The sequence below is a fragment of the Eubalaena glacialis genome, chromosome X, assembly GCF_028564815.1.
Source record: "Eubalaena glacialis isolate mEubGla1 chromosome X, mEubGla1.1.hap2.+ XY, whole genome shotgun sequence".
In the NCBI taxonomy this organism is placed as follows: domain Eukaryota; kingdom Metazoa; phylum Chordata; class Mammalia; order Artiodactyla; family Balaenidae; genus Eubalaena; species Eubalaena glacialis.
In genome coordinates, this window is record NC_083736.1 from 135,525,211 (window position 1) to 135,597,299 (window position 72,089).

General features: G+C 42.7%; 1 protein-coding gene across 1 annotated transcript; it reads right to left on the reverse strand.

The window, feature by feature from the left end:
• Positions 1–7,712: 7,712 nt before the first annotated feature.
• Positions 7,713–24,942, reverse strand: GABRE (gamma-aminobutyric acid type A receptor subunit epsilon). Its single transcript, XM_061178847.1, has 9 exons — positions 24,887–24,942; positions 20,519–20,739; positions 20,010–20,077; positions 15,436–15,656; positions 14,615–14,697; positions 13,122–13,259; positions 8,902–9,054; positions 8,587–8,786; positions 7,713–8,305 (listed from the first exon to the last, which is right to left on the reverse strand). Exons 1-9 carry the CDS (start codon positions 24,940–24,942, stop codon positions 7,937–7,939), a joined length of 1,509 nt encoding a protein of 502 aa, XP_061034830.1. The 3' UTR covers positions 7,713–7,936.
• Between the last annotated feature and the right edge of the window lie 47,147 nt (positions 24,943–72,089).

Below are 72,089 nucleotides of genomic sequence, written 5' to 3' on the forward strand. Positions count from 1 at the left end.
TGTTTCCTGCACCCCAGCTCTCAGCCTTCTGTGTCACCTGATATATGGACCGCAGCAATAATCCTGGGGCCTACCAGGTGCACTACTTTCTTCTTTGTGGTGGAGGATTCACAACGCAATGATTTGTCTTGTACTTTGGAGGGGGCATCCTGGCATGCCTCTGCTTACTGGACTCCTAAAAACTTCATTGAAATGTCAGGTCCCTGAATCTTCATAGCGTTTATCTCCCATGCTCTTGAGCACATGTGTCTTAGAGAGGCCTCTTACTCTTCCTGTCCAATCAGTATGATGGTGTCAGTGTAATTGATATGAGTGATGTTCCGCATGATATACTGACAGCTTTGATCTTTTCCGACTATATTATGACTGGGGTTGTGATAATTAACACAGCCTTGGGGAAAATTATATATAAATGTTCTTATCTTTACCATTGTTTTTTATCCTCTTTTGTAATTGGAATGGAAAAGTACACATCTGCCAAATCAATTGCTGCATACCATGTACCTGAGATTTTATTAACCTATTCTAGTAACAGTGTGGCAAAACAGCTGTAATCTGTACTATTACTTGGTGAAGCCTGTGACAACATACAGTCATTATCCAGAATCCATCTAGCTTCTTCAGGGACCAGACTGGCAAATTAAATGGAGATATGATGGTGACTTCCTTGAGATCTAGAAGGGTGGCACTAATTCCCCCACCTGGTTTGTGATATTGTTTTTGCTATACTGTATTTGCTGGGAAAGGGTATTTTCAGAGGTTTCCACTTGGCCTTTCCCACTATGATAGCTCTTATAACACAGATCAAGGACTCAATGTGGAAGTTACTCCAACTTCCAGGTATATCAAATCCAATTATGCACTATAGGATGGCAAGATGACCACTGAATGGGTCTGTGGACCTAGTCATCCAACTGTGAACTGTAATCTATCTAGGATTCAATTTATTACTTGGTCTCCATAAGCCCCCTACTCTAACTGGGAAGTCTAATGATGCTTTAGTCTTCTGGTAGCAATGTTAATTCAGACCTATGTCTAAGAGTTCTTGAAATGTCTTGGTATTCCCTTCTATCCCAAGTATGCAGTCATCATGAGTAAATGGCTATAAAACCCTTTGAGGAAGGAGTGGGGATATAATCATAGTATATGCTTTTCATGGAGTTGCATAGTACTTCCTCCTAGAGACCTGGAAATCTATTCAGTCAATGAGTTCCAGTTCTGAAGGTTGGCTCAGGGGCAAGAACTGAGCAAAGTATCATGACTTTTTTATTTGGGCAATCACACTCAGCTTTCTGTTCCTGCAGTCTTGCCTCTGATTGTAGATTTTAAGTAGCACCCTTGTTAGCTATTCATCTATTTTTGCCTGTTCTGTTATCTGTCTCTACAACTTCCTGTAAGTCAAGCTCCCTTGGCTGTCCTTCCAACCTGGCTGGTTAAGATAATTTCATACCCTGACTTCTACCACTTGGTCTCCATTGCTTCAGGACACCATCATTCTCGTTGCTATTAGCCATCCAAGCTAATGTCTCTGTTACGGTCAGCCCGGGCCTGCAGAGGAGAGCTACTACTGAACTTCTTAGCGATGTTGGTGCCTCTCTAACTGGTGCATTCTTCATGGCTTTGAGGAATATCATGTCTTCTGGGCCCTCTCATGGAATATAATCCTCTCTGGGTAGTCTCCTGGCCTCATCTAATGTACAGGCCTAACCTATACATTCTAGCAGGCGCACTTCCCTCAGACCTTTGAATTCTTTCCTTTACTGTCTGCCAGTGCAGTTCAGGCATCTCCGCTTTGCTCAGCATTGGTCATCATATTCTCTAAGCTTCTAAGGGCCACCATAGCAGAGATTTTGACCCATCCCCTGGGGTTCTTGCCAGGGTGTTAAATCTCATGTCTTGAGAAAGTGTCCCCATGTCAATGGATTCATGGTTATTCATTCTTATGTTCCAGCCCTTGTAATAAAGCATCCTCAAAATCCAGTCCCAGTGCTACTCCCCTGACTCCTCCTGGTATATGCTAGCTAATTCCTATAGCTCATTCAGAGTCATCCCTTTCCTCTTTTATTAGACCTAGTGCTTTCCCAGTGGATTTAGCTGGGATTTAGCTCTAACTGGGTTGGCAGCCAGGAAAGGAAGTTGGACAGCTCCTGAAGGGAGCACCTATTGCCTTGAGAGATAAAGGTCTCTAAAGAGTCCTCCAGTACTGCGGAAGTGCTAGCCCTTTTCAGGGAGCGATGAACCACCTATACAGGAAAGTCTACAAAGCCTCAATCCTTGAAGGTATTCACTCACATGTTCCCATTCTATGTTTCAGAGTCCCAAGTTTTCTCAAACAGTGCCCTCATTTTAGCCTAAGAGATATGCCTTGGCTGGACAATTAACCATATCCTGGATTTTTGCAAGCGTAACTCTTAAGTTCTGCATTTTCTCCTCATCTCTGTCTGCTCTCCCACTGAAGGCGATAATGTTCTCTTTATGAGCTTCCAAAGAGGCCCTCTGACTCTCATCCTTACCCTTTAAGGTATTAAAACTACTGTCAACTATTCTCAGTTTTTCCTTATCTCTCTGTGGGGCATCAATACATTTAGTAATAACTGGCCAATGCCACTCTCTTTATATACAATGTTTCCCCCATAACCTTCAAATATGCTTGAATCAGCAACATGTTTCCCTCCATTTGGATGTTTCCTGAGATAATCACCAGTGAAATCTTCAGGAATTGGGCTGTCACATTGTTTCAGATACTATATGTGCCCCAGACTCAGGATGGGTTGTTCCTTGCCAGCCAGGTGGTGGGTGATCCCAGAACCCCATCTTACTGTGTACTTTCTTGTATTTTTTATGGTATCAACTGGGTCAGTTTGGGTGGTCTGTGAAGCAGATGCCAAGATGGGATTAGAAGAGCAAGAGATTTGTTGGGGCAAATGTTTGTGAAAAATAAAGGAAGAAGGAGCAGGAGTAAGCTGAGAAACCTTCACGTGGGAATAAGGTCTGACACCCAAAAGGAGAGGGAGAAGCAAGGATAAATAGGAGGAAGACCCTCGAACTGCAGAGCAGGTTTGACTAAGTCTCACTGACTTAAGGGGAGCTCTGGTGCAAAGACTGCTTGTTGGAGGAGTCCATCTGCATTTGGCAGAGGTGTGCATACTCTAGTACCCCTGCAGCGCTCAGTCCTAGGCTAGGAGCCCACAGACAGTGTGACCTCAAATAAAGCATACTTATGCTAATATATATTTGTTATTTGTCTGAAATTCAAATTTAACTAGGTATCCTGGATTTTCATTTACTTAGTTTGGCAACCCTTCCATAATGGCAGGGTTAAGGTTTTATGTAGGCACAACAGCATGGTCACCAACTCACTAAGGCTAATTTAGCTATTGATCTTGCCCACAACAGAGACCAATGATGAGTCCCAATATATCACCATTCTTGAAGAAAATCAACAAGTGACTTGGGGACAAGTTGACTACATTGAGCCTCTTCAGACTTGCATAGGGCAATGATTCATCTCAATTGCAATCAACACATTATGGATATGGGTTTGCCTTTCTTTCCTGGAGGACCTCAGACAGCTCCACTATTCAAAAGCATAGAGTATTTGATCTACTGGGACAGGATTTTATATAACTTGAAATGGACCCAGAGATCCACTTTCTGGCCAAAGGAGTCCAACATTGGGCACATGCCTGGGATTCTATTACATACCACTCCACTGAGAAGGTGCTGGCCAGATAGAATGATGAAATGGTGTGTTGAAGGCACAACTGAAGTGTCAGCTTGGAGATGATACCCTGAGAGGATGGGGTGTTACCCACCAGGAAGCATTATACATCCTAAATCAATGACCATTATAAAGGAGGATATATAGGTTTGGGAACTTAGGAGTAGGAATAGGAGTTGTCTTGCTTATCATCACTCCCAGAGATCCACTGGGGGAATCCTCATAATTCTGGGTTCTGCAGGTTTAGAGTTCTTGGCTCCCTGATTGTGCCTTCACCAGAGGACAACAACGAGTCCCATTAAATTTTAATCCACGGCTGGTGCCTGATCACTTTTGGCACCAGCCAAAAGAACACAAATAACCATCCTGACAGGGGAAATCGACACTAATAATTGGGAGGAGATAAGGGCACTGCTATACAGTGGGGACAGGCAAGAATAGGTTTGATGTCTAGGTGACCCACTTAGGTATCCCTTAGAAATGACAAACAAGTCCTCCAGCCATGGCTTGAGAAGAGCAAGGTGTCCAGATCTCAGACCCTTCAAGGACGAAGCTTATAGTCACTTGACCAGGTAAGCTACCTAGATCAGGAGAGATACTAGCTGAGAGTGAGAGGAAATTCAGAATTGGTAGTGTAACAGAGACATGATGATTATCAGCTAAGTTTCTAAGACCACCTCCAGTGGCAGGTGCTATAGTGTGTTTCATTGATCGTGTAAGTTTTCCTCAGGAAAAGAAGCTCAACATAACCATGGGTGAATTTCTCCAGATTTTATTTATCTGAAGCAAATGAGCCTGAACAAAGTGAGGGATGAACTATAGTGGGTACTGTGGTGTGCTACCAAGACCTTCCACATCCGTGCCCCTTTGGGACTGAAGCTTTCATTTTTCCAACAGCTGAGATTGCTGGAGGCTCACAGCCTTCAACTGAGTCCTTCTCCAGACACATCCAAGTTCATGTCCCTTCCAAGTTCATGCTCACTTCCAATAACTGATAAATGCAAGAGTATAAAGGCCCAGTCCCCTTGCCCTGATTTGTGACAATTTGGAAAGCCCATCCCAACTCCAAAACTTCCCATGTGTTCAGCTGAGGACCTAATGGTGGCTGCATTGACCCCAAGAGCACTCCCCAGTCAACCTCCTGCACGCTAATCTCAGTCTCAGAGATTGCTTCCCAGAAAAACTAACCAGTGATAGTGTGTTTTGCTATACCTTTTTTTTGGTTTTTCCTTTAGTTATTATTTCTTAGTATGGACAAACTGGTGTTTTACGTCATGTTTATAAAGGCCTTTCCCATCCCAAGAATATAAACATATTCACCCACATTGTCTTATGATTTTCTTTAAAAGTTTTAAGATGTTGGTTTCATCTGTAATTTTGATGTAGAGAGAGAGATAGAGACCCAGTTTGTTTTTAAATGAGTAACTAGTTCTCCCGACACTAATTAATTTTTAAGTTCCTCTTTCCCCAAAACTTTTCTAAGGTATAATATGCTTTTATCCTTTTTCCAATTTCTAGGTTTCAATGCTTAACTCATTTATCTTCCATTATGTTTAGTAATTGAAATGCTTAAATCATGAAATTTTCTCCAAGTGCAGTGTTGGCTGCATCCCATGAGTTTTAAAACACATGTAATTTTTTCTTCATTAATTTAATTTTTTTGATATTATGCACCCAATTATGGTTTTAACTTCTTCATTTTTAAAGAACTGTTTACATGAGCTTTTTAAAATTTACAAATGGTAGGAAGTTTATTTGTTTTTAGCTTTACTGTAGGGTGATTAAGGAATCAGGTTTGCACTATTTGTTTCAAAATGCATTTAAATATGAGTGCTCACAAATTTGCATGTCTCCATTGCTCAGGAGCCAGGCTTCCTTGTTCCCCCCCTGCATCTAATATAAGTAAAAGTGAGGAAATATTTTCCCTGTTCTAAATTGTTACTTGCAATGTGCTCTGGGTTAGGACATCAGAAAATACACAGTAGAGGCATGTGGATTTCTTACAGGGAAAGTGTTTGAGCATCATTTCAAGAACTTTATGGCAAAACTGTTGGCTGTTCAGATGTCATTTTGTCTCCTCCTTGGTTCTTATTGCTGTTTCTCACTTTCCTTAGAGTTGGATGTGTCAAAGGATGCCAGGGCCAACATTTCCCAATATACCTTTAGAAAGTTTGTTTGAAGGGTAATCAACCAAGATCTCCAGGCACGCTCTAAGCCAAGACAGGGTATTAGGATTTCTGGGGTCTGGCCCCTCTCCACTACTGACTGGTTGTGTGATAATAGACACTCCGCTCTGTGCCTCAGCATCCCCATCTTTAAATGGTGGTGGTGGGGAGTGTTCTGGGTCTGATGGTCTTTAGGAAACTTCTAGGTGACTAGATGAAGCTAGAATCATGGGCAAAGCAAAAGGGACATGGAGGGAAGAAGTGGCATAGGAGTAAGTCAGGGAATCAGTAAAAGGGGGCCACCCGCTTGGTCACTCTCTTCCCTTAAGTTCTCCACTGAGAGAAGGGGACATGGTGCGTGCGTGGTAGGTCTGGGAGTCATGGATGGGAGAGGGTAACAGACAAATGTTTGGGTCACTGAGTTAAGATTTAAAACCTGAGCTGAGAGCAAACTTGAATGCCCAAGAAACCAGCCATACCTTCTATGCTTTGCTGATATATTTATTGATATATTTCCCCTTCTCACTTGATGGTGACAAAAAGCAGATGGATCCCCATCCTACCCACCCCCCAATAAAATACAGACACAGATTTCATTCAGCATATACAAGCATTGGGGCGTGTCCAAATTCACCTCACTGGGTTACCAGAGCCAGGAGAGGTTAGATCTTAGGGGCAGTCTGAGCACCTGAGGCCCAGGAATTGAGCAGGCCAATGCTGAAAATAGGCTGCCACTCTGGGCCCTGCCACTGGGGTGCCAGCAGAGGCTATAGAATCAAATCATGGTGAAAAGAGCTGCCTAGCCCTGTCATGTGGTATAGAAGGTGACAGTGGGCTCCTGGGTAGTTTCCAGTGAGATCCACAGTCCCATAGAAATCTGTGCCTCAGGGTTCTCATCTGTAAAATGGGGATAAGAATCCTGCCCTGAATATATCACAGGGCTATGAGACTCAAAATAGAAATAATTTGTCAAAAGTGCTTTTGCAAAAGGTAAAGTGCTATACAAATTTAAGGGAATTCAATTGATTTGATTGTGATTGTCAGAGTGCCCCAGGGATAGGAGTGGACTGGCTCAGGGGTCCAGGGGCCAAGGAAGTGGCAAAACTCCTATGCTGTGCCTTAGCTGGGCACCAAGCAATGCGGGTAATGCCCGCTGCAAAGCAGAGTTCCCTTAGTTTCTTGGCTCCAGGAAGTCACCATGGCCTAGCACCTGGGTCGGGGCTGGGAAAGTCACTGGGAAAATTACAGAAAGAGTCACAAGGGTCAAGGAGGAGGAAGAAGGTGGCATAAAAAGCAGGGGGTCATTAGTATTATCACACATGAAAATAGATACCCACTGGATGCAAGGCATTGAATTGGTACTGCAGATGAGGAATGAAGGCCAGCGGGGAAGGGAGATGGAGATGTCACAGCAGCAGAGGGAGGGATACTGTCCTCAATTGCTGACTCCCCTCCTCCTAAAGGGATAATGCCAGTGTCCGTCTATCTGCAGGGGAAGGGAGGGCAGGGAGACAGAATCAAGAATATAATAATCTGACTTAAGGATGGGGATTCCCTCCCGCTGTTAACACTGCTGCCCAGCACCTTAAGGAGGTGTCAGGAACAGGCAAGTAGCTGGTCTGTGCACTTTGAGGCTGAGGCCAGAGCTGGGCCTGGAGCACCACAAAGGCAGTACTGGGTTTCTGGGAAAAGGCAGTGGGTGTTAGCCCTTTTGGGAGATAGCTAATCCGCTCATACATGGACACCATCTTAGGGAGCTGGTCACTGAGAGCCTACCTTTTGAAGCCTGAGCATCATAAATGCCCCTTGAGGAATAGAGAGGGGTGTCATTTTACTTGAAATGGGCTGCTAAGGAGATTCAGTGAGTGGGCCAGGTAGGGGAGAGGGCCAGCAAGGACCAATTCCCTGCAGGCTTCTATTTGGGGGAAGGAGAGACGCTCTCTAGTTGCTCCTGCTGCTGCTGCTGCTACTTTCCCCCAACTCCCTAGGCAAAGGCTGTGGGACCTCCTGGGGAACTGGGGAGGCTGCCCCACAGGGTACCAGCTGGTGCCTACAGGTTAAGGCAAACAAGCCAGTAGAGCACATTGAAGAAAAAGAAGGTGACTGGGAAAATCACTCGCGAGTAGTTATCAAGGCGGTAGACATGGATGAAGAGGCGGCCCTGCTGCCAGGTGCTGCCCTCACAAGTGGGGACCGTGCAGCAGTACTTCTCGCACCACTTGCAACAGCCACCAGGGCGAGGGGTGCTGCCTGGCCTGACGGACTGCCGGGCTGGGCAAGATGGGCCCTCCTCTTCCTCACTCTCCTCTTCCTCACTTTCCTCCTCTTCCTCGGAGTCCTCAATGTCGCACACAAAAGCTTCCGGATGCTCGATGACACGGACACGGGAAGGGGTTGGGTCATGCGCATGGGCACGAGGCTGAAAGGAACAAGGGAAGAAGTCAGAATAAGGCAAGGGAAGGTGAACCAAGCCTAGGTGCTGCCTCAGGGTTTCCTGGAGATTCCGTCCTTGGCACACTGTTTCTTGCCCCCCCAGAATTCCCACCATCACATCAGAAAGTTTACTCAACTCCCCCCAAAGCCCCAGGTTACCCCCATCACTTGGTGAGCTGGCCACCCACGTGTCATGAGTCCTAGTGCCCTCACTTGCATGCCTCCGTACTCCAAAGCCTTGCCACCACTCCCATACCCAGCTCATACATGGCGAAGTTTCGGAGAACCACGGGGTGCTGTCCGGTTGTAGGTCAGGAAGTTGAGCACAGCAAACTCCATCAGAGCACAGAAGCAGAAGATGAAGCAGATCGCAATATAGAAATCCAAGGCTGTGATATAGGAGACACGTGGGAAATTCTTCCGGGAAAAGGTGCCCAAAGTGGTCATGGTGAGTACAGAAGTGATCCCTGTGAAAGCACAGGAATGGAGGTGGGCGGAGCTACTGCTCTATATATTACACTTTGGAAAGGACCCCTGAAAGTGCAATTCTGTGCCTCGTGTATGCCCACCTTACCCACTTACCTAAAGAAGTCCTGGCTGGAGCACAGTCTTTCTTGATCCAAAAGGAAATCCAGGAGATCATTGTGGTCACAGAAGAAGGAACATAGTTTTGAAAAGCCACAAAGCCAAACCTCCTGCTCACATTGAAGAAAAGCGTCATGACTACGTAATCGCCTGGAAGATATTTAAAAAATATCACTTCATTACAGCATTGCCATGAGGGTCTCCCACACGCAAGACATGCATATTAAGGGTCCTATTGTTCAGTTCATGGGATGCCCACCACGGTCCTAGGATAGAGGCACATTAATCCAATGCCACACACGGAGGATCAGAAGAAGCCCGAGAGAAGACTCACAACAAGACCCATGGTCAGTTAAGAGCTAAGCCAGGGCTAGAACCTTAATAACTTCTTTCTCAGTTCGCTGTCCCACATCCCACATCTGTCTTACCAGGGTGGGGGACAGAATAGTCAAATGAAAGCAGTAAAATCAGTTAGGCTTCTAGATATCAGAACCACACAGCTAATGTCCAGATGGCTGACTGAGGCCTTTACAACCACTGAGGTGCCATATCTAGTCTGCAGAATCATTGCTTTATATGTGCACTACTGACCCTTACAATGTATACTCTCAGGAAATGAACTAAAAGTGATCTGTGGTGGGGGAAGCACAGAAGCTATTCAGCCTCCTTCCTATACATTCATATGCTGGTGAAATGCCTTAGTTAGCACTGTTCCATCGATGGCCAAAAGAAATCACTTGCCTACCCCAAACCTCTGATGGTTCCCTGCTCCACAGGAGCTACAGAATCAAGTCTACACTCTGTAATCTGACACTAAAGGCTCACCACAACCTGGCTCCAACTGACATCTTACATGTACACCCTACTCTAAGCTAACCCCATCTACTCAGATTCCCTGAGATATCATGCATATATTTATAACAATATTCAAACCCTGGACTCCCTGTTCTTAGTCTATTACCCTAGCCCAAATTGAGTGTTTCAAGAAAATAGAAGAATTAGTTGAAAGTGAAAATTTCAGTCAGCCCTCTAGATGTCAGGTCTGCAGAGTATACATCCACAAGGCAGACTGAGGTCTTCGCATTCATTGGGTATCATGTCCTTGATGTTGGCTCTCAGCCTAGATAGTGATGGCTCCTACAGGACCTGATGACAACCTATATCTACAGTTGGCATCTTCTACTGTACATTTCATGTTGCCTTATACTCTGACACACCCATCCCAAACACTCTGCATGCTCACCATGACTCCAGGGATTTTGGAGTCTTTTCTGAGGCCAGAATATCTCTTTTTGCTCTCAACATCATGTTGGATTTATAATAGTTCAAATTCTGGCTCCTTAGTGAAGCTAAGCTCCAACTTTCCACCTCAGTGATGCTGTAGAATTCCCTGGCCTTGAGTTAGGTGGGTTTTTAAACCCCTTCACGACAGGGCTCATCTGAGCCCTGTTGCTACGCTCCTGCCCATCCATGCACAGCACAGCCTGGAACCTAGCAGATGCTCAACAACTCTTGCTACTTCCTGGCAACAGCTTTGTAAGGCATACTAGAACACTAACCTGTCCATGTGTCTTCCTATTTTAGAAAACAGATCACCTGCCCAGCAAGTCTGGGTATGTTGGGACTGAATGAGAAGAGCAGCCTTTCCTACTCACCTTGTCAGCACTGACACTCAAGGGGCAAGACTTCTCAGAATCTTCTGGAAAAAGGCAAGGAAGTAGCCTGGGGTCAGTTGAATACCTGTGTCCAGAATAGTAGCTTTGTGGATAGAACTCCTCCTCCAGGGCTGCTGCAGGGACCACTCGCACTTGCCTACTAGCCAGAATGTATTTATCAAGATCCTAGTTCCCTTGTCCTGGGGTCTTGACTGCAATTTAAGACAGCCCTACTCAGCTACAACCACTCCCCACAAAACTTTGCTGAGTTTATATATTCTTCTTACAACAAGATTTATTATTCTATCAGCTTTTTCATTTTATTTATTTCAGCAAAGAAGAACCTTCTCTACTTGTCAAGAGATGGGAATTTGTCTTTTAAGGCCAAGTGAAGGATATTAACATACACTTTCTTATTTCTGAGGAATGGAGGAGCATGGGTAAGGGAAAAAAAGATACCTGGGGCTAAGGAGCCAAAGGGGGAAAAAGCTAAAGATGCTTTCTGCTCTTATCTGCTTTAGCCAGACCACAGTTGGTCACTGCACTGTCAGAGGAACACAATCAAAAAGACTGTGTCCAGAGGACTGGGACTAGAAGGATGAGTGGAGCCAAAGCTTGAAGAACAAGGGGGAGGAAAAAGAACTACGGTTGTACAGTCTATACAAGAATATGACCCAGGGCTGGAACCATAATACTAGTTCTTTGATCTTGACCCTGTGGAAGACTGACTGGACTTACTGTAAGCTCAGTATTTCTAGGGAAAAAGAACTAAGTCTAATGGGTGGAAGTTCCAGAGACCCCAATTTCAGATGAACAGGGAGATTTTTCTGATGAACAGAATTGTCTAGAGAAGGAAGAAACTCCCTTGCGAGAAAGCAAAATCCTAATCATGGGTAAAAGTCTATCAAAAGCTCAACAGCCAACAGTGAAAGATGACTCACTCACTGGCGGCAAGGCTGGACTCTCTGAATGCCTCCTGAAGCAGAGATTCTCTGGTTGAAGGCCCAAGGTGGCCAGAGTAGCATGCTACCACTTCATTCTGAACCCTTAGGAGCTGAGTACATAAGTCTGTTCCAGATGGAGAGAACTGCCCAGGGACTGACTGAAAGAGTTTGGGTCCAGTCCCAAAGATAACTATGATACTGAAGAAACCATGATTCAAGATCAACTCATCTCTAGCAGAAGAGAAAGAAGCCCTTCTCCTTTCTCCCAAGAACCCTCTTCTCTCCCAAGGAGGACTGGTGCTTACCTATTGTCATTGCTTTGGTGATGATGCTGGCTCTGGGGCTTTGTAGTCACTAGGGCACCATTTTGAAACAATGCACAACCATCTACTAAACGGAACCACTAGTGACTTGAAAGCCCCTGGGCCTTGTCTCCTCTGCTGCTTTTTGATGATGGGTCCCCAACCTGTCTGGGGAAACTGAGGTGCAGAAAGGCAAGAGGCATGCCAATGGTTAGCTGGCAGAAGAGCAAGGGTCCTAAGTCAAAGGTAGTAATATTGTTTACCCAGAGCCCCCGAGAAAAAGGAAAGCATTTGTAAAGCAGCCCTCTGCCCCTGCCTAGTGTTGTGCAAGCAAAGCTCTAGCCAGATGAGCATGAGCTATCCCTCACCCAGTGACCAATTCAACAAGTAAAGAAAAAGCAGATTTTCCGCCTAGCCACATGGAAGCAAAGCAAGACGCTTCCCATGGCAAATGGCTGGTTGGGTGACTGGTTCCATCCGTATTCTGGCAACGATGAGGGCAGTGCCACCACTGCCCTGACTTGGTCAGTATGTGTGAAGAGGGTTTCCAGGGCTGCTCTGGGAGCAACGCTAGGGAGGTCCCTTGGCTCCTCATTCAGATCACCTAGGAACACAAGCAAAGACACTCACACCTAATTGGGAGCTAAAGTTTAAGAGACCCAGGACCCTCCCCTTTAGTCCTTGTTAGGGACAAGGTCAGAAAACCAGTGATCACCATGTCCACGTTGAATCCACCATGAAGTCTTTCACAGGAATCTGTGCGTATCAGACCTGCTCCTTTAAAATAAATGTGATACAGCAGCCACTGTAGCTGCTGAAACCTCCTCCATATTATCCCAGCCCTCACCTAGTTGATGACACAACTCAAGCCTCCACCTCCCATTAGGAAGGACTTTGCATCCCACTCAACTAGAACCACTTGGATTGCTTCTGAGTATGGAGAAGTCACATGACCTCCATTTCCCAAAGTCATCCAAGTAGGTCAGTTGTAACAAAGACTTCGAAACTGAAGGGTCTGCATGACAAACCTAGTTGCAAATTCTGACAGCAATAAAACTTAATCTACTTACCTACCCTCTCGGGGGCTTGGCAAAGCACTTACTTCTTTGCAGATGAGACTGAGATGTAGTTACAAAGTCTCAGTTTCCTCTGCAAACAGTTGTAAGTGCTTAGCATTTACAAAACAGGAGCCATGTTCTACAGTATTTTCATGGGATGATGACATAAGCATTTGGATGAATGGATGGCCACCTCCAGTCATCCCTACCACCCTCCTGGGCCTCTGCTGCCTAGCCCTGGCTCAAAGGCACACTTACCAGCTAGGGTTGTGATAGTTTCAGTCGTGTTGCTCACTCCTATAAAATCAAACTGGAAGAGCTTCCAGGAATTACTCTCATTGATTTCAAGCTTGAAATTTTCCCACTTGTAGATGATCTCATTCTCAGGATAGGAAACTGTAAGGCAACGTGGGAAGGAGAGTCATGTGAGACTGGGAAGCCCAGCTGAGGTCTCCACCAGCATGGTGTCTGACTCTGGCCTCACCAGCTGTGGGACCTTACCTCTCTTACCTCATTGCTGAAGTCCATCCAATAAGTGCATTTACTGAGCATTCCTCAGTACCACGCCCTGTGCTGGACATACAGAGACAAGCAAGGCAGGAGCCCTACTCTCAAGCATTCACATTTTATTGAGTAAGACAGTAAGTACACATCTGTAATTGTTGGAATACCTCTGAGAAGCCTCCGCCCGTGGGAGAGTGTGGAAACAAAGAAGGGAAAGATCAGTTGGGGACACACCCAGAAAAGATTCCAGAGAGTAGGTGACATTCCCAATAAGTCTTAAATATAAACATTCTCTGTATGGATGAGGCTGAAGGGGTGAGGATGGTGTTCTCTGCACAGGAAGGTGAAAATGCCTGATGTGTTATGGAAATGTCAAAAGTTCAGGATGGCTAGCCCACAGAGGGTGGATGAGGTATGTAGGAGTAGAGAGCAGGGGCCAGTTCATGAAGGGCCTTGAGGGCTATTCTAAGCAATTTGGAATTGATCGATGAGAGTTCAGGAACGATTTGAAACTAAGAAGTGACCTAGTCTAGATGATGCTTCAGCTAGGTCACTCTAGTTCTTATATGAGGATGGCCTGTTGACAGGGAGACCAGTTATGGGAGGCCAGTTCAGTAACCCGGGCACAATAAAATGAATGAAGGCAGGATTCGAAGCTGTGGCAGTGAGAATGCAGAGAAATAGGATCGACAGAGCTTCGGGAGGGAACACCAACAGGATGTGTTGATTGAATAGATGAGGAGGTGAAGGAGAAAGAAGCATCAAAGTTCTTGGCTTGGACAACTGAGTGGGTGATGGTGCCTTTCAATGAGACAAATGGGAACACAGAAGCAACACATCTGGCTTGGGGGTAGAGGTTCGGTGGAGACCATATAATTAGTTTTGGACACGTTCAGCTTCAAAGTGAAGATGTTGCAAAGTCCAAGTGGAATACGACAAAGACCTAAACCAAGGTAGTAGTGACAGTGGAGATGGAGAGCAGACATACTTGAGATACACTTCAGAGGCCGGTGACTGAGTTGAGGTGGGGTGGACAGGAGAGGGAGGAACCCAACGTGAAGCCCAGGTTAAGCAACACAGTATTGTTAGCAGGAAAGGAGATGAGGATGTATTGGGAGGCCCTGGACAACTTTGGCACCATCTTAGGGGAAAAAGCAGAGGCAGAAAAATGTAAAGGGAAAGGATGAGAAAAAGAAGGGGCCCAGCATGATGGCTCTGGGGCCCCAGAAACCTAAGAAGGTACTCACAGCTAGAGAAAGACAGAGGGCAAGAGTGAGAATCCATTGGAAATTTGAGCATGTGGAGTGAGCATCCAGCATCAATGGTCATCCTGGAAGGGAGAAAGGAGCCTCATTAGGCTGACCCTGAACACTTAGGTATCCACCCAGCTTGGGCCTGGGGACCACCACCAATGTGTGGCAATGGTGGGAGCTGAGACAAAGAGCTCAAAGGAGAGACAAAAAGAGAGGAAGAACAGCTTGGAAATATCTGGCTACTCTGGTCTCCACCATCAGAGAAACGTATGGACTAACTTAGATGGACTTTTGCTTCTTGCCCATCCCAGCTTCAAGGACCTGCCAACACTCTCCCACTCTTTATTGCCTCCCTGCCACCTTATCACCTGTACACAACCTTTCCCAGCCAGGCATTCAAGTACCCAGCCTGGTCTTAGGTATCTTTTCAACTGCTGTGTTGCTGCTCCGCCTGGACAATTCCACCACTGTGGACGTGTCTTTACATCCAGTGCCCACTTGGGGTGGAACTGTCCACACAACGCAGTCACTGTGCTACATTCTAGTTGGGGGAGCTCTGGACTTGGAGCCAAGTAACTAGATATCAGTCCAAGCTCTGCTACAAACTTGGTGTGTGGTCTTAAGCAATATCTTTCTATTTTGAGGCCTTAGTGTGTGTGTCAGTACATGAGGGGATTGAGCTCATGGTCTGGGAAAGCTGGAGGGGCCCTTAGAAGTATCATTCAGGATGAAACCTCTGTCCATGTTTCTTTGGCAAAAATTGTCAGGAGGGGAAGAAGAGTCTCAAGAGGCAAGACTCCAGAGGCTTGACATACCTGATTGTGTACAACACCTTGCCATCCTTGTGGATGCGGACCATCTGATTCGGCATGGTGATCGAATGCTCTTGGGTCCTCTTAGAATTCCTAAAAAAGGTGTCTGGGATCCATAACAGGCTCACCAAGTTGCCATTCAGAACAAAGCTTTCAAAGCTGCCATTGAAACGAAGGCGTTCATCATACCAAGTCTGGTAGAAGGTGATGTCAATGGTGTATTCCTGGTGGCAAGGATAGAAAAGCACACATTTGGGGCTGTGCAGGCAAAGAACATTCCCATGCCATCCTGTGATGGGCCTATCAAGTAGATAGGGACCCACTTAGGTTTGCACAGAGGAAAACAGCATGAGTTTGGCTGTAGGATGTTTTCTATTTCCAGGTATTCCCAAAAGAAAAAAACATTCCTGAATGAACAACAATCTGGGAAGATGCATTTAATCCAGAAACACACAGGTGATGGCGGCTTAATTGTACAGGCTGGGCTCATCACGTCACTACTCCCTTGTAGCAGGCCAACAGCCTCTCAGCCCCCATATTTCCATAGCAAATCAAAGATCTCAGGTCAAAATCATTCTAAACATTTACAAACAAACACACACACTTTTGACTGCATACAGTGAAGTTGCCCCTTTCAGCTTTTATTTGGGGAGCACAGATGTTAATTAACCCATGATTATTTGGTCTCTAGATATTGCATAGCCCATAAATTATTTTTTTTGAAGATAAGGATTCAATGTAATAAAACTTTACCACTCACAGACATGCAGAGGGAGGTAGTCTGAGGTTAGAGTAGCAACTAATTAAAGAAATTTTAAGGGATTGTAGTATTTAACCAAAACATTTACAGTCAGCCCTCTGTATCTGTGGGTTCCACATCTGCAGATTCAAACCCCCCCAAAAAATTCCAGAAAGTTCCAAAAAGCAAAACTTGAATTTGTCCCTCACTCGCAACTATTTACATAGCATTTACATTGTATTTGGTGTCATAAGTAATCTAGAGATGATTTAAAGTTTACAAGAGGACGTGCATAGGTTATATGTAAATACTACACCATTTTATATAAGGGACTTGAGCATCCTCAGATTTTGGTATCTGTGGAGGGTGGGAGGTGTCCTAGAACCAATCTGCAACATATTCTGAGGGAGGATTGTACTGAGAGTTTTCTATGTACCAGACACATGCTATGTGAACAAAATTCTCATGATTGGACTCTCAAGAAGCTTACAATTCTCATTAGCCCATAAATTATTAAACATCAAAAAGAATTTTTAATAGCAAGAAGCATGAGAAGCTAGAGATCTCACCACTGGTATTGAAGAGAGAAAAAACAGACTGTAATAGAACTGCAAGCAGCTGGAACAGCAAGTACCAGAACTATGCCAAGGTAGAACCTTGAGGGCTAGGCCAATCTCCTTTATTTTAGAGGTAGCAACACTGAGGGTCAGAGAGAAAGGAGCCTGTTCAAAGTCAAACAGTTAATGGGAACATACTGGCTCTGATGCTCAGAGCACCGTTACCATGGCCTTGCCCTGGGACGACCTTCACCCATCTTCCTCTCCAGTGCTTACTTCACTTGCTCCAAGAATCCCTTTAGGATCAAGGTCCAGTTTTCCTCTGCAGGACCCCTAGGTCTTTCCCCTGAGTTATCCTGCATCAAACAATGAACACCAACCAGAAACCCACAACCTGGGAGGTCTGTAGAACCCTCAGGGTGGGGATGCAGAGGGTCAATACAATCCCTGCTTGCCTTTGCTGATCAGGCCAAAAGGTGGTGAGAGCCACTGCAAAATTGCAGGGAGCCAGACCCCCAGGCCGAGAATGTTCCCTGGAGGAGTCCAGAGCATCACACAGGAAAAAGCTGGCAGCCTGGCTACCATTCACATGGGAGCCCCCAGCCCTGCCCTGCCCAGCCACACCAGCCTTCACAAGTGGCCTTCAGGGTGGCTCTGCAGTCCTAAGTGGCTGGCAGTTCCAAATTGGCCTACAGAACTTCTGGGTAGCCAGAGGAAGCCTTCCCCTCTACAATCCACGCCTGGCTCCTGCTCTATGTTAGAGTGTTTCAAATGAGCATTTAATTTCTATTTAACAAGATTCCAATTGTAACTTCACTACACATCAACTGATAACTAACGGTTCAGCTTTTCCCCAGTTTGACAAGGGGGCTTGTTTTCTCTCCCTGAGGACAAATTCTGTGCTCTACACAACCTCTGATTGACTGAAGGATGTTGGAACTCCTCCTCACCAAGCACTGGACTCTACAGAATCATCAGAGAAAAGTAGCCTGTACAAGGACTGGGACCTCCCACAGCTTTAAAGAACTATTTGGAACTATGTAGAAGGCCAGACTTCTCCGGGAAATTTAATACCACATGAGTGTTTGGAATGTTCTAAAGGCACTTGGCCCAGGCGATAGCACTATGTTACCGGCCAAAGAAAATCAAATTGTTGGCTCCTCTTTGGACAAGCTCTGTGTTGCATGCCAGGTTCGGTGACTGCTGGGTTATTAAACTGTATCTCTCAGGCTTGTCAGGTATCATCACTTCAGGTGAGACCAATGCTGCCAACATTAGTAGGCATAGAGCAAAGAGGGATAGGGTATTCAGCTACTGTGAGTGGGGCTGCTGCTCTGCTGCCACACAGGCTCTTGCAGATGATAGAAATAGGTTTCCCAAAATTATATCTTACGCAAATAGCAAGGAGCTGGTAGCCACAGATTTTCTACTACTCTTCAGGCCACTTTCTCCATCCCCCCACCAATGATCTGAAAGGTCCCTTTCCTATTAAGAGTAAACAGTGGTCATGATGGTGGACCAGAAGAACTCAACCTCTGGCTCAGAACCCAGCGTTTCTTAGTTTATCAACAATTTTAATCAAACTGATTGCTAAATTCATACTCACTTAGTGGTAAGCACATTGATAACAGCAAAGAGTAAATCTGACATCAAGGGAAGAGGAAAAAACGAGCTTTAAAATGTCAACAGAAACTCCAAAAGATCTGTCTCCTCTCATGTTTCTCTTCTTCCTTGTTATTTCCCAAAAGTTTGTGGCTTCCATCTTCAGCAGTTTTTCTCATGCTCTTGCTCACTCTAAGGGAAGCCACCTGCCACATTGTGAGCTGCCCTGTGGAGAGGCCCACATGGCAATGACTGTGGAAGGCCTACAGACAGCAGCCAGAGAAGAACTGAACCCTGCCAACAACCACGTGAGAACTTGGAAGTGGATCCTCCCTTAGTCGAGTCTTCAGATGAGACCCCAGCCCCAACTGACACCTTAACTGCAGCCTTGTGAGACCCTGAAACAGAGGACCCAGCTAAGTCATGCCTGGATTCCTAACCCACAGGAGCTGTGACCTAATGACTACTTGTCATTTTAAGACACTGTGTTTTAGGGTAATTTTTTTGCATAGCCATATATAAGTACATTGTGCCTCAAGAACTAGGCAGCCAAACAAAGCATCACAGTGGGAAACCCCACTCTTCCACTCAGCCTATGTAAACACCTTGATCCTCCATGAATATTTACTTACCTTTGAGTGTCTATTTGCAAGTGCCATCTCAGAGCCTAGACTCTGAGCTCACCCACTCACATGGTGCTTCTTGGGTACCAGTGTGTATGCTAAAACTGTGTCTGACTTGAGCCAGGTCAAGGATATGGCTGTGATGGAGTTGGTTGCCACAGCCTTCCTCATTATCAGGCTCCGCAGATGAAAGTAACATTTGCAGAACATCTTTTATAATTCGTTTGCTCAGCTAACATATACTGGGTCCCTGACATCAAGAAACCCATAGTTGAGAGAGCAAGGCAGACAGAGTACATAATTACAGTACAGTGAGGTAGAGGTCAGGTAAACAAGTGTGATATAAGTTGAAGGATAAGGTAGAAAATTGGAACAATGCCATCCCAAACTGGAAATAGCTTGAACAAAGGCTCAGAAGTACAAGATAGCCTGGGAACACTCATATGCTAGTGTGACTAGTGCATGTGGTCTCTAAAGGGGTGAAAAGAAATAAAAGTAGAGCCCTGGGTTGGCTCTAGCCATGGAGAGCCTTGACTGCTAGAGTGTGGGGTTGAACTTCATGCTTTAAGCAGGGTCAGGACTGCAGGAGGCACATCACTCAGGAGGCCAGGTTAGTAGGTAGATTGGGGGGGTAGGCAGGGACCTTGTGTTTTGTATATATCAAGTGGGAGATAATGGAGGCTAACTGGGGACAGTAGTGACACTGGAATGATAGCAGCAGAAAAGGAGACAAGGAACTAGGGCAAAATTAGAGAAACAGTCCTAGAGGAAGAGTTGGTAACTACAGGCTTAAGTCCAAAAAAAATCATTATCAGAAGAAAAGAGCCATGCCACTGTGTTGTTTAAAGTTGCTTTATTATTTTTATTTTGAATGAAAGACAGGAAGATACAGTCAGGATTCTGAAGGTCCTCTTCAGGCAGCAAGGGACTTGTCCCTTTCAGCCTCCTTCTCAAGTCCATGTTGGCTAAAATCTCTCCCCCGCAAAACTCTTGTTACAGACACACAGAAAAAACAAGTATGCGAAAGCCCCACTATAATCAAAGCTCAGTACTCACCATGTCCAGGATAGAGATAGGCCCAAGGGTGTTGACAGAGAGCTCGACAGTGACCACAGTGGGCCTCTCTGTAAAGTAAGCAGAAGTGGCAGAGGTTAAGTGTCAAACAGAAGCATGGGGCAGGGGAGGGTGTGGTCAGTGGGGAATAAAGGGGGTAAGGGTTGGACTACATGGTTTCAACATCCGATACCATTTCTTTCTTTATTCTTTCATGGCAAGACCCAATTCATAGACTGTTAAGAGCTGAACATACCTCGAAGGTCAATCACCTAGTCCAGTCATCTCATTTTAGAGTTGGACAAACTGAGGGTGAGAGAAGGGAAAAATCTAGACCAAGGTCAATGGCATTGCTGAGACTAGAGTTGACATCTCTTACTTGGCAGGTCAGCAACAGTTGTTCCCGCCCACATGCAGGGCACGATCACCTACACCCCAGGCCCATTCTCCACACTTAGGCCCTCAACCCTCCTCCCCTCCGGGGTGGGGGAGAACTCTGTTCTGCTACTCACCGCCAATGCCAGGGCGCAATTTGTAATCATAGTTATTCAAGATACCATCCAGGATTTCAGTGGCTGTTGGCATTTTGCCAAGTCTGTCATGGGTGTCAATAGCAGTGGGCTTTATTTCTTCAGGGGGGAGTTCCTTATCAGGAGCCTGGGGCTTGGGGCCATAGACATCATCATCACTGGCAGAGGGTCCCTCCTCTGATTCAACATGAGGTCCTTCAATCCTAGAACATAAAAACAAACAAGTGAAGCTCTGTCCTCCACTCCGTAGGGGACCCAGATGGTACCTCTTGGGACAGAAGCAAACCAAAATAAGCCTGCAACCCAGGGCATAGTTAAAGAGTGACTGGTAACAGTAAATTAAGAGCCAGTAACAGATTATTCTTGTGAATTTCTTCTAAAGCTGCTGCTCTCTGGGAACTTCCCATGCTATCCTTTTTTTTTAACGTTCATACTTTATTTTTAAAAAATCAATAACAAAAGCAAGTTCGAGATTTTAAAAGAATTTTTAACGTAAAATCAAGAGGGTATTGGTGTATGAGCTCTGGCCAATCAGCTGCCATTACTAGCCTTGGTCTTAGTCTGCCTGACTAGTGCCACCTGGGAGCAAATGGGCAGGCAGAGGGCCAGGATTGCTGAGGAATGCCCAGGAGAGCCACAGCACTCTCTCCCAGCGAGGGCTAGAACACTGGGAAAATTCTGCATTTCTTTGCTTTTGGGATACTCCATTGCATTGGAGTTGCGGGCTGGGGGTAGGGGAAGCTCTGAGCACTGAGAAAAGACAAAGACTGTCATTCAGGAAATAGATGGTCAACAGGAGTCCAACCTGACTGCCACAGCAATGCACCACAGCCAAAAAATAATATAAAGAATTAAACTAAAAATTTTTTAAAACTTAAAAAAGCCATCTGCTAATGTATGAAGCTCACCGATGGTGTTAGAAATCAGGGTCATGCTACCTTTGCTGGGAGGCAGTGAGGAAGGGGGCACCAGGGGGTGTCTTGATACCAGTGTGATCATTTTCTGACAACTCATCAGCCGTGCACTTATGATCTGAGCACTTTTCTGCATATATGTTCTAATTCAATAAAAAGTATTTTGAAATCTGCAAATATATGGACCTTATTTGAATCCTGATTTTAAAAGGCAAACCATAAAAAACAAAACAAACACAACAAAACAAAAATATATTTATGACACAATAAGGGAGATTTGAATACTGACTGGGTAGTTTCTTCAGCATGAAGAAGTTATTCTAAAAATTTTGGTGTGATAGTGGTATTTTATTATGTTTTTGAAGTCCTTATGATTAGAAATACATACTAAAATAATTGCATATGAAATGATACGATGTCTGAGATTTGCTTTAAAAGAATTTAAGCTGGAAATGGAGAGTGGGTGGGATACAGAGAAAATAAGACTGGCTATGAGTTGATAATTAATGAGGCTGGTGATGGGTACATGGAGATTCACTCTACTGTTCCCTGTACTTTTATATGTCTTTGAAAAAAAAATTATAATTAAAAGCTTTTTAAAAAGCCATCATCAAAATTAATCTGTGATGTTGGAAGGCAGGAGAGTGTTTTCCTTTAGGTGTACTTGGAGGGGGAATGTGGTGAAGCTTGTGAGGGGTGGGGGAGGGGACTGGCAATGTTCTATTTCCTGGTCTAGGTGCTGGTTACATGGGCATGTTTACTTTGTAAAAATCCACTCCTGATTTTTACACTTTTATATTCTGTTACACTTCCAAAATGATTTTATTTTTACAAAAGCAATCAGACAACTTGCTTCTTCAAATAAGGGGTTAACAGGGCAGGAGATGGGGGCACGGTCTCTGTACTGCAGACCAAGGAACTGCCAACTTGAGCAGCAAAATGCGTTTTCCTGCAGTATTTCAAGCTCTTAGAATTGCTTAACTGGCATACAGATGTGCCAAGTCTATGCCATTTCTTATGTCTGAAGTGGCTAATTCCCATTGTGGGCAAGGGAAGAACTGGGCTTGGGAAAAGCAGTTTCCGTTTCCAAATATCATATCCAGAGATGTCCTCTTTCCCTGAGGCTTTTCACCCAGTCCTCTGAGTAGATCATGCCAGCCACCGTGGGAGGGGAGGAGGGAGAACTAGGGAACTGGCACCCTGCAAAATGAGTGACTTGAATGGGAGCAAGGCATGATCAGGACTGGCACTGTTAGCCAAGACCACCCAAGAGCCTGCAATGACCCCTCCCAGAAGTCCAAAGCCAACAACAAAACCCCGAGGTTCGAGAGGCAAACAAACAAGCAAAGGCCCTAAGACCACCGAAGCCTTTCTGCTCCCAGACTACGTCTGCTATGAAAGTGAGATCAGAGGGTCTTGAGGTTGCTGTCATCCTACAAATAGCTTTTGTCAGTAAAAAATTTCAAATGAACAACAACAAAAAAAACACCCTCATCCTGGGATCCTTGGGGTTAAGGAGCTGCTGACAATGTATACCTTTCCTCAGCTAGCCATTAAGCCCACTTTCAAAGCTAGAAATAATAGAAAAGTGAAAACACTCGTGCACTGGACTAGTGGGATCTTTCCATGGGGGCTTTTCAGGCATCCACAATCCTCTAGATGTGATGATCTAAGATGGAGGTGAATTTCTGCAACCCCTCCCCCATGGAGGATGCTCAGTCAACTAGCTGGGGAGAGGGAAGGGACCATGAGAAGGGCCACTGGATTGTTTTTTTCCAAATCAGTCCTCTTTTTCGCCTTACAGATGGAGAAACTGAGGCCCAGGTGGGGGGAGGGGCTGTGCCCAAAGTCACACAAGTGATTTTAAGCTGAGCCTGGACCAGAGCGAGGTGGTTCAAGGTGGCCCTTGCCAGCACACCCCGCTGCCACCTCCCCAGCTCTTTAATGACATCACAGGTTGCCCTGCTGACACTGTCTGAATGTCAGTTACTGCAGCCCTTCCCCCTGGCTGGAAGGGTAGTTTCCATCACAACGGCCCCTCTTCTCTGCTGTTTTCCTCTCTGCTCCCTCTCCCTCCTTCTGCACCCCAGACCCCTCTTCTGCCCTAACCAGTCACCATGTCATCTCTCCCAACCAGTCCAATTCACATCTGGAGTGATGTGGATGACTGGAAATTCCTAGCACGCATTCAGAAATATTTACCAAGCCCCCTGATGAGGCCAGCCCCTCCACTCCCCAGTGCACCAATGAGTCAGCAGGGAGCCCCACAGCCCCTCCCTTAAGGAGCTAAAGCATTCTGGGGTGGGGAGAGAAGCCATCTCCCCTCTCCCCCTCCCCAAAATAGAAAAGCAACACAAGCGCAGTGACATGGAGGCTTCGAGAATGCTGGAAAGATCAGAAAGCTTAGGAACTTGTGACAGTTTGTGCCCAATGGGAAATCATCTCAAAAATATGAAGCAGTCATCTTCCACCCTCAAAAGCCAGAAATGCAGGGGACAACCTTCCTGGCAAAGTCCCAGGGCCAGAAGAAGGTGTGAGGGAAGCTGGCTGCTCAGAGGAAACCTGCTGCTAGTCTTTGGAAAAGCGGAGAGGTATTGAAGTGCAGGACCCAAACCACAGACCTAAGAGATTACTGTTTCTGGCCTCTGGCTCCCATCTGCCCAAGACCCAGCAGGGTGTCTGGGGGGATAAGGGCGGAAGAGGGAAGCTGGCGGCAGAGGGGGGATGCGGTGGACAGCTGGGGTGGGAACTCTTAGACGAAACCAGGGCTCCTGCCTGGGACTGGCACCAAGAGGAGCGGTGGGAAGGGAAGTAAGTAAAGTCAGAGTTGTCTGGCACAGTGCCTGGTACTCACTAGGCGCTCAGGGGGAAAAAAAAAAAATATATATATATATATATATATATATATATATATATTTTTTTTTTTTTTTCCGAACGAGAGGACAGACTAGCCAACACTCAAACATTTTAAGCGCAGTTTCCACCCACTGCCCGCACGACTTTCTGGGCGCCACCTTCCCAAAGTCCCCCCAGTCCCCAGAAGCGCGAGCCTGCCCTGGCCGCTCGCCTCTTCCCACAAAAGGCTCAGAAAGGGAGGGTCGTGCTCTCTCGTTCCCCGGCCGCCGCGGTGGTTTGGAGAGCGGGAGTCCCGAGGAGTAGGGGGAGGGGGGACAGGAGCGGCCAGGTGACAGGCGTCCCGTCTTCCTTCCTGGGAGCCCCTTCAGGGGCCCAGGGAGCCCGTCCTAGGGGGAGCGGTGTGGAGGCTGGCCGCGCGCGTCGAGGGGACGCGGGACCAGGCTAGACCGTGCGAGGGCCAGGGGCAGGGTGGGCGCGGGCCTCGAGGAACACGGGGTGCGGGGGTCTCAGGAGCCAGCCTCGCTCCCGGAGAGAGGGAGCTGGGCTCGGAGGGCTCCTGGGTCCTGGGTTGGAGACTTACCTCGACGGAAGGATTACGAACGTGCCCAGGAGGATCAGGAGAACTTTGGTCAACATCGTGGCGGGGACCGGCGCGACCACCTGTGCGGAGATCGCTGCGCAAGGTCTGGCTGCACTGAGCGCGGTGTGGAGGGTTTTGTTGGGCTCCAACTTTCACTCCTCCCACTTGCCCCGCCCCGCGCCCCCCATCCTGGCCCCGCCCCCTAAGCCCCGATGGAAATCTCCGACGACGTGTTTGCTGCTGCGGAGGGAGGGGTAGGCTCCAGCGGGCGTGGGGAGGAGGAGGGAGAGGAGGAAGGAGCCCTGTCGCCAAGGCCCCCCGCCCCCCGCCGCCACCACCGCAGCGCTGCCAGACAGCCAGGAGCGGGGGACGCGGGGGAGGGAGGAGGAGGCGAGCCTGCGGTGTTCGGGCCCCAGGCGGGGAAACCGGCGGCCCGCCGCTGCGGCTGGGAGAGAGGCTGCAGCCTGGGCCTGGCAGGGGCAAGGTGGGGGGCTGCGACCACCTCCAGCCCGCTGGTGCGCATTGGGGTCAGACTGTGGCTTCCAGCCCTTGGCTCCCCCCACCACCTGTTGCATCTCATCACTTTCCCAAGTCCCCTGACCTCTGAGATTTCCCCCACCCTCACTACACACCTTCCAGTCCTTCAGAGCACATCCTTTGGCATCCAAAGGAAGCTGAGTAACTTAGCACCTTCCTTGGCACAGGGGGAAAAAAGAGACTTGGGAGTCTCCCCAGGAAGCTCTGATCTGAGTTACCACACAGGCCATTTCCCCAGGTATTTAGGGGTGGGGGAGGACCCACCAACAGAGGACCAGCCCAAGGCATTCAGGGTAGGACTTCCTCTGATCCCAAAGGAAACACTGACACAATGTGGCTCCAGTTCAGGCCAGGGGCCTGGGTGTGACAGGGACCACCTGGGGTGGAGGGACCTTGGAAAGCCTCTTTCCAAGATTGGCTGCCTATATCTTTCTGGCTCCTGGTGATGCCAGAAGTGAGAAGGCACTAGGGGTGGAGGTGGGGTGCAGGGGTCAGTGGCCCCATTCAGGGGCTCAAGCATCTCAAGTCTCAAGCATCCTCGGACTTCATCTTTCTTGCCTAGACCCTCATGATTCACTTCAGAGGGGAAGGGATTGCAGAGATTTGCCTGTCAAGCTGATGCCAAACACCAGCAGCATCCTCACCTGTTGCTCTAGAGCAGGCTGTGTGCATCCCAGCCCCCAGGACGGCTCCTTGGAGAGGCTTTGCTGTACCACGCTAATCTAATACACCCTCTCCATCACCCCACCCCCATCTCATCACTCTGCTTTGTCATCTTCTCAACACTGCTCACTAACTGATGATTTTCTTGGGCATTTATTTGTGAGCTCGTTTATGGAGCAAGCTCAGTAACAAAAAAGAAAACCAAACCAAAGCAAACAACGTGTCTGTCTGGATTTTTCACCATATCCCTGAAACTTAAGACGAGTTTTGGGCACACAGTGGGCACTCAACAAATATTTGTTACCGGCCTGCGTGCAGCTGTGTGTGTCTAAGTGCCACTGAGTTCACTGGGATCTGGCTCTGTTCAGACTGTGCAAGAGAGAAGAAAAGACTGCAGGACACATTCAGGCCTCCTGTGTATATGCTCCCCGGCTGTGTGGCAGGGCCAGCCTCATGGGCATGTGGCCTGTTCAGCTCGACATGGCCCTGCACACAGAGGTGCCCCATGCTTTGTTTAATGCTTTGCTGTTACTTTCTTGAAATTCTTAATCATTTTTGAACAAGTGGCCCTGAATTTTTATTTTTCCCTGGGCCCTGCGAGTTAGGAGCCACTCTTGCCCTAGGTAAACATGCTACAGAGCAGGGAACAGGCAAATGCGGAGCATTCCTGAGCCTACTAGAAAGAGAAATCTGCCTTTTTGCCCAGCACCAGACTGCTGCAGAGAGAGGTGATTCTGCACTTACTGTAGCCAGCCTTGGACTCGAACTGTCTTAGATGCATGTCTTTTTCTCTACTGACACTGGAGCTCCAGGAGATGGAGGTTTGTCTGATTTACCTGTATTCCCCTGGGTTGAGTGCAGTGCCCAATGACTGGCAAATTATATTTGCTGAATGAGTGACTGAATCCAGGCACCAAAAGAGGCAGACGGTTACAGCTTCCTCATCAGATGACCCACCCAGGGCAGCTTTTTCTTAAGGGTTGAGATTAATCACACTTTGCCATCTTCCTTATAAACCTCATCCACTGGATGACTGCAAGGACCTTTGGAAACTCTGGAGTCTTCCAAAAGGCAAGGCCTTTTTACTGTGTTGTGGTTCTCTGAGCATTTCCCAAGTGCTTGTCTATGCCAGGCCCTGGACTTGGTGATGGCTGAATATACAGCAAGGCCTCGAACGCAGTCTTGGCTCTCACATGTGTTTCAAGACAGGAGAGGGGATTTCTCTCAGAAATTACTAGTGCAAGTTAGGAAGTCATGATTGTCCTGGAGTTTCCAGGAAGATGGGCCTCCATCTGACTGGGCAGTCCTGGAAGCTGCGTGTAGGTAGGAGGATCCTGCCCTTCACATGGACTTGAACCTTGCAGCCATACATGGGTCTTACAGGCAGGGGTTCAGAGATGGGCATTCCAAGCAGAGATCCAGCCAAGGTGTTGAAATCAGAAATGCGTGGTGCTTGCTAGAGAATAAGGAGGAGTTTGTGGGAGAGAAAGCTGGAGTGGGAGGCTGAATAGTCTAATGCTGGGCCTTGAATTCCAAGCCAAGAACTTGCACTTGACCTTGTAGGCAAAGGGGAAGGTACAGAAGAGTTTTGAACAGGGACACTGCATGTCAGAACTGTTCTTCAGGAAGATCCCAGCAATCCCACTACTGGGCATATACCCAGAGAAAACCATAATTCAAAAAGAGTCATGTACCACAGTGTTCATTGCAGCTCTATTTACAATAACCAGGACATGGAAGCAACCTAAGTGTCCATTGACAGAGGAATGGATAAAGAAGACGTGGCACATATATACAATGGAATATTACTGAGCCATAAAAAGAAACGAAATTGAGTTATTTGTAGTGAGGTGGATGGACCTAGAGTCTGTCATACAGAGTGAAGTAAGTCAGAAAGGGAAAAACAAATACCGTATGCTAACACATATATATGGAATCTAAAAAAAAAAAAAAAGGTCATGAAGAACCTAGGGGCAAGACGGGAATAAAGACGCAGACCTACTAGAGAATGGACTTGAGGATATGGGGAGGGGGAAGGGTAAGCTGGGACAAAGTGAGAGAGTGGCATGGACATATATACACTACCAAATGTAAAATAGATAGCTAGTGGGAAGCAGCCACATAGCACAGGGAGATCAGCTCGGTGCTTTGTGACCACCTAGAGGGGTGGGATAGGGAGGGTGGGAGGGAGACGCAAGAGGGAGGTGATATGGGGATATATGTATATGTATAGCTGATTCACTTTGTTATAAAGCAGAAACTAACACACCATTGTAAAGCAATTATACTCCAATAAAGATGTTAAAAAAAAAAAGAAGATACCTCTGGTGCAGGCAGGCAAGATTGTTTGCAGGAAGAATAGACTGAAACCTCTTTTCTCTTAGAAAAAGGAGTTATAAGGATCTGAATGAGATCAGAGCCACATGGATGGTTAGAAGGGAGGGAGCACTGTGGGGGAGGTTTAATTGACACAATTGATGGCTCATTAGATGGAGTAGGGGAGGAGGCAAAGGAAGGAGTGTTGCTGGAGAAGACATAGGGTCATCCCCAGGTGACCAGGGTGGTGAACCGAAATAGAGAAGGCAGGAGGGGGAAGAGCTTCTAGTCATGGTAGTGAGAACAGACTCTGGCATTTTGCATTTCACTTTCTAATATTCCAAGAACATTAACATTTACTGTCTAGATATGTGTGTGTGTGTGTGCGTGTGCATGTGCACACCCACGTGTGCATGCCCACTTAATCCTGGGCTGTTTGTACGCCAAATATGTCTCTCTTCAATTTGATATAAAAGCTGGATATAAACAAAAAAGCTAATATAGTAGCTGTATTTTCATCACTAAACCAAACTACCCATTGATCAGAATAGCTGTGAGCAACCCCTTTGTCAGTTGTGAGTAATCACATTTAATAACCAACATCCAATCACATATGCCCTGCTATAAACGTGGTTTAGCGGTAAAACCAGAGCTCCTGGTCATAAAGTCTTTGTATTTCTGCCCTAGGTTGGCCCAAACTGTACCACATGCACAATGTGCTTTTCCTGTTAGGCCAAGTGAAAAATACAAGCCCCGAGAAGCTGTGCAAGACTCTTAGCTTGTTAAGTATCTGGGCTTGCAGCAAGATCAAGATACCTGGGACATTGGGGGAGGCAAGCTGGAGAAAGAACTGTTATAGGAACAAATGGGGCATGAGGGGAGGGTCATATCCCAGGTACTGAGAGAGTCCTTGGGATGGGCCGCCAAGTGAGGGTCCTTGGCTTCGAGCAGGAAAGAATTCAAGAGTGAGCCACAGTAAAGTGAAAGCAGGTTTATTTAGAGAGATACACACCTCCATAGACAGAGTGTGGGCTGTCTCAGAAGGCAAGAGGCGGCCCCAGGGCATGGCGTCATCTCTTTGGAAAGTGAGAGAGCCCTGAGGTATGGGGGTGGTTAGCTTTTATGGGCTGGGTAATATCATAGGGTAACAAGTGGGAGGATTATTCTGTCTTGGAGAAGGGGTGAGGATTTCCAGGAGTTGGGGCACCATTCACTTTTTGGACTTTTTGGTCAGCCTCAGAACTGTCATGGTGCCTGTGGGTGTGTCATTTAGCATACTAATGTATTGCAATGAGCATATAATGAGTCTCAAGGTCCACCAGCAGTGGAATCTTCCGCCATCTTGGGCCCAGTAGGTTCTAACTGGTTTTTGTCATATCCTGTTCTTCTTAATGTTTGTCTCATTCTTTTAATGGTTGTGCCCTGCCCTCTTCCTTCCTGTCTCAGAACTACCTACAGGGCTGAGCTGGGAGCTGAAGTGGTTGAAGTGGGCAAGCAGGGGACAGCCAGACTTCAGAGCAGATAGTTGAACAGTGGAGACAGAGGCAGCACAGGGCAGTGATTAGGCCTCTGTACTCCACTACAGGCAGGGCTGGGTTTGAATTTCAGACCCTCCACTACATACTAGCTAAATGCCCATGAGCAAGTTACTTAAAGCCCCCCGAGTCCCATATTTCTCATGTGTAAAGTGGGAGTTACAATGCTTTCCAGTTTACATGGAATTAGTGATGATTCAATGGCATAGACCATGGAAAGCATTTAGCACAGGTTCCAGCACATGCAACAAAACTTATGTGCCATTCTTACCATTCCTATTATTAGTTAATAATGGATAAATAGCAGTGTAGGCACAACTGGTGTCCCTGAGGTCTTGAAAATCTAGGAAGTATACCTAGGAAGTATCTGACCAAGGAGCAAGAGCCCAGCCCCAGATATACACTGCAGAGCAATGCCCCTGTCCCAAGAAGGTAGAAATGGAGTGGACAAAACAGGACTCTAGACCTCAGGGAATTGGGCCACTCAATGAGCACCCCAGGCTGGTGGTACTCAGGTCCAGCCTACATGGGAGAGGAGAGGCATGGCTGAGGATGGAGACTGAGAGTCACCAGCACATGGATGCTATTCAAAGCCATGGGCCTGGATGCAGTCATCCAAGGAGAAAGCAGAGGGCTTAAGCCTGAGTCCTGAGAGGGCTGTCACAGCAGCCAACAGAAAAGAGGGACATTTCTACTAGGATGGCAGGTTCAACAACATTCCAGTAAGACAAGAATTGCATTGTGTCCATTGGGTTTATCAACAGGGAGCCTGGCACGAGCTATTACAGTGGAGCAGTGGACGATTCAAATAAGTCTGGCTGGAAAGCAGGGAGAGCTGTTGTTGCTGTCTCCCAGACCAAATGTGGGGAGGGAGACTTAGTGCAGGGATCATGTCTGCTTCTTCTCTGAGTTCCTAGGGCCTGGACCAAGTCCTTGGAGAGGAAGAAAAAGAGATTCAAGGAAGGAACTAACAATGATGGCAAATGGTATTGGGCAGCAGTTGAGAATGACGAAGTCTGGAAAGTCTTCTGTGAGGAGTGAATGTATGAGGTGAAGATGTGAGGTCAGAAAACATAGACAGCTTCTCAAGAACTGTACCATGAAGGAGGACAGTGCAACACTTAGAGGGAAGCAAATATTTGAATCATTTTGATTTTTGTGTTTTAAAGATGAATGAGATATAAGCATGTTTATAGGCTGAGAGAAAGAAGCCAATTGAGGGGAAGGGGGTGAAACTATAGAAGAGGGAGAGGACGAAGTTCTTAAGGAGGTAGTTGGGTATGGTCACATCCCAGTGTGCCAGATTGGTCTGCCAATGGAGGATGGATACCTCTTCCTTAGAGGAGGAAGGGAGGAAAGGAGAGGAGAGGAAAGAGACAGGCTCATTCATTCAACTAACATTTGTTACCTGCATGCTAAGAAAAGAGAAAAACAAATGAAAATTCCTGCCGTTGTGGGCCATACATTCCAGAGGGAGGAGAGCAACCATTATATATATAATAGGCAAATTTATAGCATGGCCCAATGGCTTGGAGAAAAATAACAAGCAGAGTGAGGTAAGTAGGATTGGGAGTGCTAGGGAGAGTGGGTTACAATTTTACATAGGATGGTAAGAGAGCATCACTGAGAAGGTAGCTATGCAAATGTCTGAAGGAAGAGTATTCTAGTACAAAGGAACAAACAATGAAAATTACCTAAGGTCAGAGCATACTTGGAGTGTTCCAGGAACAACAGGAAAGCCAGTGTGGCTGGAGTAGAGTGAACAAAGAGGAAATAGTAGGAGGTGAGGTCAGAGAGATAACGAAATGAGGCTGGCAAACCATGGGGTATCCTATAGTCACTGAAAGAATGTTAACTTACTCTGCATGAAAATGGGAGCCATTGGGAGGGTTATGAGAAGAAGAGTGACATGATATGGCTTACTTTTTTTTTTTTAAGGACCACTGTGTTTAGAATAAAGCAATGATGACAAAGATAAAAACAGGAGGCCATTGCAGTAATCCCAAAAAGAGATAATGGTGGCTTTGAACAGGGTGATGGCAGTGGATAGATAGTGAGAAGTGTTCAGACTCTGGATATATCTTAAAGGTAGATCCAACAGGATTTCTTGACAGATTATATATGTGGTGTGAAAGGAAGAGAAAAGTCAAGGATGACTAGAGAAGGATGGAATTGTCATCAGCTGAAATAGGGAAGGCTATGGATAGAACAGGGTCTGTCTGTTTGTTGTTGTTGTTTGTTTCTTTTGTTTTGTTGGAGTTTTGTTTTAGCTCATTTTGTTTTGTTTTTGGTAGATAGGTCAGAAGTTTAGGTTTGGACATGTTGAATAGAGATGTCTATTTGATTTCCTAGTATAAATGCATTTATGAGCCTGACGTTTGTGGTAGAAAAAAAGTGTGGCCTAGAGAAATAAAATCGGGAATCATCAGCATAGCGATGGCATTTAAAGCCATGGGACTGGATGAGATGACCATGGGAATAAGTGTAGCTAGAGAAAAGAAGTGAACCAAGGACTGAGCTCCAAGGTACTCTGACATTAAGAGACTGGGGAGAAGAGAAGGAGCCAGCAAAAAAGACTGAGAAATGTGACCAGTGAGGTGGGAGGACAATCAAGAGAGTGAAGGAGGGAGGAATTCAAATTTCAACTGCTGCTGGCAGGTCAAGTGGGATAAGACTAAGAATTGAGCATTGCAGTAAGCAGCATGTAAGTCATTAGTGACCTTGATAGAAGTTTCTATGGTGTGTGTGTGTTTTGGGAAGGAGTGGGAAAGAGAAACCAAGATTGATTGAAATGGGTTCAAAAAAGACAAGGAACTGGAGATAAGGAGCCTAGACAACACCTTGGGGAGTTTTGTTTGTAGAAAATGGGGCAGTTATTAGACAAGGAAGGAGGATCAAGAGTAGGTTATGTGGGAGAAGTGACAGCATGTGTATATGCTGAAGGGAATGCCCAAGTAAGAGTAAAACTTTATGCTTTAGGGGAGTAAGGGTGAGAATTGCTGTGATGTCACTGAGTAAGCAAGAGGGGATGAGATGTAATGGTTTGGAAGCAACATTGGAGAATGTGACAACCTTACATCAGACCCTGAGGGACACGGAGTACAGGAGAATAAATGGCTTCGATTGGTCTCCAGAGCTGGTGCCCAATCACTGTGTATTGACCAGGTTAATGACTGAGTGCATAAATGAGAGGCCTGTAGGGGAAGCCATGTCCTCCAGGTGGAGGAGCTAGAGTTGGATTTGGATAAACAGGTGGAGGTAGTGTTCACCAAGAGGTGGGAGGTATTGAAGATGTAGAGGGGGTACCAGAGTGGTCAGGGGTTCAAAGGAAGCTGCAGAAGCACAGAACAGTACAGGGATGGGTGCACTAGAGAGCACGGTGGAGGACTGGGGTGTGGAGTACGGTGGGTCTTGTTGGAGTTTCAGAGAGATGATTACCCACACCCCTATCCCCTCCCTCCAAATTCAGAGTAATTTAAAAATAAGATACAGGGGTCAGACAGATACAGGACAGGTACTTCCCCACATTCACTAATAAAGGGGACAGAGGCTCCAAATCGGCTTCCAGAAATGCCACCCCATCCCTCACCCTTGCCTCAAATTAAACTTAGCCACTTTTCCCGAGGACAGGCAGCTGCAAAAGGCAGATGACCCTCCCGTGTACCTCAGAATTGCGGTACAGAAGAACCAGGGAACTGAGATTGCTGTGTTTCCTTTGTTCTGTCTTCCCAATCAGGTAAGCCACTGCTTCTCTGGGAGAAGTAAGAGAAGGAACAGAAATGTTTCTCTCATAGGGCAAGCAACAGATGTTTCCTATTACATGGGCGAAATGGAGACACTAAATAGAGGAGGAATCATTCCACTTACAATCTCCAGGTTTTATTCCTTTTAACCCCTTAAGCTTAGTGATTAAGTCTGAGATTAACCAGAGGTAGAGCTGTGACACACGTTTATAGCAGGGGTTGGGGGGGAATGGCCAGTATATCAAAAAGCCCCTGGTTACGGAGAGTCCTGTTCTCCCCTTCATGAGACCCTTCCTCCATTACCACCCCTTGCCCCCTTTGTGTATCCTTCTTTGTATAGAGAGGAGGTAACACTTCCAGCGTCTCCTCTCCTTTCTCAAAATGCTGTTCTGGGTGCTAGGGATACAGTGACAAGCCAGACAAGTCCCTGCCTTCATGAAGCTTACATTTTTATGCAAGGAAACATGCAATACACAGACAAGGAAACAAATCTGATAATTTCCAGTATGAAATGGCATGAAGCAGTTAAAATTGGTAATATAGCCAAGAATGACTATAGGATCAAAACAGTGGAGTGTCAATCTGGCAAGGGTGCAGGGAATGTCCTGGGCTTTCTGGGCAGCTTGGAAAATCAGGGCAATCAGCTCTGAAACCATTTTTGCCATTTCTAATTCCAATGCGGAATAAAGGGAGCAGGAGGAAGGTAAAATGACAAGGCTATTAATATATGAGAGGCTGCCAAGCCATTATCATTTATTTCAAGCGGTGGTAAAAGCAGATGACTCATCCTTCAGAGCTGCAGGACTTTGCAACAAACAGTCTCAACGGTTTACTGGCTTGCCTATTTTCCCAAGCCTGATGTTCAGGGGACAGGGCTTCTGAGCATGAATGACCCTGAGGAGCTGTATTTCTTCACCCCAGCTCTAAGTAAGACTTTCCCAACTGTCAAAGGTCCCAAGGAAACAAACAAATGCTTCAGCAACGATTGGGAGTAGGGTGGTTTCCTGGTGGGGATGGAGCTAGGCACTTAGATGAAAGAGTCTGTGGTTCCCTTGCCCTTCCTCAGCAGACACACTTCCTTGCCTTTTTGTAGGTTAGAGAGTCTCTTGTTGGAATTCCCAGGAGGAGCACATTTTCCCTGGTGCTCTGGACAAATGTAGCTTATTTAATGAAAGGCATTTCTCCTCCCAAACCTGTGGAAAACCGATAACAATTTCATAATGCCTGCTGGGCCCGGCTGCCAATCGTTTGTAACAGTTGGGATTGTTGGGCTTGGTCAAGTGCTCTGGGAGCCTCCTTGGATGGAAGCTCCACCATTGAATCTACAATGCAAAGCAACCTGTTCTACAAAAGATTTGTTCCAACAGATTGAGAGGTGAATTCACCAAGGAAGTATGTACTTTCAATGTAAAAAGGCCTTCGTAAAGAGCAGGTGTTCTCTCTTTTCTGATGCATCACCTATAGCATCATTGGTTGGGCCTCGGTTCTAAAATTATTAGGGCTAGTGCTCTTGTATATAATAGAAAGGGCTCTGAGGTGGGCTAGATAAATTTGAGACTTCCTATTTCTATGGGCAATTTTAACAGGAAAAAATAATATGTTTTTATCTCTAAGAGTCTAGTATGATGGGCTATAAGAGGAATCAGGATTTGGAAGGAACTATAAATGATTTGATGAAACTGGTCCTAACTTCCTCTTGAAATAGGAATATCTGTTATAGTCTCCCTCACAAGTGGGGCATTCAACTTTAGACTGAACCAGGGATGGGGAGCCCAGTACTTACAGGGCAGCCTGTGTCACTTTTAGACTAGTTCTATAGCAAAGAAGTCCTTTGATATGATAAGTAAAGAATTTCCTGAAAGAATGTAGAAGGGCCAATCAGACTCTCCTTTCTTTTCAACCCTAAGTTGTCCAGGACAGAACATTTAAACTTGAAATTAGAGACCCTGTCCCTACTACTGTTTTGCCCTGCCCACATAGGCAGGCATGGTTTGATCTCCCCCTCTATAGGTATCCACTCTGTGGCATTCAGTAATCATTTTCACACACGCTAAAACTAAGTAGGTGACACATTATCCTAACACTTATGATACTATTTGGACCAAAGATTAGCCAATAGTTTAGAGACATCACACTCATCTGAATGTCCCAGAGTCAACACTAAGGCTTCTGTCAATTTTTCATAGGCAAGCCCTTAGGACTTTACTCAGAGCCTGTTTACACTTAGTGTACATACAGTTCCAAATACTTTAGCTGCAAGTAATGAAAATCTTTACTTAGATTGACTCAGACAACAAAAACATTTATAAAAGGAAGTCCAGAGGTATGTGAGCTACTGGATTGCTTAATTCAGTAGCTCAACAATGTCATCAAGGACCATCTCAAAGACAACACAATGCTGTCTATGCTTGCTCTTCTCTTTCGTGGAAGAACTTGAACTAGAACAAGAGCTGGGCCTAAAGTCAACTGACAATTAACCCAGAGTTCTGTCCACTCCCCATGCTCTCTTAGGACTGTAGATATTCCAATAGCCTTCTGTGTGAGGCTATGCTGGGAAAAAACAATGGAAGTTGAAGAAAGCTATCTCAGGGGAGCACTTGATGTCCAATTGACTATAAAGTCCCACAACTCTAGGAAGGATCTAATTCCATGATAAGGTTGAGGGTATATCAGAATGGAAAAGGGTCAAGAAGGTTTGAGAGGACATGATATGTTTAGGATGCTTCTATTAGGAGTGGTGAGAACATTGGATACTTAGAGGGATAGTGTAGGAAGTGAAGTTGGCATGTTATCTCTAGGGCCATGGTGCTAAGACTGGGTTTTCTCTATTAGGGGCCATTGAATGATTTAAGCAGAGGAGTTTGACATGGTCAGATTTATGTTTTTGAAAGACTTGTATGGCCGTGCTGGCAAACACGGATTTGGGGAGGTGATGGATGAGACCAGAGGTAGCTGTATCCCTTAAGATGCTGTTGCAATATTACAGGACAGAAATACTGAGAATATGACCTAGGTCAGGGCAGAGGAGATGTAGAGAAAGGGCTGAAAGTCCTTCAGGTATTAGTCTTAGCCTGGTAGTTGGTGATAGATTGGATGTGGGTGGTGAGGAAGTGTTCAGCCTATGAGGACCTTCAAGTTTCAGGCGTCGCCCCCTAGTGCCTCTAGTTTGGGATATGTTGACTCTGAGGAGTCTGTGGGAAATTTCCAGGAGGCAGTTGAATATATCAGGCTGGAGTTTAGGATAGAAGTCTAGGTTAGAGATTGACTTATTAATATTATGAGTGATATTATATAGCTCTGTGTTTTACAAGCATCTTCATCATCATGATTTTATTTTATCATTAACCCAATTCTATGAGGTAGACATTATTTTTTCTACTTCCCAGCTGAGGCAGCTGAGTCCCACAGAAATTAAATGACTTGCCTAAGATCACACAGTCAGGAACTAATAGAGCTGGGGCTAGAATGAAGGTCCCCTAATGCCAAATGCTACATGTTTCCCACTGTTCTTCAAAATGGCAAAGTCAGCTACACAGAGATGGTGAGAGAAGCCATGAGAATTGCTGAGGTCCCTCATAAAGCTTAAGGAGAGCAAGAAGAGTGTTTGGCAGTTGAAATTCTGGAGTTTTCATGGAAGTAGACATGAACTGACTGCAGCTGGGCCTGCAGAATTCTGATCAATGGGATATTATGATTCCACTTGCCTTTAGACCTTGCTCTTAGTCCTGAGGATGCTGCAACTTTGCCTTTCCCAGGTTTCGTCCCATACCTACTCTAGCCCCCTCCTCCCTGTGCTTCTACTGAAGTCACTCAGTTTGTATTTTGTATCTTGGCTCTGTTAACTATGCCTTGAGGTTCTGAACCTTGGCTGCATCCCTAGATTGTTGACTCACAGCACCCACCCCAGGCCTCCCTGTTTGGATCTTGGACTCTGTCCATGCTTTCAGGCTGGCTGGGCTTCAGGTTCTGGGTGCCAAAGCCCAGGGAACATTACAGAGGAGGAATGAATTCAGACATGCTTCTTCATTCCCTCTCAGGCCTACTGTCTTGCCCAGTAGGTCACAAAGGAATGGTTGCGATTTGCTCGATTGGCAAACAAACCCCAGTGAAGGTTCACATGGTGTATTAGACAGAAACGAGGGCTTTGTAAACTAGAGGGCAATTCTGCAGATGGTCCTTGTGAGGAGGCAGTGAGGAAAATCCAAAAAGCAAGAGTCAACTTGGGGGTGAGTTAGAGGAGGGAGGGTGCTAAGGAAGACAATGGAAGCTCTGGTTCCTGTCTTCAGTGAAACTGTAGGCAATTTATTCCCATCCTCAGATCAGGAGAAAGCAAGCAGCAGAACTGTGCTAAGAACAATCATATTTCTTATATCACATTTTCCAGCCTGGGTAGTGAGGAATCTGCATGAAGGTGTCTAAAGGAAGTTCACCACTTTAAGCATCAAGGTTTTTGAAAAGGATTATTTTAACCTATGTATTAGGAGGTAAAAAACACATCTAAGTATGGCACTTTTTTCTATCTTAGCAAAACGAAGCACACCAGACATAAGTAACCTCTTCCTAATGACTCCAATCTGTCAACTACCACTTCCCATGATTGTCAGTGAGCCTGCTTCTTGCATGAAATCACTTTTCTTTGCTATTTATCATTTGCTTTGATGTTGGAACTTAGATACATACATTTTATAGAACTTTATGTAAACTAAAGTTTCTGGGCTCTGACTGAAATCCCGAACCCCCAATCCCAATAAAAGTGTGGAGCTTGGGCTTCATGATCATGATTTCATTTGCTCTGAGGCTTTCCTTTTCCCCTCTCCTTAGTTGTATTCTCATTAACCACGGCTTATTCATTCTTTTAGCAAATATTTTCTGAGCACCTACCGTATGTCAGAGATTCTTTTAGAGGCTGGGGGTACAGAAGTAAGCAAAGCAGAAAAAGTCCCTGGCCTCATGAAGCTTGCATTTCATGGGAGGAGACACTTTAAAAAATAAGTACAAGATATGTTAGAAGATGGAAAATGCTATGCAGTACAGAGATCTTTGGGTTTACATGCAAAAATACGTTTCAACCTAGATTCTGTGTGTGGAAGAAGCAAGGGAAATGGGTGTGGTCATGACTGCTAGCTGTGCACTGGAATTTAGTTTCCTTTTCTTCCATAATAATAACATTGTGGCTGGGCACGTAACTGCCCAGCTAGACTACATTTCTAAGAATCTCCTGCAGCTCGATGCTGTCATGTGACTACATTATACTCACCTTGAGACCACACTGTGCTTCCTCCTTGTCCTCTTCCCTCCTTTCCATCAACTGGACCCCTTTATGGTGACCATGCACATTTAATTAGGTAAATTATACCAATGTCCCAATGAATAACCAAGCAACAACTGGGAAGGAACCTGGGTTCCTAAATGACTTCAAGGGGAGAACCACTTGACAACCAGAGTCCTTCACATCAGGACTATTAAGTGATAAAGAAATAAACTGCTTTGTTATCTCAGCCATTCTAATGGTGGATCTCTGTTACAACAACTCAGCTTTATCTTAACTAAAGTAGAATTGTGTCTTGAAATAGGGTGCTATTATAACAAAAGCCTAGCAGGTAGGTGGTGGGGACAAAGATATTGATATTATCAAGTTGAAAATGGGTAACTCCTTCCATGCCATGACAAAAGCATAGTAAAACTGTCACTTAAACTAACTTTGAATGCAATCTAATACTTACTGAGACTATAGTGCTAGAAAAAGTGATTGGGAAGAGTCAGAATGTTTATGTTGGCTGCTCCTTGATGCTTTTAGGAAAGTATTAAAAAGGGTTGATCTCAGGTGAGAATTTTCCCAATTTGCAATCTGAAATAGAAGGAAATAAAGATAGTCCAAAGATGTGTCTCTACTAGTAAAGGCAACAACTTAAGAAAGTCCAAATGGCTAGAGAGAGATCACTGGCATTCTCAGAGTTCCAGTGGAACTTTTCACCCAATCAGAAAAAGGTGGCCTGTTCCATTGATCTATGTGTCTGCTTTTGTGCCAAAACCATACTGTTTTGATTACCGTAGCCTTGTCGTATACTCTGAAGTCAGGGAGTGTGATCCCTTCAGCTCTGTTCTTTCTCAAGATTGTTTTGGCCTTTTTTATTGTTGTGTAGTATTCCATTTTATCAATATATTAAATTTTAAAAATTGTGCTTTTATTAGATGTTTTCAATTTGGGTGGCTATTATGAATAAACCTGTAAAATTCCTGTATATATAGATATATGCATATATTTCTGTTGGTTATACTCTAAAAACTAGAATTGCAGGATTAAAGGGTATGCATATATTTAGCTTTAGTAGATACAGATAAACAGTCTTCCAAAATGGCTACACCAATTTTACATTCCTGCCAACAGTGTATGAAAATTTGCCATTGTTTCACATCCTTGCCAATGTTTCCTGTAGTTAGCCTTTTTCATTTTGTTCACTCTACTGGGAGTATAGTAGTATCTAATTGTGGTTTTATTTTGCATTTCTATGATGATGTTGAGCATCTTTTCATGTCTTTCCTAACCATTTGGATATCCTCTTTTTCTTTAATTTCTTTAATCTAGTTTTCACTTGGGGTTTCCACATTTCTCTTGTTGATTTTTTTTTTTAATAATTATTATTTATTTATTTATTTATTGTTTGGCTGTGTTGGGTCTTCGTTTCTGTGCGAGGGCTTCCTCCAGCTGTGGCAAGCGGGGGCCACTCCTCATTGCGGTGCGCGGGCCTCCCACCACCGTGGCCTTTCTTGTTGCGGAGCACAGGCTCCAGACACACAGGCTCAGCAGTGGTGGCTCACGGGCCCAGTTGCTCTGCGGCATGTGGGATCTTCCCAGACCAGGGCTCAAACCCGTGTCCCCTGCATTGGCAGGCAGACTCCCAACCACTGTGCCACCAGGGAAGTCCCTTGATTTTTTTTTTAAACATCTTTATTGGAGTATAATTGCTTTACACTGGTGTGTTAGTTTCTGCTTTATAAGAAAGTGAATCAGCTATACATATACATATATCCGTATATCCCCTCCCTCTTGTGTCTCTCTCCCATTCTCCCTATCCCACACCTCTAGGTGGTCTCAGAGCACTGAGCTGATCTCCCTGTGCTATGCGGCTGCTTCCCACTAGCTATCGATTTTACATTTGGTAGTGTATATATGTCCATGCCACTCTCTCACTTCGTCCCAGCTTACCCTTCCCCCTCCCAGTGTCCTCAAGTCCATTCTCTACATCTGCGTCTTTATTTCTATCCTGCCCCTAGGTTCTTCAGAACCTTTTTTTTTTTAGATTCCATATATAAGCATTAGCATACAGTAGTTGTCTTTCTCTTCCTGACTTACTTCACTCTGTATGACAGACTCTAGTTCCATCTACCTCACTACAAATAACTCAATTTTGTTTCTTTTTTATGGCTGAGTAATATTCCATTGTATATATGTGCCACATCTTCTTTATCCATTCATCTCTCAGTGAACACTTAGCTTGCTTCCATGTCCTGGTTATTGTAAATAGAGCTGCAATTAACATTGTGGTACATGACTCTTTTAGAATTATGGTATTCTCAGGGAATGTGCCCAGTAGTGGGATTGCTGGGTCGTATGGTAGTTCTATTTTTAGTTTTTCAAGGAACCTCCATACTGTTCTCCATAGTGGCTGTATTAATTTACATTCCCACAAGCAGTGCAGGAGGGTTCCCTTTTCTCCATACCCTCTCCAGCATTTATTGTTTATAGATTTTTTGATGATGGCCATTCTGACTGGTGTGAGGTGATACCTCATTGTAGTTTTGATTTGCATTTCTCTAATGATTAGTGATGTGGAGCATCCTTTCATGTGTTTGTTGGCTATCTGTATATCTTCTTTGGAGAAATATCTATTTAGGTCTTCTGCCCATTTTTGAATTGGGTTGTTTGTTTTTTTCATATTGAGCTGCATGAGCTGCTTGTAAATTTTGGAGATTAATCCTTTGTCAGTTGCTTCATTTGCAAATATTTTCTCCAATTCTGAGGGTTGTCTTTTCATCTTGTATATGGTTTCCTTTGCTGTGCAAAAGCTTTTAAGTTTCATTAGGTCCCATTTGTTTATTTTTGTTTTTATTTCCAATTCTCTAAGAGGTGGGTCAAAAAGGATCTTGCTGTGATTTATGTCATAGAGTGTTCTGCCTATGTTTTCCTCTAAGAGTTTTATAGTGTCTGGCCTTACATTTAGGTCTTTAATCCATTTTGAGATTATTTTTGTGTATGGTGTTAGGGAGTGTTCTAATTTCATTATTTTACATGTAGCTGTCCACTTTTCCCAGCACCACTTATTGAAGAGGCTGTCTTTTCTCCATTGTATATTCTTGCATCCTTTATCAAAAATAAGGTGAGCATATGTGCGTGGGTTTATCTCTGTGTTTTCTATCCTGTTTCATTGATCTATATTTCTGTTTTTGTGCCAGTACCATACTGTCTTGATTACTGTAGCTTTGTACTATAGCCTGAAGTCTGGGAGACTGATTCCTCCATGTCCGCTTTTCTTTCTCAAGATTGCTTTGGCTATTCGGGGTCTTTTGTGTTTCCATACAAATGGTGAAATTTTTTGTTCTAGCTCTGTGAAAAATGCCATTGGTAGCTTGATAGGGATTGCATTGAATCTGTAGATTGCTTTGGGTAGTATAGTCATTTTCACAATGTTGATTCTTCCTATCCAAGAACATGGTATATCTCTCCATCTGTTGGTATCATCTTTAATTTCTTTCAACAGTGTCCTATAGTTTTCTGCATACAGGTCTTTTGTCTCCCTAGGTAGGTTTATTCCTAGGTATTTTATTCTTTTTGTTGCAGTGGTAAATGGGAGTGTTTCCTGAATTTCTCTTTCAGATTTTTCATCATTAGTGTATAGGAGTGCAAGAGATTTCTGTGCATTAATTTTGTATCCTGCTGCTTTACCAAATTCATTGATTAGCTCTAGTAGTTTTCTGGTAGCATCTTTAGGATTCTCTATGTATAGTATCATGTCATCTGCAAACAGTGACAGCTTTATTTCTTCTTTTCTGATTTGGAGTCCTTTTATTTCTTTTTCTTCTCTGATTGCCGTGGTTAAAACTTCCAAAACAATGTTGAATAATAGTGGTGAGAGTGGGCAACCTTGCCTTGTTCCTGATCTTAGTGGAAATGGTTTCAGTTTTTCACCATTGAGGATGATGTTGGGTGTGGGTTTGTCATATATGGCCTTTATTATGTTGAGAAAAGTTCTCTCTGTGCCTAATTTCTGGAGGGTTTTTATCATAAATGGGTGTTGAATTTTGTTGAAAGGTTTTCCTGCATCTATTAAGATGATCGTATGGTTTTTATTCTTCAATTTGTTAATATGGTGTATCACATTGATTTGCATATATTGAAGAATCCTTGCATTCCTGGGATAAACCCACTTGATCATGGTGTATGATCCTTTTAATGTGCTGTTGGATTCTGTTTGCTAGTATTTTGTTGAGGATTTTTGCATCTATGTTCATCAGTGATATTGGCCTGTAGTTTTCTTTCTTTGTGACATCTTTGTCTGGTTGTGGTATCCAGGTGATGGTGGTCTCGTAGAATGATTTTGTGAGTGTTCCTCCTTCTGCTATATTTTGGAAGAGTTTGAGAAGGATAGGTGTTAGCTCTTGTCTAAATGTTTGGTAGCGTTCGCCTGTGAAGCCATCTGGTCCTGGGCTTTTGTTTGTTGGAAGATGTTTAATCACAGTTTCAATTTCAGTGCTTGTGATTGGTCTATTTATATTTTCTATTTCTTCCTGGTTCAGTCTCGGAAGGTTGTGCTTTTCTAAGAATTTGTCCATTTCTTCCAGGTTGTCCATTTTATTGGCATATAGTTGCTTGAAGTAATCTCTCATGATCCTTTGTATTTCTGCAGTGTCAATTGTTACTTCTCCTTTTTCTTTTCTAATTCTATTGATATGAGTCTTCTCCCTTTTTTTCCTGATGAGTTTGGTTAATGGTTTATCAATTTTGTTTATCTTTTCAAAGAACTAGCTTTTAGTTTTACTGATCTTTGCTATTGTTTCCTATATTTCTTTTTCATTTATTTCTGATCTGGTCTTTATGATTTCTTTCCTTCTGCTAACTTTGGGGAGTTTTTGTTCTTCTTTCTCTAATTGCTTTAGGTGTAAAGTTAGGTTGTTTATTTGATGTTTCTTGTTTCTTGAGGTAGGATTGTATTGCTATAAACTTCCCTCTTAGAACTGCTTTTGCTGCATCCCATAGGTTTTGGGTCATCGTGTTTTCATTGTCATTGTTTGTAGGTATTTTTTGATTTCCTCTTTGATTTCTTCAGTGATCTCTTGGTTATTAAGTAGTGTATTGTTTAGCCTCCATGTGTTTGTATTTTTTACAGATTTTTCCTGTAACTGATATCTAGTCTCATAGCGTTGTGGTCAGAAAAGATACTTCATACAATTTCAGTTTTCCTAAATTTACCAAGGCTTGATTTGTGACCCAATGTATGATCTATCCTGGAGAATGTTCCATGAGCACTTGAGAAGAAAGTGTGTTCTGTTGTTTTTGGATGGAATGTCCTATACATATCAATTAAGTCCATCTTGTTTAATGTATCATTTAAAGCTTGTGTTTCCTTATTTACTTTCATTTTGGATGATCTGTCCATTGGTGAAAGTGGGGTGTTAAAGTCCCCTACAATGATTGTGTTACTGTCAATTTCCCCTCTTATGGCTGTTAGCATTTGCCTTAAGTATTGAGGTGCTCCTATGTTGGGTGCATAAATATTTACAATTGTTATATCTTCTTCTTGGATTGATCCCTTGATCATTATGTAGTGTTCTTCTTTGTCTCTTGTAACAGTCTTTAAAGTCTATTTTTTCTGATATGAGAGTTGCTACTCCAGCTTTCTTTTGATTTCCATTTGAATGGAATATATTATTCCATCCCCTCACTTTCAGTCTGTATGTGCCCCTAGGTCTGAAGTGGGTCTCTTGTAGACAGCATATATACGGGTCTTGTTTTTGTACCCATTCAGCCAGTCTATGTCGTTTGGTTGGAGCATTTAATCCATTTACATTTAAGGTAATTATCGAAATGTATGTTCCTATTACCATTTTCTTAATTGTTTGGGGTTTGTTATTGTAGGTCTTTTCCTTCTCTTGTGTTTCCTGCCTAGAGAAGTTTCTTTCACATTTGTTGTAAAGCTGGTTTGGTGGTGCTGAATTCTCTTAGCTTTTGTTGTCTGTAAAGCTTTTAATTTCTCCATCGAATCTGAATGAGATCCTTGCTGGGTAGAGTAATCTTGGTTCTAGGTTTTTCCCTTTCATCACTTTAAATATGTCCTGCCACTCCCTTCTGGCTTGCAGAGTTTCTGCTGAAAGATCAGCTGTTAACCTTATGGGGATTCCCTTGTATGTTATTTGTTGTTTTTCCCTTGCTGCTTTTAATATTTTTTCTTTGTATTTAATTTCTGATAGTTTGATTAATATGTGTCTTGGCGTGTTTCTCCTTGGATTTATCCTGTATGGGACTCTCTGTGCTTCCTGGACTTGATTAACTATTTCCTTTCTCATATTAGGGAAGTTTTCAACTATAATCTCTTCAAATATTTTCTCAGTCCCTTTCTTTTTCTCTTCTTCTTCTTGGACCCCTATAATTCGAATGTTGGTGCATTTAATGTTGTCCCCGAGGTCTCGGAGACTGGTCTCAGTTCTTTTCATTCTTTTTTCTTTATTCTGCTCTGCAGTAGTTATTTCCACTATTTTATCTTCCAGGTCACTTATCCGTTCTTCTGCCTCAGTTATTCTGCTGTTGATCCCTTCTAGAGAATTTTTAATTTCATTTACTTTGTTGTTCATCATTGTTTGTTTGCTCTTTAGTTCTTCTAGGTCCTTGTTAAACGTTTCTTGTATTTTCTCCATTCTATTTCCATGATTTTGGCTCATCTTTACTATCATGACTCTGAATTCTTTTTCAGGTAGACTGCCTATTTCCTCTTCATTTGTGTGGTCTGGTGGGTTTTTGCCTTGCTCCTTCATCTGCTGTGTGCTTCTCTGTCTTCTCATTTTGCTTAACTTACTGTGTTTGGGGTCTCCTTTTCACAGGCTGCAAGTTTGTAGTTCCCGTTGTTTTTGTTGTCTGCCCCCAGTCACTACGGTTGGTTCAGTGGGTTGTGTAGGCTTCATCGTGGAGGGTACTGGTGCCTGTGTTCTGGTGGATGAGGCTGGATCTTGTCTTTCCGGTGGGCAGGTCCACGTCCAGTGATTTGTTTTGGGGTGTCTGTGACCTTATTTATGATTTTAGGCAGCCTTTCTGGTAGTGGGTGAGGTTGTGTTCCTGTCTTGCTAGTTGTTTGGCATAGGGTGTCCTGCACTGTAGCTTGCTGGTCGTTGAGTGGAGCTGGGTCTTGGCATTGATATGGAGATCTCTGGGAGATTTTTGCTGTTTGATATTACATGGAGCTGGGAGGTCTCTGGTGAACCAATGTCCTGCACTCTGCTCTCCCACCTCAGAGGCACAGGCCTGACACCCAGCCAGAGCACCAAGGTCCTGTCATCCACACAGCTCAGAATAAAAGGGAGAAAAAAAGAAAGAAAGAAAAAATAAAAATAATAAAATAAAATAATGTTATTAAAATAATTATTAAATATTAAAAAAAATTAAAAAGTAATAAAAGAAACAAAAAAAGAAAGAAGAGAGCAACCAAACCAAAAAACAAATCCACCAATGATAAGAAGTGCTAAAAACTATACTAAAAAAAGAACAAAAAAAACAGGCAGACAGAACCCTAGGACAAATGGTAAAAGCCAAGCTATACAGACAAAATTACAAACAGAAGCGTACACATACACACTCACAAAAAGAGAAAAAGGAAAAGAATATATATATCGTTGCTCCCAAAGTCCTCTGCCTCAATTTCGGATGATTCATTTTCTATTCAGGTATTCCTCAGATGCCGGGTACATCAAGTTGATTGTGGAGCTTTAATCCACTGCTCCTGAGGCTGCTGGGAGAAATTTCCCTTTCTCTTCTTTGTTCGCACAGCTCCTGGGGTTCAGCTTTGGAATTGGCCCCACCTCTGCATGTAGGTTGTCCTTTGGCATCTGTTCTTCACCCAGACAGGAGGGGGTTAAAGGAGCAGCTGCTTCGGGGGCTCTGGCTCACTCAGGCCGGGGGGATGGAGAGGTACGGAATGCAGGGCGAGCCTGCGGCGGCAGAGGCCAGCATGACGTTGCAGCAGCCTGAGGCGCGCCGTGCGTTCTCCCGGGGAAGTTGTCCCTGGATCACGGGACCCTGGCAGTGGCGGGCTGCACTGGCTCCCGGGAGGGGAGGTGTGGATAGTGACCTGTGCTTGCACACAGGCTTCTTGGTGGCGGCAGCAGCAGCCTTAGTGTCTCATGCCCGTCTCTGGGGTCCACGCTGAAAGCCACAGCTCGTGCCCGTCTCTGGATCTCGTTTAGGCGGTGCTCTGAATCTCCTCTCCTCGCGCACCCCGAAAAAATGGTCTCTTGCCTCTTAGGCAGCTCCAGACTTTTCCCCGGACTCCCTCCCAGCTAGCCGTGGCTCACTAGCCCCTTCAGGCTGTGTTCATGCCGCCAACCCCAGTCCTCTCCCTGGGATCTCACCTCCGAAGCCCGAGCCTCAGCTCCCAGCCCCCACCTGCCCCAGTGGGTGAGCAGACAAGCCTCTCGGGCTGGTGAGTGCTGGTCGGCACCGATCCTCTGTGCGGGAATCTCTCCGCTTTGCCCTCTGCACCCCTGTGGCTGCGCTCTCCTTCATGGCTCTGAAGCTTCCTCCCCACCACCCCCTTCTCCGCCAGTGAAGGGGCTTCCTAGTGTATGGAAACTTTTCCTCCTTCACAGCTCCCTCCCATTGGTGCAGGTCCTGTCCCTATTCTTTTGTCTCTGTTTTTTCTTTTTTCTTTTGCCTTACCCAGGTACGTGGGGAGTTTCTTGCCTTTTGGGAGGTCTGAGGTCTTCTGCCAGCGTTCACTAGGTGTTCTGTAGGAGTTGTTCCACATGTAGATGTATTTCTGATGTATTTGTGGGGAGGAAGGTGATCCCCACATCTTACTCTTCCGCCATCTTGAAGGTCTCTCTCTTGTTGATTTAAAAAATCTCTTTATATATTCTTTATATGAGCCCTTTGTTAGATACATTGTAAATATCTCCTCCCATTCTACAGGATTTTTATAGCCTTTGTTATAAATTTTTTCATATCCAAATACTATGAAGATGTGCTCCTATATTGTCTTCTGGAAGGTTTAGTATTTTTTCTTTCACATTTTGTTCTGTAATCCTTCTAGAATTGATTCATGTATGTAGTATGAGGTAGGGAGTCAATTCATATTTTTCCAAATGGATGTCAAATTGATCTAGTATTACAGTGGCACCTCTGTCACAAATGAAATGACACTCTTTGTGTGGGTTTGTTTCTGTTCTATCTGTTGCAATGGTCTTTATTATTATAGCTTTAAAATAGGTCTGATATCTGGTAGTGTAAGTCCTCCTTCTTTGTTGTTCTTCAAGATTGCCTTGGTTATTTTTGGACCTTTGATTTTCCATATAAATGTTATAATCATATTATCCATTTACACACACAGACACACATACACAATCAAACCTGCTGGAAGTTTGATTGGGAATTATGTTGAATCTATGCCTCAATTTTGAGAGCATTGGCATCACTATAATATCGAGTTTTCCAATCTATGAACATACTTACATGTTCTTTTCTTCAGTACCTGGAACACCTGGCCTGGAGGCCACAGTGGAACATTCCTGAGCACCCTTAAGGCAACACCCTGGGGACCTCTTGGAAATAGCTGGGAAGCCTTTGGAGAATCTTTGACTTGGGGCAATAAATTCAATGGGATTTCATATAGGGTGCATTGTTCTTATTATTAAGATCCACATCTCTTTTTTGTTGATGTTGAATGCTTAAAAGTAATTTTAACAATTATATACAAGCAAATATCTTAGGCAAATTTCCTTTTAACACTGCTGGGAAACAGGAATACTAATTAATATTTGGGTATTTTGTCTGTTTATCTGCAGACACACTCATGTATGAAGGTGAGTGCACAAAACTAATTTGCAAGTGTATGTCGTATATGCATAACTGCTTATCTATATGTTGTATGTAAATTGAAATTATTTTATTTTTTATTGAGATATTATTGACATATAACATTATATTAGTTTCAAGTGTACAACATAATGGTTTAACTTGCATGTTTTTGAGAGAATCTTATTGGTAAAGAAACCACAATCACCAAATTCCCATCAGCTTATAAACGAATAAACAAAATGTGCTATCCCATACAATGAAATATTATTTGGTCACAAAAAGCAATGAAGTACTGATACATGCTACCACGTGAATGAAACATGAAAACATTATGTTAAGTGAAAGAAGCCAGTCACAAAAGGTCACATATTGTATGATTCCATTTATATTAAAAAAAATCTGGAAAAGTTAAATCTATAGAGACAAAGTAGATAGCAGTTTCCTAGGGCTGGAGAGGATGAAGGGATTGGGGAAGGAGTGATAGCTAAAGGGTATGGGGTTTCTCTTTGGAGTGATAGAAATGTTCTAAAATGGATTGTAGTGATGATTGCACAACTCTGTGAATATACTGAAAAACAATGGATTATAAACTTTATGAATGAATGTATGATATGTGAATTATATCTCATTAATGTTGTTACACACACACACACACACACACACACACATACACATACACAAATCACAACCTTGATCTGCCAAATTTCTTGATTGTTTAAGCTCTAAATCTGCTCCCATAAAATATATATTCTCCAAAATTGTATAACCTGGAGACTTTGGATAATGGGTGCATGTAGTAGTTAGATGAGGTTGTGGGTTGTCTCCCTTGTGGAAACTATGTTTTTTATGTGCAAAGACAGGCACATACAAATATTGAGGTGGACTGTAATGAAGATTGTCAATTGTCTATCAAATCCCACTTTCTCTTTCTTCTATATAGTAGAATTATAAGATAATACATGGCTGTTCGTGTTAACTACATTTTCCAACACTCTCTGCAATTTGGTGTGAACAATAAAATATGGGTCTTAAGAGAGTTGATGTTCTCTTTCCCATTCTTGCTGGCTGAAATTCTTTTTGGTGGCTACTGAATTTGAATCATGTAGAAGATGACGTGTCCTGAGGGATAAAATGGATGGGAGAAAATGACTTGGAGGGAAAGAAAATGGGTCCAGAATGATCTTGAGATGCAGATCTGGATCTTTCACATTGTCTGTTATGTGAAAGAGAAATATATATGACATATATGTGATATATATCATATGTATTCTTTAATCCACTCTATTAAATTAATTAAACAAGGAGGCCATTAGACTGAGGTGGCTCTAATTCTACGGTGGCCTATGTAACCAGACCAAAATCTAAGCCTATGAATGCCTCATGGTTACAAAAGTCTTGCCCCTAGCTCCTGTAGGTGGACCACTCCTAACTACTTCTGATTTGGCACTGACTGACTTGAATTGATTTTTGCGCAGATAAACTCAAAAATTTTAATATGCCTCAGTTTATTTTTTAACAGCTCTATTATTAGTTCATTTTTAGTAGCTTAAGTTTACAGTAACTAATACAAGAGTTATGTAAGGGTCTTTATGTTTTGTGTTCCCTCTCTACAAGAAATCTGAAATTTGGAAGCTCACACTTAACCAAGGTCAAGGAAGAAGTCACCAATTCCTCAAGATTTGTGGTCACTACCTTGCTACCTGGCCTCACTCAGAAAAAAGCACCTATGTGTGGCATTTCCTGTCATGCCAATACTTGGCAGTTGACCTTCAAGGTAAGTCACTCCTACAGAAGAGCCCTAGAGAGAGAGAACAACACTAGACAGAAAGGATTCAGACCTGGCTCTGAGATTGTGGCACTCATTGAAAGCCTGAAAGATATCTTCCAGGCTTCCAACTCTCTTGAATCCCACTAGGTTGCTAAAGTATTTGTATCCTCCACATCTATGCTCAGGATGGCGAAGGCTTTGAAGTAGGGAGAGCATACTCTTTCACTCATATGAAAATAATTCTTTGATGGTAGGGAGGCCCAGAGATGAAGGCTGTCTCTAAATTCTCTGGGCTGCTTTATTTTTTTCCAGGAAAATCAGGCTTTATTTCAAGAAAGTTTAGGGAGCTAGAAAAGAAACAAAACAAATACACGATGAACTTTCTTAGGGGAAAAGGAGATCACCTTATGAAGGTTTGTTCAGTATTTTTAAAAAGTTGCCTCTGAAGGCTGGAACAGACTTGAACTTGAGTTAGTAGCTCACAGAGGGAATTCTAGAATGCCACTGTTTATATACAGGGCTCAGAATCCAAATGCACTGATGTATCATCAGGGAAACACTAATGCCCAGAGAGGATAAGGGACTTGCCTAGGGTCCCCAGCAAGTCAGTGGTAGATTTGGGATGAGAAATAATATTGACTACTTCCTTATCTAATCATTGCCTTAGCCTGGATCCAAACAGAAAATCTAGCTTTCTGGAAATTGTTATGTCTATGGATTTTGCAAACAAATTTTGTCTCCACCAAATCTTGCTGCTTAGGAAGCTAAGAAGTGTTGCTGAGCAAAGACCATGGAACTGCCTTTAATCAGTGGAGCTTGTGCTGAGGGGGCACACATGAGAATGGACTTTGCTTCATTCAGCTAACCTTCTGCGTCAAAATTGCTGGTCATCCTTTTTCTACAAAAGCACCTTAAAAGCACTGTGTCTTGTGTCTCTCACTACTCCTGTCCCCTCCTCCAGCCCCATTGGTATTGAGCCTGTACACGTGGGAGGTGTGAGCTGGCACTGTATTTGAAATACAAAGAGCATTTCTTTATCTGTCTCTAATGACCCCCAGCAGGAACCTAGCAAAGTCTGAAGGCTGGAACCTCTCACCAACTATTACTCTCTAAGGGGACATATGACAAAGATCATGCAGGTGACTCAGCAATGTCTGGTGAGCAGTTCTGAATAGTTTCACCTGTGACTGAGACCTGGTAGACAGATTGTTTAGCAATCAATCAGACTATTTATTTGCAATTAATAGTATAGCTTGTGTATTCCCAGCTATAGGCAAGATGATCCATGCGGTGGTTCAAGATGGGTTTGAGGAGCTAAGTATTGGAGAGAAATAAGCCCAAAGGCCTGGGAAATTCCATATGTAGGCAGATAGATGAAGCAGGTCTAGAAGTTCCATGGCCATCACAACTACTTGGAGGATTTGTTTAAAATGCATATTCCTGGGCCCTGCCTTGTAAATTTTGATACATTAGGTCTGGGGAAGTTGATTCTGTTGCTGGTGGCTTGAGGGAGGATTACATGTTGGTAATTGGTCTCAATTACCCAGAGACTCACTTGAGCCAGGATCAGGTGAGCTGGAAGATTCTTCTTTCCATCTTCAAATGTATTCAGTTACTATAGTTGGCCAAGCACTAGTCCTTGGTCAGTGTGCTACCTGAACCTGCGAACAATAACCTCTGATAGTCTGCAGACCTTCTCAGTTTCCAAGATATCTCCTGGCCACACATTCATATGATCCTCATGTTAACTCAGGAGTAGAGCTGGCATGATTGCATGAGTATCCCATTTTACAAATGTGGAAATTGGGACTCTGTGAAGGAAAGTGACTTGCCTAAGGCTTCATAGCTAGAGTTGGCAAGCTGTTATTCAAACCTTAATATTCAGAATCTAGCTCAGGGATTGTCCTGCTCCAACCTGTTCAACCAAGAGGCATTGAGTTTCTCATTTTGTTCCACTGTAACAGGTGTTTCAGATGTGTTGCCATTTTTTCCAATCCCTCAAGTATGTGAAAAGTGATTTTGAAAAGTTAGACTCAGGGTGCTCTTGGCAGCGACAACTGTGGAGCAAAGGCCAAATCTCAGGAAAATGCTCCTTTGTCACTAGGCTGCCAATACCCCTCTCATTAACTGAGGCCCAATTCAGAGCTCTGTCATCCTTCTCCATGAGATGCCTTAGTCCTTAGTAAGGCTGCCCTCCCTGAACAGGGCACCATTTCCCATACCTCTCTTTCCTTCTCTCCCTCAGAGCCTACTGTCCTAGACTGGGCTCCTTACCCCAGAATCACCAAGTCTAATGGTGCACACTAGTTTACTGAGGTCAGGAGAAATGAGAAGGCTTGGCTTAAAGTCCAGACTAGTCCTTAAGGAGGGCCTTTTTTCCATCCTGCAGAACCAGGGACCCTGCCTCCCAATCATCTTTTGCAAACTAATAATCCGACTCTATATTTTAAGGTTTTGGATCCCCAGAGCAGGATCCAGACCCCCCAAGTCCCTTCTCCCAGATTTGAGGGATTAAAGGCTCTTCTGTCCATTCCCATGCAGGATGTCTAATTTCCTTATGGGAAAAGCCTTTGGAGCTTGTTTGGAGCCACTGGGTAGTTGCACAGAATGAATGAATTTCAATGAATTTCAATCACAATGCATTACCTTTGCCTATTCTAGAATTGATATAAGTGGAGTCATACTTCATGGACTCTTTTATGAATGCCTTCTTTTGCTAAATATTATGTCTATGAAATTCATCCATGTTGTGTGTAGCAGTAGTTCATTAATTTTAAATACTGAATAGTATTACGCTGTATAGATATACCGCAGTTTGTTTATCCATTCACTTGTTGACAGATTATTCATATCATTTTCAGTTTTGAGGAAACATGAATAAATATGCTATGCAAATTTGGGTACAAATTATTGTGTGAACATATGTTTTCAATTTCCTTAGGTAAAAAACATACAGCAAACACTTTTATACTACCACCCAGATCCTACCATTGTTTTACTATATTTGCTTTATCACATCTGTCCATCCCTCTATTGATCCATTAATCTACCTTATTCTTTGTGTGTATTTCAAAGTAAATTAGAGACAACAGTTATCATCCTCACAAATATTTTATCAGGTCTTTCATTAACTAGAATTCAATATTTGTCTACAGTTTTTTCTTTCAATTTAAAACTTTACAAGGAAATGCACAAATCTAAAGATATCACCTGAGTTTTGACAAATGCCTGCACCTGAGTAAGCCAAATCCTTAGAAAGATGTAGAACATCATTACCATTACCTCATGCTCTCATGCTCCTTGCCAGTCAGTCCTTGTCTATACCATCCTCAGGAAGCAACTACTGTTTAACATCCTTCCAGGATAATTACTTTTTCTATTCTAGAACTTCATACAAATGGAGTCATACTATGTATGTACTCTGTTGTGTAACTCTTCTTTTGCTTGGGTTGAGATTGCCCTTCTTTGCTCTATTTTCAAGACTCATTAATGTTTTTGTGTACATCAATAGTGTCTTCCTTTTTATTGCTGTGTAGTCTTCCATTGTATAGATATACTGTATTTTGCTTATCCATTCTCCTATTGATAGACATTTGTTTCTTATTTCTGTTTTTGACTATTATGAATAAAACTGCTATGAACATTCTTGTAGAAGTCTTTTTGTGCACATATGTTTTCATTTCTCTTGGATAAATAGGAGTAGAATGACTGTGTCATATGGTAGAAATATGTTTAGTTATAAGAAACTCCTACAACTTTTTCCAAAGTAGTTGTAGCATTTTACATTCCAATTAACAATGTACAATAGTACCAGTCTCCCCTAGTCCTTTAAAATTTTAGCCATTGTAATGCATGTGTGGCGGTGTTTTCTTTTGGCTTAATTTTGCATTTCCCTGTTAACTACTGACATTGAATACTTTTTCATGTGTTTTTTGGATATCTATATATTTTCTCTTGTGAAGTGTGTGTTCAAATATTTTGCCCACTTTTAAGGTGGATTTGTTTTGTCTTTTTTTTTATTGAGCTGTAAGGTTTTATTTTTATTAATGTATACCCTAAATAACGGTCTTTTGTCAAATATATGTTTTGGGAATATTTTCTTCCAGTCCGTGACTTGCCATTAATAGTGTCTTTTTTTTTAAACTTTGGGTTTATTTATTTATTTATGGCTGTGTTGGGTCTTCGTTTCTGTGCGAGGGCTTTCTCTAGTTGCAGCAAGTGGGGGCCATTCTTCATCGCGGTGCGCAGGCCTCTCATTATCGCGGCCTTGTTGCGGAGTACAGGCTCTAGGCGCGCAGGCTCAGCAATTGTGGCTCACGGGCCTAGTTGCTCCGCGGCATGTGGGATCTTCCTAGACCAGGGCTCGAACCCGTGTCCCCTGCATTGGCAGGCAGATTCTCAACCACTGCACCACCAGGGAAGCCCAATAGTGTCTTATTATGAGCAGAAGTTTAAATTTTGATTGAGTGTATTTTATTAATTTTTTGTTTATAGTTGTTACTTTCTGTGGCCTAAGGAACGTTTGCCTACCCCCAATTCTCAACGACATTCTCCTTCATTTTTTTTAAAAAAAACATCAGGGTTTTAGCTTTTACATTTAGGCCTATGATCCATCTTGAATTACTCTTTGTTTGTGGTGTGTGCTTTGGGTTGAGGTTTATTTTTTTTAGTATAGATATCCAGTTGTTCCAGTACCATTTGTTCAAAAGTCTTTTATTGTCCACTTGGATTGCTTTGAAACCTTTGTGGAAAATCAAATAATTTAATAAGCATGCATCTGTTTCTGAGCTCTGAATTATGTTCCATACTGTCTTGATTACTGTAGGTTGATAGTAGGTCTTGAAATCTGGTAGTATAAGACCTCTGACTTTGTTATTTGTGGAGGCTTTTAACTTTGATGAAGACCAATTTATCATATTTCTTCTTTCATGGTTAGTGTTTTTTGAGCCCAAAGTTTCCATCTAGAAATTTTATAGTATTAGCCTTTATATGCTATGCACAATTTCAAATTAAATTTTATATATGGTGTGGAGTAGGGGTTAGAGCTCATTTTTCCCATAAAGATATCCAATTGTTATAGCAACATTTATTAAAAAGACTTTCTTCTTCATTTAATTGACTAGGCGCCTTAGTGTAGTGTCAATTGTATGTGCAAGGATCCATTTATAGACACTTCTGTTCTAATGATTTTTATGTCTGTTATGTTACTACTGCACTGCCACTTTGCTGCAACTTTATTTTATTTTTTAAACTATTTATTGAGGTATGATTGATGCATAAAAACCAGTACATATTTAATACATACAACTTGATGAGTTTGGAGATAAGTATATACCCATGAAACCATTACCATTATCAAGGCAATAAACATATCCATACCCTCCTAAAGTTTCCTCCTGCCCCCTTTACTATTTTTGGGGGGGTGGTAAAAACTCTTAACATAAAATCTACCCTCTTCTTAGCAAATTTTAAGTATATAATACAGTATTATTAGCTATAGGCATTATGGTGTATAGTAGTAGATCTCCAGAACTTACTTACCTTGCATTACTAAAAATTTGTGGCCTTTAACCATCACCTCCACATTTTCCCCTATCTCCAGGTCCTGGAAACCATCATTCTATTCTCTGCTTCTATGAATTTGACTATTTTAGATTCCACATACAAGTGAGATCATACAGTATCTGTTTTTCTGTGTCTGGCTTATTCCACTTGTCATAATGCCCTCCAGGTCCATCCATATTGTCACAAATGGCAGGATTTCCTTCTTTTTTAAGGCCAAGTAATATTCCACTGGCTGTATATACCACATTTTCTTTATCCATTCATCCATCAATGGACATTTAGGTTGTTTCCATATCTTAGCCATAGTGAATAACGCTGCAGTGAACATGGGAGTGCAGATCTCTTTGAGATACTGATTTCAGTTCCTTTGGATATATAACCAGAAATGAGATTGCCGGATCACATGGTAGTTCTATTTTTAATTTTTGAGAAACATCCAAACTGTTTTCTATAATGGCTGTGCCAAAATTACATTCCTACCAACATTGTACCAGGGTTCCCTTTTCTCCACATCCTCACCAACACTTGTTATCACAGATTAGAAGAATTAATATTGTTAACATATCTATACTACCCAAAGCAATTCAATTCAATCCCTATCAAAATTCCAATGATATTTTTCACAGAAGTATAAAAATGATCCTAAAATTCATATGGAACCACAAAAGACTCCAGATAGCCAAAGCAATCTTGAGCAAGAAGAACAAAGCTGGAGACATCACACTCCCTGGTTTCAAATTATACTATAGGGCTATAGTAATCAAAACTAGAAAGGTACTGCATAAAAACAGACATATACACCAATGGAACAGAATGGAGAGCCCAGAAATAAATCCTTGCATACATGGTCAACTGATCTTTGACAAGGGCACCAAGAATACACAATGGGGAAAAGATAGTCTCTTCAATAAACGATACTGGGAAAACATGTGAAATAATAAAATTGAACCATTATCTTATACCATACACAAAAGTCAAGTCAAAATGGATTAAAGACTTAAACGTAAGACCAGAAACCATAAAATTCCTAGAAGAAAATATAGGGGAAAATCAGCTTGACGTTGGTTTTGGCAATGATTTTTTGGATAAGACACCAAAAAGAAAAGTAAACAAGTGGGATTACATCAAAATAAAATGCTTCTGTCTAGCAAAGGAAACAATCAACAGAATGAAAAGGCAACGTACGAAACGGAAGAAAATATCTGCAAACCATATATCTGATAATAGTTTAATATCAAAAAAATATAAGGAACTCATAAAACTCAATAGCCAAAAAAACAAAAAAACAACCCAGCTAACTTGATTTTGAAAGGGCCAAAGGACCTGAAGAGACATTTCTCCAAAAAAGACATATAAATGACCAACGAGTATATAAAAAGGTGTTCGACATCACTAATCATCAAGGACATGCAAATCAAAACCACCTCATATTCATAGGAGACCTCCACATGGACTCTTGGGGTACTACACTTCATGCAGATCCCTCATCCATAGTACCCTGCCACACAAATTCCAGTCACTTCAGATGCCCTTACCTCTGTATTCCTTCTTCTCAATCCATGGGAATGCCATGCTTTGCCTCGACTCTAGGTCACTGTACTGTGACGGGGAAACTTTCCCCAGGGTGAAAGTTAGGTGACTCTGAGGCTTACCTTGTGAGTTTACTTTGTCTTAGTTATCTGTCATGTGCTTCCTGTTCTCTAATGCCTGAAAACAGTTGCCTCATATATTTTGTACAGTTTCATGGTTGTTAACAACTAGAAAGGTTGTCTACTACCAGTTACTCCATCACAGCCGAAAGCTATGACTTTTAGTTTTTTTAAAAAACCACTTTGACTACTGTAATAAGAATGGATTATAAAAGGGTAGAGTGGCATCAGGGAGACAAGTCAGGAGGATAGAGTATCAGTATAAGAAAGAGATGATGGTGGCTTGGACCAGGGTGGTAGCAATGTAGATGTTAAGGAATCATTGGAATTTAGATGTATTTTAAAACTGTTTTCAACAACATTTCTTGATGGATTATATATGAAGTGTGACAAAAATTGAGGAGTCAAGTATAGTTCCAAGTTGCTTGAGCAACTTGGAGTATGAAATTCCTATCAATTGAAATAAGGAAGTCTGTGGATAAAGCAAATTGTGGGAGTTAATCAGCAGTTTAGACATGTTGAATTTGAGATGTCTATTAAACCTCCAAGTGTTGATGTTGAATAGGCAATTGAATATTACGGATATGTAGTTTGTAAGGGAAGAGTGAACTGGAGATATAGATATGGGAGTTAGTGGTATATATCAATAGAAGGTATTTAAAGCCATGAGACTGGCAGTGAGTGTAGATAGAGAGAAGTGGTTCAGAGACTGTTTCCAGGGTTATTCCAACAAAAAAGTTCATGCTGAAGAGGAAGAATAGGAAAAGGAGACTAAGAAGGAGCCACCAATGTGGTAGTAGGAAAACCAAGTTTATGTGGTAACTCAGAAACTGAGAAAAGTATGTCAAGGAGGAGGGTGTGATTAACAGTAACAAATGCTGCTGATGGGTCTTACAAGATAAATACTGAGAGCTAATCAATAGATTTAACCACATAGAGGTCACTGGTGACCTTATCAAGAGCAGTTCCTATGTGTGTATGTGCGTGTTGTGGTGAGGAGGTAGCAGGGGAAGTAGGTCAAGAGAATGTTTTGTTGGTCTGGGAAAAATAACAACATGTTTATATACTTATGGGAAAGAATAAGTAGAGAGTGAATAATTGATAATGGACTAGAGAGAGAAATTAATCCAGTATGTAAGTAGAAAGATAGACATCAGGTAGAATTGTGGACAGTTAATTTAGACTAAAAGCTGTTGGTACAGTTAGTTGTAGGGAGTAGATATGGTGAGGGTAGCATATGAAAGTTCTCTTCTGATTGCTTCTGTTTTTTTGAGTGAAGTAGGAATTATGGTCGTGGCTGAGAGTGAAGCCACAAACTAGTAGGATTGCAGGCTACAAGTGAACCAGAGAGTTGAGGCCCATATTGACACCCAAGCTCCCTATAAGCTTGCATTTGCATTAGCACCAGCCCAGAGATCCCAAGGAGAAAAAGAAGGGGATTTCAGGGCATCAGGGACTGTGCCAGGATCTGAGGATCTAACTTCTCCAGTTCTAGAGGGCCTCTGCAGATAATTTATCACACTTTCAGAAGGTGGAGGGCAGTGTTACATGAGTGCTATAATGTCTGCCTTCTTTGATGAAACAGTTGTTGTATAATTTGCAGAGGTAGAGACTTGCCAGACAGAAGCACACTTGAATGACTGGTAATGGCCTCAGGGCTGGGGACCAGAATGGCCTAATCTTGGCCTAGCATCTCTTCAGCAAGCACCAGCATTGCCCTGTGGTATATCTGGGTGAGCTTGAAGAAAGGCAGTAACGGAGTACATGTACACTCGTTGGACTTCTCCAGGACTCTATAAACATGTGGCAAAACACAGGCCTGGTAGGCTCCATTGGTCCCAGAGCTGAGGGAGAAACAACTACCAAAATCAAACCTCAAACAGGAAGATACTCAGCCCATTGCTGAGGACGGAAGTGGAACAGGGCTGGAGTCATTTTTGTCACCATTTTGGTAGCAAAACAGGGCTTTTAAATGTAATTTTTAAATGTTTTATTTTTTCCTGTTAAAAAAGTTGTGCTTGTTGTATAACATTTATTGTATATCACTACAGAGAAAATAAAATCATCACAATACCACCACTCAAAGAAACACACAGTTGCATATTGGGCTCATTTCCTTTCAGGCATTTTCTTATGTATACATACAAATGTTTATGCAAAACTGAGATCAGACTGTATATGTAAACTTGCTGTCTAAGTTTTTCACTTGACATTATGTGGTGACTGATTAGAAAATCAGCACATTGCAGTTATATAAGTTTTGAAAAATATACGAATATAAAAGGTGAAAATAACAACTACTCTAATCTCCCCATCCAAGGATAACCTCTGTGGGTGGCCAATTTTAAGTGCCTGGACCTTCCTGTGTCTGGTTTATTCTTAGATAATCAAATTCAGTAGTGTTCAGCCCTTTTCCTGTCCCACAACACCAAGGGAATATAAAGCACTCCCCTGCACGGCTTAAAAGGTGTTCTCTCTAATCTGGTTCTATCCCCTTGTTTTACAGACAAAAATCTGAAACACAGAAAAGTTAGCTTTTTGCTTATGAGAATTTAATCTACCACCCAAGTTTCCTATTCCCTGAAATTACCACATCTGGCTGCTTCCTCCTCTGTAAACTGGACAATCTCCATTGTCACCCCCCACCCCATACCGCCAAGGCCAATGCCCAGTGACTTGAAGAGAGTTTAAGGAAGTCGAATCAGCCTGGAGTGGCAGAGTGAAGGGCAGCTTTTAGGGAACGTGGGAGGTAACAGAGTAAATCTGCTTATTTGATTGGAAAGGAGGCCCTGAGGTCTTTCAGTGAGGAGAGAAAATGGCTCATTCATTCAATTATTCATTTGTTCATTTATAGTGGGAGGAAAACAATTGTTATTTTAAGAGCTGGCTGCAGTTTGAGTGTGTTGGCCCTGGAGGAAAGTGGAATTTTATTAGGAAAAAATCCTTTGGTTATAAAATCATGTTATTAGGGCCGTGCAGCCATGAGGGGCAGAGCCAGTGGGCAAAGTGAAGGTGGAAGAGGCAAGATCAACAAGAATTAAATTCCTCAGCATAATAAAGTAACAGGTGTTTTCCCCTTTCCTCTAGTGAGCCAGGAAGAATGGAGTTTGGAAATAAGTAGTGTTGGGGAACCTTGGAAGGAGGAGAAAGAATTTAGACAAGTAGCAGACAGGGCCATATGGGTGAGGTGACAGAGATACTGTGATACGGTACACTGTACATTCCCCAGGGCTGCAGGACAGTTAGGCCTCATATTTAAATCTAGTTTGTTATTGTACTGGCTATAATCTCTCTCTGTTACCCTCCTCCCACCAAGATTTCTTCTTCTTTTTCTTTTCTTGCATCATCAAATCATCATCATCGTCATCATCATCATCATCATCATCATCGTCAACATCATCATCATCATCATGTTTATTGAGCATGTGCTACATGCAGGCACTGTGTTTTTTAATGTGCATTATATCATTTAATCCTCACAACCACTCCATAAAGTAGAGGTTATTAATATTGTCATTTTTCAGATGCAGAACATCTATGCTTTCAGAAGCACAAAGTGGCTAAATAACTGGTGCAAAGTAAACCATCTAGTAACGGGTTCAGTTAGGGCATATGTCCAGGTCTGTGCTCTAAAACAGTAATCTTCACACTTTTGTGATTGCCCATCCTATCAGTTTAACATTTTCGATCATCTATCCCCCATATATGAATATTTATTTATAGCTTACATACATGTACCACTGGACAATCTCTATATTATAAGTACATTATACATCTATATTATAAAACATATTTAAATCTAGAATTTTAAGAAGGATAATATAAATATTAACTTAAAAATACCTGTAAATATCTTATAAATCCTGATGGCTTTACCCTGCAATTTGCTAATTTCTCAAGGAATAATATACATTTAATGCAAGGTTCATCACCAACAATAATGGTGAAATATCACATTTCATATTGTCTTGATAATTTCAACTTTTTGCCAATTCTTTTGTCACATATGACTAGCTTGTCATGTAGCTTACAAAGGGTTTGTTCCCAGATTAGTTTAAGTGTCAGAGGTGTCATTTTCTTGTCATTCATTTATGCTTGTATCATTAGTGTTATCTTCAATATGCTGTTTCTTTGCAGAAAAAATTTTAAAGCACTTATCTACCTTGTGAGGGTGAGTTGAGTTAAAATTGAATGATATCTTTTTGATTTTAGTCATCCTAGTGCATGTGATATAGTATATCATTGTGGTTTTGATTTACATTTCCCTAATACCTAGTGATGTTGAGCATTTTTTCATATGCTTTTTAACTTCTTATATATCATCTTGGAGACATGTCTACTCAGATCCTTAGCTCATTTTAGGTCATTTGTCTTTTTTGTTTTAAGAGTTCTTTTTATATTCTAGATACAAGTCCTATAGCAGATATATATTTTGCAAATATTTTCTCTCATTCTCTGTGTTGGAGAGGATGTGAGGAAATTAGAATCCTCATGCATTGCTGATGGGATTGTAAAATGGTGTGGCCACTTTGGAAAACAGTTTTACAGTTAATCAAAGGCTAAACATAGTTTTCATATAACCCAGCAATTCCACCACTAGGTATTTACCCAAGAGAAATGAAAACACACATCTACATAGGAACTTGTACAAGAATATATGTCCATCAACAAATGAATGTACAAACAAAATGTGGCCTATTCATAATATCTAATATTATTGGCTATAAAAAGGAATGAAGTATTGATACATGCTACAATGTAGATGAACCTTGAAAGCATTATAATAAGTGAAAGAAGCTAGACACAAAAGAAAATGTATCATTTGGTTTATATGAAATACCCCAAATAGGCAAATCCATAGAGACAGAAAGTAGTTTAGTGGTTGTCCACATTTGAGGGGAGAGTTGAGGGGAAGTGAGGAGTGACTGTTAATGGGCATGGAGTCTCTATCTGGGGTCATGAAAATGTTTTGGAATTTGTGGTGATGGTAGCACAACTCTGACAAACTCAAAATGGATTAAAGACCTAAATGTAAGACCGGACACTATAAAAATCTTAGAGGAAAACATAGGAAGAACACTCTTTGACATAAATCACAGCAAGATCTTTTTTGACCCACCTCTTAGAGTAATGGAAATAAAAACAAAAATAAACAAATGGGACATAATGAAACTTAAAAGCTTTTGCACAGCAAAGGAAACCATAAACAAGACGAAAAGACAACCCTCAGAATGGGAGAACATATTTGCCAACGAATCAATGGACAAAGGATTAATCTCCAAAATATATAAACAGTTCATGCAGCTCAATATTAAAAAAAAAACCAACCCAATCAAAAAATAGGTGGAAGACCTAAACAGATATTTCTCCAAAGAAGACATACAGATGGCCAAGAGGCACATGAAAAACTGCTCAACATCACTAATTATTAGAGAAATGTAAATCAAAACTACAATGAGGGGCTTCCCTGGTGGCACAGTGGTTGAGAATCTGCCTGCCAATGCAGGGGACACGGGTTCGAGCCCTGGTCTGGAAAGATCCCACATGCCGCGGAGCAACTGGGCCTGTGAGCCACAACTACTGAGCCTGCGCGTCTGGAGCCTGTGCTCCGCAACAAGAGAGGCCGCGACAGTGAGAGGCCCGCGCACCGTGATGAAGAGTGGCCCCCGCTCGACGCAACTAGAGAAAGCCCTCGCACAGAAACGTAGACCCAACACAGAAAAAATAAATAAATAAATAAATTTATAAAAAAAAAAAAAAAAACTACAATGAGGTATCACCTCATATTGGTTAGAATGGGCATCATCAGAAAATCTACAAACAATAAATTCTGGAGAGGGTGTGGAGAAAAGGGAACCCTCTTGCACTGTTGGTGGGAATGTAAATTGATACAGCCACTATGGAAAACAGTATGGAGGTTCCTTAAAAAACTAAAATGAGAACTACCATATGACCCAGCAATCCCACTCCTAGGTATATACCCAAAGAAAACCATAATTCAAAAAGACACATGCACCCCAATGTTCATTGCAGCACTATTCACAATAGCCAGGTCACGGAAGCAACCTAAATGCCCATTGACAGATGAATGGATAAAGAGGATGTGGTACATATCTACAATGGAATATTACTCAGCCATAAAAAGGGACGAAATTGGGTCATTTGTAGAGACGTGGATGCATCTAGAGACTGTCATACAGAGTGAAGTAAGTCAGAAAGAGAAATACAAATATTGTGAATTAATGCATATATGTGGAACCTAGAAAAATGGTACAGATGAACTGGTTTGCAGGGCAGAAATACAGACACAGATATAGAGATCAAACGTATGGGCACCAAGTGGGGAAAGGGTGGGGGGATGAATTGGGAGATTGGGATTGACATATATACACTAATATGTATAAAATAGATAACTCCACTTTGCTGTGCAGTAGAAGCTAACACAACATTGTAAAACAACTATCCCCCAATAAAAAAAAAGAAGAAAAAGCTATCATTTAAAAAAAATAGTTGATATCTCTAAATTCATTTAACTTAGCACCCATGACCTGCTCAAAATGCTGATATAGAGTTATGAGGGCCCTGCTGTAAATGCTGGGACACTGCATCTTCCCTCTTAGCTCAGGGTACCTCTCCTACAGTACAGGCTCGGGACTGTCTGCCACATGAATGAAAAAACTGAGATGAGGACAACAGGTCAACATGAATACTTCATAATGGGAAGACAAATTTCTGTCTCAATTTTTAATTTTTTTTTTTTGGCTACACAGTGTGGCTTGTGGGAACTTAGTTCCCCAACCAGGGATAGAACCCGGAACCTCTGCAGTGAAAGCACGGAGTCCTAACCACTGGACTGGCAGGGAATTCCCTGTCTCACTTTTTAAATTTAAAGACATAGAAACAAATTGTAGTGTCTTCTTTCTCACAACACAATGGATCACTCCCATGTACCTCATATTAGATACCACTGTCCTAAACCACCATGCTCCAGAAATGCACTGAATTTTCTTCCAGTAAAAGCCAGTTAGTTACACACAATAGCCTGACCAACTTATCAGAGGCTCAGCTCTGCCATTACTCAAATTCTAGAAAAGAAGTAGCAGTTGAACATATAGCCTGGAGAAGGGATAATTAATAGGGTAAAGCTATGAGAAATTGGGACCAAGTGTGATCCAAAGCAAGGGCAGAAGTATTCAACCAAGACAGAAGGGTGGTCACTTTCTCTAACATAATGAATGAAACAGTTAGTCTTGTAGGTTTGATATACAAAGAATAGGGAAATTTCCTTCTGTTGGTTTCCATTTTGTGTATGTGTGTGAACTAGGAAGTGAGGTCCTATGCTGAGAGTGAGAGGAAGTTAGGGGAGAAGTTAGAGGTTTGAGGATAGCAGATAAGGTTTGAAATAGCTATTGTGGATAAGATGGGAGGGTAAGTTGACCAGAGACATGTGGTAGAATTGCCAGGTGGTCGGTGTTGGAGGATTGTTTGAAGTTGATAATCGTGCAACTTTCTCCAGCACTATTCAGCTGCTATTGATTCCTTCTAGTGTATTTTTCATTTTAGTTATCATATTGTTCATCTCTGTTTATTTGTTCTTTAATTCTTCTAGGTGTTTGTTCTTTAATTCTTCTAGGTCTTTGTTAAACATTTCTTGCATCTTCTCCATCTTTGCCTCCATTCTTTTTCCGAGGTCCTGGATCATCTTCACTATCATTATTCTGAATTCTTTTTTTGGAAGGTTGCCTATCTCCACTTCATTTAGTTGTTTTTCTGGGGTTTTATCTTGTTCCTTCATCTGGTACCTAGCCCTCTGCCTTTTCATCTTGTCTATCTTTCTGTGAATGTGGTTTTTGTTACACAGGCTGCAGGATTGTAGTTCTTCTTGCTTCTGCTGTCTGCTCTCTGGTGGATGAGGCTATCTAAGAGGCTTGTGCAAGATTCCTTTTGGGAGGGACTAGTGGTGGGTAGAGTTGGCTGTTGCTCTGGTGGGCAGAGCTCAGTAAAACTTTAATCCACTTGTCTGTTGATGGGTGGGGCTGGGTTCTCTCCCTGTTGGTTGTTTGGCCTGAGGTGACCCAGCACTGTAGCCTACGGGCTCTTTGGTGGGGCTAATGGCGGACTCTGCGGGGGCTCATGCCAAGGAGTACTTCCCAGAACCTCCGCTGCCAGTGTCCTTGTCCCCACGGTGAGCCACAGCCACCCCCCTGCCTCTGCAGGAGACCCTCCAACACTAGCAGGTAGGTTTGGTTCTGTCTCCTATGGGGTCACTGCTCCTTCCCCTGGGTCCTGATGCACACACTACTTTGTGTGTGCCCTCCAAGAGTGGAGTCTCTGTTTCCCCCAGTCCTGTCGAAGTCCTGCAGTCAAATCCTGCTAGCCTTCAAAGTCTGATTCTCTGGGAATTCCTCCTCCCCTTGCTGGACCCCCAGGTTGGGAAGCCTGACGTGGGGCTCAGAACCTTCACTCCAGTGGGTGGACTTCTGTGGTATAAGTGTTCTCCAGTCTGTGAGTCACCCACCCAACTGTTATGGGATTTGATTTTATTGTGATTGCGCCCCTCCTACCGTCTCATTGCAGCTTCTCCTTTGTCTTTGGATGTGAGGTATCTTTTCTGGTGAGTTCCAGAGTCTTCCTGTCAATGATTGTTCAGCAGTTAGTTGTGATTCCGGTGCTCTAACATGGTACTGCTGATCAAAGAAATAATTTCACTGCAAAAAAAAAAAAAAAAAGTGTAACAATAAATAGTCTCATGCTCATGTAATTTACTGTTCTACCATATACCTCATTACTTAGAAGTATCTGGCATAACGATAGTAAAAGTGTATACTGTTGGGATAAAACAACCTGAAATGATGGAGCTCTGCTTTACAGGATGTGGTATGCGCTTTGAATCAGAGACCAATTATCTCAGTCTTCTCAGGCTAGCATAACAAAATACCATAGACTGGGTGGCTTAAACAACAGAAATGTATTTTTTCACAGTTCTGGAGGCTGGGAAGTCCAAGATCAAGTTTCCAGCAGGATTTGATTTCTGGTGAGATCTCTTTTCCTGGCTTGCAGATGGCCACCTTCTCACTGTGTCCTCACATAGTGGAGAGAGAGATATCTAATGTCTCTTCCTGTTTTATAAGGATGACAGTTTTAGCAGATCAAGGATTCACTCTTATGACCTCATTTAATCTTAGGCACCTCCTTAAAGGTCTTATATTCCATACAGTCACATGAAGGGTTAGTGCTCCAACAGATTAATTTTGAAGGAACGTAATTCAGTCAATAACACCAGTAAATGTTTTGTTTACTATCATCCACAACTCAAAGCATTTCTATTTTGGGAATCTTGGCTTCCAAAGGAGCAGTGCTTTCATAAGAGAATGCAACAATAGTTCCATTGAATACAAGGTAAGACAACTACCTGACCATTTTGGGCTCTTCATTCTATTGAACAAAGAGCCAAAGAAAGGGATGATTTATTATACGGCTGTGGTGATTGATCCTTATTACCAAAGGGGAGTTGGATTGCTGCTATACAATGAGAATAGTGAGCACTATGTCTGGAACCCAAGGGATTCTCTGGTGCTTTAAAAAAGTACTTTCATATCAAAAAGTAAAAGTCAATGGAAAATCATAGAAACCAAAAAAGGGCAGGACCATTAAGGCTTCAGATCCTTTGGGGATGTAGGTTTGGGTTACCCTACCAGATAGAGAACCCTAACCAACTGAGGTCATAGCTGAGGGAAAAGGAAATACGAAATGAGAAGTGGAAAAAAGAAGGTAAAAATGTCATATATGGTCTCATGATGAGATGCAGAAACAGACTCTTTCAGCTCGTATTCAGTTTTCTTCCTTTCTCTTCTCCTTCCCCTTCCTTACACAAAAGCTTGTTCAAATATATTGTGACTGAGTTCAAGGAGAGATTAATATACATCAGAGATTGATCATGTGGTTTTTTCCCAGAAGTAGATACAGTAATTTTTGGGGACTTTGTATCTCCTCACTTTGAAGACAAGGTGAAAACTTCTTCTTTTATACAAAGGATGGTTGCATCTTGTCAGGCAGACACATAGTTGTTTTGTTGTTGCATGGAAGTTTAGAGATATGGTATAGAAGTGTAGAAGGGTATGTATGGATGTTGAGTAGCCAAAGGGATAGATAGACTATGCCAGCTATTAAGTAATTGTTTCTCAACTCCACACTTACCCTCCTATGCTCTGCTCTGTGATGCTGGGGATGAAAATATGCAAATCTGCTTTGCCAATAAGGGGTGCTCAAGGGAGTTTGCAAGTCTGGAAGAGGAAAATGGGACTTACTCCTTCCTGCCTGCTTTCTATGAATTTCTTTTCTGATGCCTGCTACTTTGTGTATCACCTCAACAACACTTCTCTCCCTGATGGCAGCAATTTCTTCCTATAGCAACAGCTGAATCCAGTTTACAGCGTTTCAAAGACTGGCAAAACCAGCGTAATCCTGCCATCTTAGAGACACCATAATCCAACTCCTGCTAGCTCTCCCTGAGAAGTCTGAGTTCTATCCCTATGAGCCCATCTTCTGAGCTCAAAGACAGCAGCACCTGCTGCCAGTGCACTTTCCTAGAAGTTTAGGTCCCAGCCCCAGATGTCTCCTCTGAGCTCAGAGACAGCAGAACCAGCCAGATGGAGCTCTCTCCTCAGACGTTTGACTTTCACCAACAAGAGGCTCCTCCTGTAAGCTTCTAAGTTTCAGTAATTTCAACCTCTTCTCTGTTCTGCCAGCCCTACTACCTGAAGTCACTACCTCCATGATAGTTTAGAGTTTTCTTTCTACCCTTTCAGTTACCTAATTAATCATTATGCCTGGTTAACAATTCTTTATATTACATTCTCTTTGTTTAAAAAAATGGTGTGGTTCCTGAATCCTACTTGGAAACTGACATACATATGGGGAGTGTTGGGGAATGGTTATTTCTAAAATTTAGTCCATAGGTAACAGTATTAATACAGGATACTGATGGGGAGTAAGGGAGAAATGGATACCATCTAGAGATTCTAGACTTGTAACCTGTTGCAGGAACTCATGAGCCTTTGGATTTGTGCCTTTTGGGATAGGGCTAAATGTATTTTCAGTTGTAAGGGCGTTAAATAGCATTATTTTCAATAGGAGAAAAAAAATAGATGTGTGTGTGAGATGAAAGGTAGATATTGAAAAGTCAAAGTGACAAACATTAATTCACTTATCCTGGCTGCCCTGACTCTAAATCTAAGGCTGGATAGAAATGGGAAGAAGCAGTGACTGTGCAGAATCCCCTTGGCTGGAGGTAGTGGCAACAGAGCTAGCACCACCTGTTTCCTGAGCCAGCAGTTGCCTCTATGGTTCTAGTACGAGCATTCCATGCCTTGCATCAGTGGTGCAAGCTGCAGTGTTTGTGCCCCTATATGGTAGGGAATCACATGGCTGCCTTCTCCAGCTCAACTGGGGCCTTGATCTTATCCAGGAGGTTTCCATGTCTGGTTCACCAGTACTCCCCCAAGAGTATGCGGGTTACCCAGTTCCCTTTTAGCTCATTCTTTTTGTGCTTATATAAGTCTGAGTGAGATTTTTTTGCCTGCAACTAAGAACCTTGAGTGATACACTTCTATTCTCTGTCACTCTATTCTCTAACTCTGTTTGCTACTCAGCAGGTCACAAGGAGATGCTGTGGGCTCAGAAGGCTAACAGAAGGGTTAATTTGCTTTTCTATCTCAGTCTGCAGTCCCATTCCTACATCAGGATATGAGTTTGCTTGTCTCTTACAGCCCTCAGAGTTACACATGTGCAGCCAACCCATCTGAGTGGCATCCAAGACACAAGACCTAGGACCCACTCCTCCATCTAAATCCCATACAGGCTCCTTAAAGATGATTTGTCTGAACTTCATAATCCTATTATATACCTTGGGTGAAGCTTAAAGCTTATGTAGTAAATGGACGCAGCAAAAGCAGTTCTAAGAGAGAAGTTTATAGCAATACAATCTTACCTCAAGAAACAAGAAAAATCTTAAATAAACAACCTAACCTTACACCTAAAGCAACTAGAGAAAGAGGAACAAACAAAACCCAAAGTTAATAGAAGGAAAAAATACATTTATTGATATATGTGTAATTATCCAGGAGTGGTGTATCTTGATAAATATTCCATGTGCACTTGAAAAGAATGCATATTCTGCTATTTTTGAGTGGAGTGTTAAAAAAGACCTGAAGTCAATAGTCTAAGCTTCCACCTTAGGTAACTAGAAAAAGAAGAGCATATTAAATCCAAAGTAGAGGAAAAGAAATAATAAAAAAAATTAGAGTCGAAGGCAATTGAATTGAAAACAGGATAGTGATAGAGAAAATAACAACACTGAAAGATAGTTATTTGAAAAGATTAATACAGTTGATAAATCTCTAGGCAGGCTAACCAAGAAAAAAGAAAGAAGACAAATTAATAACATCAGAAATGAAAGAGACGCCATCATTACTTATAGCATGGGCATTAAAAGGGTAATAAAAGAGTAATATTAAGAACAACTCTATGCCCCCAAATTTGCTAAGTTAGATAAAATGAACTAATCACTTGAAAAAACATCTACAAATATTCACATGAGGAGAAATAGATAACTTGAATAGGTCTCAATCTATTAAGAAATTCAATCAATAAATAATAACCTTCCAAAATAGAAAGTACCAGGCCCAGATTGTTTAATTTTTGAATTCTGCCAAACATTTAAGGAAAAAATGATGCCAATTCTCTACAATTTCTTCCAGAAAATAGAATCAGAGGGAATACTTTCTAACTTTCTAATACTTTTTATGGTATTCAGATAAGGCCAGCATTATCTGAATACCATAATCAGAAAAAGACATTACAAGAAAGGAAAACTACTGACCAATATTTCTCATTAATATAGACATAAAAATCCTCAAACTCTTTTTCAAACCAAATATAATGTGTAAAAAGAATCATACACCATGACCATGTGGGATTTGTCCCAAGTATGTAAAGCTCATTCAATACTCAAACTTCAATTAATGTAATTCATCATATCAACAGACTAACAAAGAGGAAGAAAAAAATATTTTACAAAATCCAACACCCATTCATATTTAAACATTCTTAGCGAACTAGAAATAGAGATATTTCAACTTGATAAAAAAAAATCTACAGAATCCCTACAGCTAGCATATTTAATGATAAGAAATGAGAAGCTTTTTCCTAAGATAAGGAAACACTCTTATTCAAGAATTTCACTTGAAGTTCTAGTTAATGCAATAACACAAGAAAAAGAAGTAAAAGATATACATATTGGGAAGGAAGAAATAACAGTATCTTTCTTCACAGATGACATAATTGTTTATGTAGAAAATTTTGAAGAATCAACAAAAAAGACCCTGGAACTGCTAAATTATAAGGTTTCAGTATCCAAGGTTAATATACAAAATTCGATTGCTTTCTTATATACCATCAACGAACAGCTGGAATTTGAAATTCAAAACATTCCACCATTTACATTAGAACCAAAAACATGAAATAATTAAGCAAAATATGTACAATATCTACATGAGGAAAGCTACAGTTTTCTGATATAAGAAATCAAAGAAGATCTAAATAAATGGATAGATATTCTATGTTCATGGATAGAAAAAAATCAATATTGTTATGATGACAGTTCTTCCCACATTGAGATATAGATTCAATGCAATCCCAACCCAAATCCAGCAAGTTATTTTCTAGATAGGGACAAACTGGTTCTAAAGTTTATATGGAAAAGCAAAAGACCCATGATAGCCAACACAACATTAAAGAACAACAAACCCAAAGGACTGACACTATTTGACTTCAAGACTCACTATAAAGCTATGGTAATAAAATCAGTGTAATATTAGTGAAAGTACAGGCAAATAGGTTAATGGAACAGAATAGAGAACCCATAAATAGACCCACAGAAATATAGATCATTAACAAACGAGCAAAAGCAAATCAATGGAGAAATGATAGTCTTTTCAGCAAATGATGCTGGAACAACTGGGCATCCACGTGCAGAAAACAAAACAAAACAAAATACCCGAATCTAGACACAGACCTTACTCCTTTCACAAAAATTAACTCAAAACTGAATCATAGGGCTTCCCTGGTGGTGCAGTGGTTGAGACTCTGCCTGCCAAAGCAGGGGACACGGGTTCGAGCCCTGGTCTGGGAAGATCCCACATGCCGCGGAGCAACTGGGCCCGTGAGCCACAACTACTGAGCCTGCACGTCTGGAGCCTGTGCTCCGCAACAAGAGAGGCCACAATAGTGAGAGGCCCACGCACCGCGATGAAGAGTGGCCCCCACTTGCCACAACTAGAGAAAGCCCTCGCACAGAAACGAAGACCCAA

Excerpts from the sequence above, each read along its gene's own strand:
- GABRE (XM_061178847.1), bottom strand. The coding sequence starts at position 24,942 with ATGTTGACCAAAGTTCTCCTGATCCTCCTGGGCACGTTCGTAATCCTT. Across the intron at positions 20,740-24,886 it reads TTCGTAATCCTTCCGTCGAG|GATTGAAGGACCTCATGTTG; the intron begins GTAAGTCTCCAA and ends TTTATGTTCTAG. Across the intron at positions 13,260-14,614 it reads CCCTCTGTCTTTCTCTAGCT|TTTCCTATCCTGAGAATGAG; the intron begins GTGAGTACCTTC and ends GTTGCCTTACAG.